General features: G+C 43.8%; 2 protein-coding genes across 2 annotated transcripts; one reads left to right on the top strand and one right to left on the bottom strand.

Annotated features, from left to right (window-relative positions):
- Positions 1-37,507: 37,507 nt before the first annotated feature.
- On the bottom strand, positions 37,508-39,566 carry LOC120042911 (EF-hand calcium-binding domain-containing protein 9-like). The gene is made up of 4 exons (XM_038987677.1): positions 39,431-39,566; positions 39,008-39,156; positions 37,826-38,002; positions 37,508-37,588 (listed from the first exon to the last, which is right to left on the bottom strand). The coding sequence occupies exons 1-4, from the start codon at positions 39,564-39,566 to the stop codon at positions 37,508-37,510; spliced, it is 543 nt and encodes a 180-aa protein (XP_038843605.1).
- A 3,194-nt stretch (positions 39,567-42,760) lies between these two features.
- On the top strand, positions 42,761-52,622 carry LOC120042910 (interleukin-12 subunit beta-like). Its single transcript, XM_038987676.1, has 7 exons — positions 42,761-42,782; positions 44,857-45,177; positions 45,289-45,391; positions 50,775-51,022; positions 51,610-51,779; positions 52,030-52,139; positions 52,556-52,622. Exons 1-7 carry the CDS (start codon positions 42,761-42,763, stop codon positions 52,620-52,622), a joined length of 1,041 nt encoding a protein of 346 aa, XP_038843604.1.
- Positions 52,623-72,089: the final 19,467 nt, after the last annotated feature.

The following is a 72,089-nucleotide window of genomic DNA, read 5'->3' as shown; positions in this document are numbered from 1 at the left end:
GAAGACTAAGTCTAGCTGGTTTAATGTCTCTTTCACTAACTCCCTCAATTAGAGTCTGCTCTGTGAATATAAACAAAGGAGGGTGCCGCCGGCAGACATGTTTGTTGTACCTGGATTAGTCAACCCACTGGGCACAGATGTCACTTCAACATGTAGTTTTGATTTACATTTGGTTGAGTTGGCAACCAACGTGAATTCAACAGAAAATCAACTAAAATATCACCATGTCATTGGCTTTAGGTTTTGACGAAATATTCCTTATGTTGATGACTTTTTGCAAATCCAATCAGTTTTCCACGTTGATTAAACTTCATCACATTGATTTTTGTTGTTGAAATGACGTGGAAGCAACATTGATTCAACCAGTTTTTGCCCAGTGGGAAGGGTCCATTAGGCCTGACTTTTGACCTTTTGTGCTGCTTCCTTCTACTTCCGAACTCTCACTGCCCTGGGAGAAACAATCAAACACACTGGCCCTCCCTTACCTTCCATGCCTTGTTAACAGTGTGTCCCATAAACATAAGGTCCCATAAGGCTCTGGTCAAAATGATTGCCATTACGGACGCACCCGGCCTTAATTAGGCGTGTCCCGAATGACTGATCGAAGGAGAAGCATTAGTTGGTGGTGGTCACAATCCAGGACGGTTTGGGAACAACTATTGCAGCCAGGTCACCCGTGATACAAGTCAGTATTCGACGTCCATCCATGTCTGAGGTTGTCGGGAGATTACGTGAAAACTGGCCTCTAAGGGCAACAGTGAGCGTTGTTACCTTCAAGTAGGTTTTGGTTTTGCTAGGGTGTTGTGGACAGGCATGGCAGATGGGCATGAGCATCTGCCTCTGATTTCCGGTGATAGAAAGTTGTTTTCGAGATTTTTACTTTAAGGCTATCCAAACCTTAATCCTTACCATAACCATTTGGAGTTAATGCCTAACCCTAAGATTTCAGAGTTAATGCCTGAACTTAACCTTAAACACTTCTAAATCTGACGTTAGCAACAACTTCGATATTTGACGTTTGAGAAACATGGATGAACGTCAAATTCTGACGTGAGACTGTGAGAGCTAGTTGAGTATTGACCAAACAGAGGGAAGAAACAAAGGGAGGAACAAAGGGAGGGAACAGAGGGACGAACAGAGGGGAAACAGAGAGGGAACAGAGGGAAGGAACAGAGAGAGGAAACAGAGAAGAAAGAGAGGGAGGAAACAGAGGGAGGGAACAGAGGGAAGGAACAGCGTGGGAAACAGAGGGGGGAACAGAGGGAAGGAACAGAGAGAGGAAACAGAGATGAAAGAGAGGGAAGAAACAGAGGGAGGGAACAGAGGGAAGGAACAGCGTGGGAAACAGAAGGGGGAACAGAGGAAGAAACAGAGGGGGGAACAGAGTTGGAAACAGAGTGGGAAACAGAGGGGAAACAGAGGGGGAACAGAGTGGGAAACAGAGGGGAAACAGAGGGGAAACAGAGTGGGAAACAGAGGGGAAACAGAGGGGGAACAGAGTGGGGAACAGAGTGGGAAACAGAGGGGGAACAGAGTGGGGAACAGAGTTGGAAACAGAGTGGGAAACAGAGTGGGGAACAGAGGAAGAAACAGAGGGGGGAACAGAGTTGGAAACAGAGTGGGAAACAGAGGGGAAACAGAGGGGGAAACAGAGGGGAAACAGAGGGGGAACAGAGTGGGGAACAGAGTTGGAAACAGAGTGGGAAACAGAGTGGGAAACAGAGTGGGAAACAGAGGGGGAACAGAGGGGAAACATAGGGGAACAGAGGGGAAACAGAGGGGGAACAGAGTGGGGAACAGAGTGGGAACAGAGTGGGAACAGAGTGGGAACAGAGGGGAAACAGAGGAGAAACAGAGGGGGAACAGAGTGGGAAACAGAGTGGGAAACAGAGGGGGAACAGAGTTGGAAACAGAGGGGAAACAAAGGGGGAACAGAGTTGGAAACAGAGGGGATACAGAGGAGAAACAGAGGGGGAACAGAGTGGGAAACAGAGGGGAAACAGAGGGGGAACAGAGTTGGAAACAGAGGGGAAACAGAGGGGAACAGAGGGGGAACCGAGTGGGAAACAGAGGGGAAACAGAGGGGGAACAGAGTGGGGAACAGAGTGGGAAACAGAGTGGGAAACAGAGTGGGAAACAGAGTGGGAAACAGAGTGGAAACAGAGGGGAAACAGAGAGGGGACAGAGTGGGAAACAGAGGGGGGAACAGAGTTGGAAACAGAGTGGGAAACTGAGGGAGGAAACAGAGGGGAAACAGAGTGGGAAACAGAGTGGGAAACAGAGGGGATGGCTCTCGACCTTCGCCTCTCCCGAGTCCGTACGGGAGTTTCAGCAATGGGAGAAGACTGTAACTACCATTTGGATATCACAAAATTATTTTAAAAATAATAACATTCATTCATGACAGGACAGGATGTACTAGACAACTCACAAAGAAGAGTACAACCAACATCCACCAGCCACTGTCTTCTAGTAGTTACAGCAGGATGCATGGGAGGCAGATCCTAGGATGCCTGTCCCCAGGTCAGAAAAGGTTCAGTCAAAAGCCCTACATCAGGGGTTAACTGTCCCTTATAAAGCTGCCCCTAATGGGGCCTGATGGGGCAGTAGATCACCTGGGGGGCATTAGAATGTCTGTCAGGGGGAGATGGTCTGACTGGGGCAGATTCAAGTTACACCAGGATGGAAGATGAAGATAATGGATCTACCTGTCCTCCTTCATGATCTATGATTCATGTTTTATGATTCATATTCATGATTCACATACTTTTCAGATTGTCAGGAGTGTGCTAACCTCCACCACAAACACACATATACATGTATTCGTGTAGACACACACACACACACACACACTTTTGATTAGAATTGATGTATCATACTTTAACCTTTACCGAACCTCAACCCCGGATCCGGGATCACCCCCCACCCCCCCCACACTGATTAGCATTGCTAGCATAGCGTCACAATTAAATAGTAGCATCTAAATATCATTAAATCACAAGTCCAAGACACCAAATGAAAGATACAGATCTTGTGAATAAAGCCACCATTTCAGATTTTTAAAATGTTTTACAGGGAAGACAAAATCTGTAAATCTATTAGCTAACCCCGTTAGCAAAAGACACCACTTTTCTAACTCCATCAGTTTCTTACTCCATCAGGTGCTATCACCAATTCGGCCAAATAAAGATATTGATAGCCACTAACCAAGAAAAAACCTCATCAGATGACAGTCTGATAACATATTTATTGTATAGGATAGGTTTTGTTAGAAAAATGTGCATATTTCAGGTAGAAATCATAGTTTACAATTGCACCCACCATCACAACTCGACTAGAATAAATACAGAGAGCAACGTGTATTACCTAATTACTAATCATAAAACATTTCTTAAAAATACACAGCTCACAGCAATGGAAAGACACAGATCTTGTGAATTCAGACAATATTTCAGATTTTCTAAGTGTTTTACAGGGAAAACACAATAAATCGTTATATTAGCATACCACATATGCAAACGTTACCCGAGCATTGATTCAAGCCAAAGAGAGCGATATCGTTATCATCTCCAAAATATATTAATTTTTTCACTAACCTTCTCAGAATTCTTCCGATGACACTCCTGTAACATCATATTCCAACATACATATAGAGTTTGTTCGAAAATGTGCATATTTAGCCACAAAAAAACGTGGTTATACAATGACAATACTAGCAAAACTAGCCTGAAAATGTCGGGCGCCATCTTTCACAGTGATCTTGTCTCATGGATAACTATTCATAAACTTGACTAAAAAAATATAAGTTGGACAGCTATCGAAAGACAAATTAGTTCTTAATGCAATCGCTGAATTACATTTCTAAAATTATCCTTACTGTGCAATACAGGGTTCGCCAAGCAAAGCTATACCAAACAAAATGGCGGAATATGCGTTTAACATTTTTCGACAGCACAACGATTTATCATCTTAAATATTTCTTACTATGAGGTGATCTTCCATCAGAATCTTGGGCAATGTATCCTTTCTTGGGTCTAATCTTCTTTTGGTCGAAAGATGTCCTCTTGTCCGTCGAAATGCCCACTAACGTTCGACCGGGACCCCGAAACGTGCCCGGCGCTTCAAAGTGCATCACATAGAAATGCCTCAAAATCGCACTAAACGGATATAAATTGCTATAAAACGGTTTAAATTAACTACCTTATGATGTTTTTAACACCTATAACGAGTAAAAACATGACCGGCGAAATATTACTGGCTAAACAACAGCTTGGAAAGAAGCAGGTCCGACGTCCATCGTGCGTCAGGCGCAGGGAGCAAAAGAACGGTACATCCGGTCTTTGGTGTTTTATACAGGCCCTGATTGCGCAATCGACTCCATTCAAATTGTCACCACTTACTGACATCTAGAGGAAGGCGTGGGCAGTGTTTGTATCCTCATAGGATTTACAGGGACTTTAAAACTGACCTGGGACCAGAGGCCAACATTTCTGAAATCTCACTCCCTATCAGGAAAAGTGCTGTAGAATGAGTTCTGTTCCACTCAGAGACATAATTCAAACGGCTATAGAAACTAGAGAGTGTTTTCTATCCAATAATAACAATAATATGCATATTGTACGAGCAAGAATTGAGTACTAGGCAGTTTAATCTGGAGAGCAAATTATGCTAATGCGAAACAGCACCCCCTATAGTGGCAAGAAGATACTTTAATAACTCTACCTTTGTGCACAGACTTCTCTCCATTTCATTTCAAGTTGTAAACTAATGACAAGGACCCCGCTAACAGCAGCTGTAAATGACTATGCTGCAAAACAAAGCTAGGCCTTCACGTGGTTCATACTCGTAGACTAAATTACCATTGAACAAGGAACAAGAAGTTGCCTCACGGGAATAACCTTATTAAATCTAGTATAACTAAATGTATTATTATATCTATTGATGTGAACTGTTCAGACTGTGGACTACAGTAGATACAGTAGTAATAGTTCCTCAGCGTGATTAGCTGTCCTCCATAGCAGGATGTTTATTTTCTTTCTCAGAGCCTTTGGGCAAAACTAATAATAAGAGAAGTGTGAATTGGGAGATTGAGTTTGTTTCAAAGAGGAAGGTTTCAAACAAATGTTCCACATGCATCAGAATGACGGATGTTGAATGAACTCCATCTCAGAGGTCAGTGATTGATTAGAATGACTGGTGTTAAATGAACTCCATCTCAGAGGTCAGTGATTGATTAGAATGACTAGAGTTGAATGAACTCCATCTCAGAGGTCAGTGATTGATTAGAATGACTAGAGTTGAATGAACTCCATCTCAGAGGTCAGTGATGATCAGAATGACGGATGTTGAATGAACTCCATCTCAGAGGTCAGTGATTGATCAGAATGACTGGTGTTAAATGAACTCCATCTCAGAGGTCAGTGATTGATCAGAATGACTGGTGTTGAATTAGCTCCATCTCAGACGTCAGTGATTGATCAGAATGACTGGTGTTAAATGAACTCCATCTCAGAGGTCAGTGATTGATCAGAATGACTGGTGTTGAATTAGCTCCATCTCAGAGGTCAGTGATTGATCAGAATGACTGGTGTTGAATTAGCTCCATCTCAGAGGTCAGTGATTGATCAGAATGACTGGTGTTAAATGAACTCCATCTCAGAGGTCAGTGATTGATTAGAATGACTGGTGTTAAATGAATTCCATCTCAGAGGTCAGTGATGGAGAGCAGAAGGGTGGTGATAATACATACTGGTCAGCCGTGCATCCTTCATTAAAACTAAACATCACTGCTTGGGAAATTAAATCTTTGTGTAGAAACCTTTTCTACATACAACTATTACATTTAAATGTACATTTTAGTCATTAAGCAGACTCTGTTATCCAGAATTAGAGATGTTGGTTATCTTCAGGTGTCACGATCGTCAAAGGGACTGAGAGAGGACCAAGGCGCAGCGCGTGGAAAGTACATCTTCTTTTTATTTTAAGAAGAAAAAATGAAACAAAACAACAAACAGACGACCGTGAAGCTATAAATCTAGAATGTGCTGACACAAACACTAAACCTAGACACAGACAATTCCCCACAAACAGCTAAAGCCTATGGTTGCCTTAAATATGGCTCCCAATCAGAGACAACAATAACCAGCTGTCTCTAATTGAGACCCAATTCAGGCAACCATAGACTTTCCTAGATACCTACACTCAACCGTAGACACAGCTAGACTTCTATACTAAACATAAACCCAACTACTCTAATAAACCCCCTAAACCTTACAACCACCCTAGACACTACAAAAAACACATACATTCCCCATGTCACACCCTGACCTAACTAAAATAATAAAGAAAACAAAGAATACTAAGGCCAGGGCGTGACATCAGGTAAGCAGACTCTGTTATCCAGAGTTAGAGATGTTGGTTATCTTCAGGTAAGCAGACTCTGTTATCCAGAGTTAGAGATGTTGGTTATCTTCAGGTAAGCAGACTCTGTTATCCAGAGTTAGAGGTGTTGGTTATCTTCAGGTAAGCAGACTCTGTTATCCAGAGTTAGAGATGTTGGTTATCTTCAGGTAAGCAGACTCTGTTATCCAGAGTTAGAGATGTTGGTTATCTTCAGGTAAGCAGACTCTGTTATCCAGAGTTAGAGATGTTGGTTATTTTCAGGTAAGCAGACTCCATGTATCCAGAGTTAGAGATGTTGGTTATCTTCAGGTAAGCAGACTCTGTTATCCAGAGTTAGAGATGTTGGTTATCTTCAGGTAAGCACAAATGCCTCAGGTGTGAGATGATTTCCACACAATCACAAGATGAAGATAAGGTGGAACTGGAAAATGGACAGGGATTTGTCTGCCCTAAATGCACCACCATCAAGCATCTTAGCAAGAGACCCTCCGGCTGTTAGCTCGGCTACGAGAAAATGATAACCTGCTTTCTAAGTACACGACCTTGCTGTAACCCAGGCAGACCCAATCTCAGTTTTAAATGCCTCCTATTGAAAAGCTGTCGATGAGTCGGGCGGCGTTGATCTGTCCCAATCCAACAGACAGATGTGAAGCTTTGAGACAGACCTACCAGCCCTGGGAGTCAGCACGGATCCTGGGTTTATACCACTGCGCGGCTGCACAGTGGCATCCCCCCCCCCCCCCTCACCACGGCCACTGCAGTTCAGCAGGTCGCTTCCCCATCGGATACCATCACGACCACCATCACTGTGGGAAGCTCAATGGTGAGACATTTTGTCATGCCTATGATCTGTGGATTGACCAAGGTCCACTGTCACCCAGGACCCTGTGTCCATGACATGAACTCCCTCCTACCCACGGTTCTGGCCAACTACTCTAATATTGACACCATTGTCACCTACATAGGTTTTAACGGCCTTAGTTTTAGGCAATCTGGGGAACTGAGGGAGGACTACATGTTTTAAACACCATCGCTAGCACAGGGAAGATAATACTTATCTCTGGCCCCCTCCTGTGCTACCGGAAGGGTTCGGAACGTCTCAGCAGACTCTTTGAGGATCCTGGGGGGTGCAGTGGTCTAAGACACTGCATCTCAGTGCAAGAGGCATCACTGCAGTCCCTGGTTCAAATCTCGGCTGCATGACATCCAGCTGTGAGTCCCATAGGGCGGTGCACAATTGGCACAGGTTTGGCCGGGGTAGGCTATCATTGAAAATAAGAATATGTTCTTAATTGACCTGCCTAGTTAAATAAAGATTAAATTAAATAAAAAAGTACCTGACCAAATTTTGATTTGCTGTGGGAGCAACCACAGGATTTACCCTAACCACAGAGATTCCATGACTATTTCCAGCAACATCTCAAACTGTTGAAGAGACTGACAGGGTCTGGTAGTGCTCCAGTCCCAGCAACATCAAACTGTTTTAGACTGACAGACAGGGTCTGGTAGTGCTCCAGTCCCAGCAACATCAAACTGTTTTAGACTGACAGACAGGGTCTGGTAGTGCTCCAGTCCCAGCAACATCAAACTGTTTTAGAGACTGACAGACAGGGTCTGGTAGTGCTCCAGTCCCAGCAACATCAAACTGTTTTAGAGACTGACAGACAGGGTCTGGTAGTGCTCCAGTCCCAGCAACATCAAACTGTTTTAGAGACTGACAGACAGGGTCTGGTAGTGCTCCAGTCCCAGCAACATCAAACTGTTTTAGAGACTAACGGACAGGGTCTGGTAGTGCTACAGTCCCAGCAACATCAAACTGTTTTAGAGACTAACGGACAGGGTCTGGCAGTGCTCCAGTTCTCCCTGTCAGAATAAGCAACAGAAGACTTGGAAACCATATAAACTCCTGTAGAAATGGTACTATTGTTGTTGTACGTAACCTAATTTACGTTCATTTACCTCCACCTTCTAGTGTGTTTATACAAAACCTTTCTCATGAATGACCTCATTACTGAGCGCAAAGTTAATTGCTTGCTTCTTACTGAAACATAGCTGTCATCAGACTCTAGTGCAACTCTTATTGAAGCCTACCGCCGAACTACAGCTTTTCATTCTCTATCAGAAAAGGGAAAAGGGGTGGGGGGAACTGTGTCTATTTTTACTAATGTTCTCAGCTGTAAGGACATTTTGTTTTGGTGACTTTGGGTCTTTTGAGCATCATGCTATACTGTTTAAATGTCAGCCACCAGTACTGGCTATAACCCTGTATAGGCTACCAAAGCACTGTGCCACTTTCTTTACTAATTGATTTGAACTATTGTCTATTGTCCTTGAGAACTATGATAAAATTATTGTGTTGGGCGAATTTCATATTCATGTTGACAAAGAGACTGACACCAAGGCCAGTGAATGTATTAATCTTTTGAGCTCCGTGGACTTAATCCAATATGTTACTGGTGTCATGACGTTGCCCTCTTTGGGTACAGCGAGCAACATCCCCCTCTCTTTGTCTCCTACACTCAGGCTGCTGCGACCTCAGGTCATAAATTCCTGGAGGAGATTATCTCCTCATAGCCACAGTATAGAGAGAGAGTGAGTTTTCATAGAGAGAACAACGGAATTTCTTCCACCTCACAGAACTTGAGGTCTGAACAACATTTATGTTCTGGAGAAGGAATACAAGATCGGTGAAGAATCCAGCTACGAACTGGTCTGTTTGGTACAATTTCGTGAAACTCATGAGAGACAATACGGCCACATTACCATAACGCTGTTTATACAATTGTCACTGACCTTAGATATCTGTTTTTCTATATATTTTGGTTAGGTCAGGGTGTGACTAGGGTGGGTAGGCTATTTTTTGTATGTCTAGGGGTTTTGTATGTCTAGGGGTTTTGTATGTCTAGGGGTTTTGTATGTCTATGTTGGCATTATTTGGTTCCCAATCAGAGACAGCTGTTTATCGTTGTCTCTGATTGGAGATCATATTTAGGTAGCCGTTTTCCTCGTTTGTGTTGTGGGATCTTGTCTACATTGAGTTGCCTGAGTGCACACCCGTAGCTTCACATTTCGTTTGGTTGTTTTGTTAGGTGAGTTTCAGTTGATTAAAATTATGTGGAACTCTACTCACGCTGCGCCTTGGTCTCCTCTTTACGAAGAGTGTGACAGAAGATCCCACCAAAAATGGACCAAGCAGTGTGTACAGGAGGAGTGGACTTGGGAGGAGATCCTGGAGGGAAAAGGACCCTGGATGCAGGCCGGGGAGTATCGCCGTCCTAAGGAGGAGATAGAGGCAGCGAAAGCGGAACGGCGACGATACGAAGAGATAGCTCAACGGAGCAAGCACGAGAGGCAACCCCAAGAAAAAAAAATGGGGGGGGCACATGGAGCAGTCGGCGGAGCCGAGGAGCGAACCAGAGCCAGTCAGGGAGTCGGATGAGGAGCTCGATGCAAGTTTCCGGAGAGAGGTGCTAGCATTGAGAGCGCTGCAGAGCGGGCGTGCTGAGGTGCGTGTCATCATCCCGGTGTCACCTGTACCGGTCCCACGCATCAGGTCTCCAGTGCACATTCATAGCCCAGTGCGTCCTGTGCTAGCTTCCCGCACTTGCCGGGCTGGAGTGAGCATCCAGTCAGGAAGGGTGGTGCCTCCTCCCCGCACACGCCCTGAGGTGCGTGTCATCAGCCCGGTGCCACCTGTACCGGTCCCACGCATCAGGTCTCCAGTGCGCCTCCACAGTTCAGTACGTCCTGTGCCTCCTCCCCGCACTCGCCCTGAGGTGCGTGTCATCAGCCCGGTGCCACCTGTACCGGTCCCACGCATCAGGTCTCCAGTGCGCATCCACAGTCCAGTGTGTCCTGTGCCTCTTCCCCGCACTCGCCCTGAGGTGCGTGTCATCAGCCCGGTGCCACCGGTACCGGTCCCACGCATCAGGCCTCTAGTGCGCCTCCACAGTCCAGAGCTTCCGGCGACAGTTCCCAGTCCAGAGCTTCCGGTGACAGTTCCCAGTCCAGAGCTTCCGGCGAGAGTTCCCAGTCCAGAGCTTCCGGCAACGTTTCACAGTCCGGAACCTCCAACGACGGGCCACGGTCCGGAACCTCCAACGACGGGCCACGGTCCGGAACCTCCAACGACGGTCTACGGTCCGGGAACCTCCTGAGACGGTCTACGGTCCGGAACCTCCTGAGACGGTCTACGGTCCGGAACATCCTGAGACGGTCTACTGTCCGGAACCTCCAACGACGGTCTACAGTCCGGAACCTCCTGAGACGGTCTACAGTCCGGAACATCCTGAGACGATCCACAGTCCGGCGCCTCCTGAGACGGTCCCCAGTCCGGAGCCTCCAGCGACGGTCCCCAGTCTGGAGCCTCCAGCGACGGTCCCCAGTCTGGAGCCTCCAGCGACGGTCCCCAGTTCGGAGTCTCCTGAGACGGTCCCCAGTCCGGAGCCTCCAGCGACAATCCACAGTCCGGAGCCTCCAGTGGTGGTTCCCAGTTCAGAGCCTCCGGCGATGATCCGCGGTCCGGTGCCTCCAGCGACGAAGCCTCCAGCGACGGTCGGCGGTCCAGAGCCTCCAGCGACGGTCGGTCCAGAGCGTCCAGCGACGATCGGCGGTCCAGAGCCTCCGGCGACTGTCGGCAGTCCAGAGCGTCCAGCGACGGTCGGCGGTCCAGATCCTCCAGCGACGGTCGGCGGTCCAGAGCCTTCAGCAGGGGTTCTCAGTCCAGAGCCTCCCGCGACGATCTACGGTCTGGTTCCTCCGGAGACAATCCACGGTCCGGAGCCTCCGGCGACGATCCACGGTCCGGAGCCTCTGGCGACGACCCACGGTCCGGAGCTTCCGGCTATGATCCACGGTCCGGGGCCTCCAGAGACGACCCACGGTCAGGAGCTTCCAGCGCTGCGTCCAGAACCGGAGCCGTCACCAAGGGTAGATGCCCACCCGGACCCTCCCCCATAGGTTCAGGTTTGCGGACAGGAGTCCGCACCTTTGGGGGGGGGGGGGGGGGGGACTGTCACGCCCTGACCTTAGATATCTGTTTTTCTATATATTTTGGTTAGGTCAGGGTGTGACTAGGGTGGGTAAGCTAGTTTTTGTATGTCTAGGGGTTTTGTATGTCTAGGGGTTTTGTATGTCTATGTTGGCCTGATATGGTTCCCAATCAGAGACAGCTGTTTATCGTTGTCTCAGATTGGGGATCATATTTAGGTAGCCATTTTCCTCGTTTGTATTGTGGGATCTTGTCTACATTGAGATGCCTGAGTGCACACCCGTAGCTTCACGTTTCGTTTGGTTGTTTTGTTAGGTGAGTTTCAGTTGATTAAAATTATGTGGAACTCTACTCACGCTGCGCCTTGGTCTTCTCTTTACGACGAGCGTGACAACAATAGCCTCAGATATGAGGCTTACATCTAATTGTTGTATAAGATGAATGAGTGAGGATGATACTGTTTGTGAAATTGTGTAATGTGATTTTGGACTGTTTAATAAGGGAAACTCCAATTCCCTTTGGAGTTTAACTAAATCAGAGGACCGCCCATGAGCACAGTTATGGTCGGGCGTCCTGGGACAGGCCCTTTTCTGCTCTTCCGAATAAAACCCCCACCCGGGTTTTCTATCACCAGACCAGCTTACCTCGATAACGAGAGTGCCAAGGTTTGAGAGGAGACTGAGCTTAACCTCTTGACGCTAGGGGTCAGATTTTTTATTTCTCAGGTCTAGATGGTAGAATATGCATATAATTTACAGATTAGGATAGAAAACACTCCAAAGTTTCCAAAACTGTCAAAATATTGTCTGTGAGTATAACAAAACTGATTCTACAGGCAAAAACCTGAGGAAATATAACCCGGAAGTGATTTTTTTAAATTTAAATCTGTGTTTCCTGGCCGGTCTTTCTTCCATTTAAAGGGGTATCAACCAGATTCCTTTTCCAATGGCTTCCTCAGGCTGTGACCAGGCTTTAGACATAGTTTCAGGCTTTTATTTTGAAAAATTAGTGAGATTTTTCGAAACTAGTCAGGTGTCCTCTGATTAGTTCCTGCGCGCGAGAGGGGTAGCTCTCCATTTTCTTTCGATCTTTTATTGAATAGGTTACGGTCCGGTTGAAATATTATCAATTATGTTTGTTAAAAACAACCTGAGGATTGATTATAAAAAACATTTCACATGTTTCTATGAACATTACGGATACATTTTGGAATTTTCGTCAAACGGAACGAGGCTGTAGTTTTCTGAACATAACGCGCAACCCAAATGGCGTTTTTTTGTTATAAAAGTAATATTTATCGAACAAAAATAACATTTGTTGTGTAACTGGGAGTCTCGTGAGTGCAAACATCCAAAGATTATCGAAGGTAAGCGATTAATTTTATTGCTTTTCTGACTTTCGTGACCAAGCTAACCAAGCTAATATAAGGCTAACTGTTCTAGCATTGATTGATACACTCACAAAAGCTTGGATTGCTTTCGCTGCAAAGCATATTTTCAAAATCTGACACGATAGGTGGATTAACAACAAGCTAAACTGTGTTTTGGTATATTTCACTTGTGATTGCATGATTATAAATATTTTTTGTAATATTTTTGAATCTGATACGTTTGGGAATTTTCTTCTGCCTTTCAGGACCGGAACGAGGCTGTAGTTTTCTGAACATAACGCGCAACCCAAATGGCGTTTTTTTGTTATAAAAGTAATATTTATCGAACAAAAAGAACATGTATTGTGTAACTGGGAGTCTCGTGAGTGCAAACATCCAAAGATTATCAAAGGTAAACGATTAATTTGATTGCTTTTCTGACTTTCGTGACCAAGCTAACCAAGCTAATATAAGGCTAACTGTTCTAGCATTGATTGATACACTCACAAAAGCTTGGATTGCTTTCGCTGTAAAGCATATTTTCAAAATCTGACACGATAGGTGGATTAACAACAAGCTAAACTGTGTTTTGGTATATTTCACTTGTGATTGCATGATTATAAATATTTTTAGTAATATTTTTGAATCTGATACATTTGGGAATTTTCTTCTGCCTTTCAGGACCGGAACGAGGCTGTAGTTTTCTGAACATAACGCGCAACCCAAATGGCGTTTTTTTGTTATAAAAGTAATATTTATCGAACAAAAAGAACATTTATTGTGTAACTGGGAGTCTCGTGAGTGCAAACATCCGAAGATTATCAAAGGTAAGCGATTCATTTTATTGCTTTTCTGACTTTCGTGACCATGCTAATTTGAGGCTAACTGTTCTAGCATTGATTGATACACTCACAAAAGCTTGGATTTCTTTCGCTGTAAAGCATATTTTCAAAATCTGACACGATAGGTGGATTAACAACAAGCTAAGCTGTGTTTTGGTATATTTCACTTGTGATTGCATGATTATAAATATTTTTATAAATATTTTGCACCCTGCAATTCAGCGGTTGTTTAGGAAAATGATCCCGCTAAAGGGATCCGTGGCGCAGAGAAGTTAAGGTTTGAGTAGATGGCTGAATCTTTTAACCATACCACGTGGTTAAACTCTTAGACTATCAATATCGACAGAATAAGAACAAGTCTTTGATATTAATTACTAGTCTGCAGCTAGGAATTCGGTATCATTGAACGCGAAGACCGACAACCGCTGAAACATCTATCTATAAACACATGAATGAATGTCACTCTGAACTATCCATTCTAACCACGACAGAGAGAGAGTGGACAGACTCTCCAACAGAAACACACTTTTCAACAGAGATCCCGACGACACACTGAGCGTAAATATATATATTGATTGCAATTATTCCCGAATGAGTGAGCGTTCATGTGCAAAGGATTAGCATTTCAATTGTTATAATTATCAACTTTGTAGTGTCTCATCTCAGTTGACCCCCACTTCCCTTTTTGTCCACCAAGCCGCGATAACGGTTTATCCCACTAGGGATACTCCGTTATCATTTCCTTGTAACTATCTACTGTTTGTTTATGCATTTCTGTGAATTACTTAGTTGGTAAATAAATTATTTAAGACAATTGATGTATGGATGACTCATAGTGAAGACTGGGTTCGTGCAGATAACCAACAATTTACGACGTTTGGAATGAGACTAACATGAGGTAAAGAATAATTCATTAATTCGAAGACTAAGTGATCAGATATTCAAATATCTGAAAGTTATATTAGGAAAATTATAACTTTATAATCTGAATATTTTCCTTGGTGCCCCGACTTCCTAGTTAATTACAGTTACATGATTAATCAGTTTAATCGCGTAATAATAATTACAGAGAGTTATTTGATGAATAAGTCTTCAGTATAATGATGCCAAAGACACGACACTGGGCTCACCCATAACCGTGGACATACTCTGGACCTGGTTATTACCAAGGGGCTTTCTATTGACATATCCTCTATTGCTTTATCTGATCACCAATGTGTATTTTCTACTACCTTGTTGCCCATAGCAAGGGGTGAACACATTATTAAGAAACACTATCTTACCTCTGAAGTTGCTACAGATTGTATTGAGTGTATGAACAATACTCCACCACCTATTCTGCCTTCCTCTTGTGATGATTTAGTGGATAACTTTAATAGCAAATTAAGGGCAACCATTGATGCCATACAGTAGCTCCAGTTAAATTGAAAAAGGCCACAACCAAACCGAGAGCCCCCTTGGATGAGTGAGGAAACTAATCAATTAAAGAGAAATTGCAGAAAGGCAGAGCGGAAATTGAGAAAGTCATAGTTGTAGGTCCATTATGATATTCTGAGAGAGCAGCTTGGCATATATAACAAGGCTATTAGAAATGCCAGACGGGCTCAATTTTCTAACTTTAATCAGAACTTTAATTTTCACTATTAATCAGAATAATTAGAGAGTACTGTTCTCAACCATTCATGGCCTGATTAATCATACCCCCGCAAACCTATGTGAACTTTCTTCCACATCTAAATGTGATGAGTTTGCGGCATATTTCTGAAATCAAATCAAATCAAGTTTAAATCAAGTTTATTTTATATAGCCCTTCGTACATCAGCTAATATCTCGAAGTGCTGTACAGAAACCCAGCCTAAAACCCCAAACAGCAAGCAATGCAGGTGTAGAAGCACGGTGGCTAGGAAAAACTCCCTAGAAAGGCCAAAACCTAGGAAGAAACCTAGAGAGGAACCAGGCTATGAGGGGTGGCCAGTCCTCTTCTGGCTGTGCCGGGTGGAGATTATAACAGAACATGTCCAAGATGTTCAAAATGTTCATAAATGACAAGCATGGTCAAATAATAATCAGGAATAAATGTCAGTTGGCTTTTCATAGCCGATCATTAAGAGTTGAGAACAGCAGGTCTGGGACAGGTAGGGGTTCCATAACCGCAGGCAGAACAGTTGAAACTGGAACAGCAGCAAGGCCAGGTGGACTGGGGACAGCAAGGAGTCATCATGCCCGGTAGTTCTGACGTATGGTCCTAGGGCTCAGGTCCTCCGAGAGAGAGAAAGAAAGAGAGAAGGAGAGAATTAGAGAGAGCCAAGATGTTCAAAATGTTCATAAATGACAAGCATGGTCAAATAATAATCAGGAATAAATGTCAGTTGGCTTTTCATAGCCGATCATTAAGAGTTGAAAACAGCAGGTCTAGGACAGGTAGGGGTTCCATAACCGCAGACAGAACAGTTGAAACTGGAACAGCAGCAAGGCCAGGTGGACTGAGGACAGCAAGGAGTCATCATGCCCGGTAGTCCTGACGTATGGTCCTAGGGCTCAGGTCCTCCGAGAGAGAGAAAGAAAGAGAGAAGGAGAGAATTAGAGAGAGCATACTTAAATTCACACAATACACTGGATAAGACAGGAGAAGTACTCCAGATATAACCAACTGACCCTAGCCCCCCGACACATAAACTACTGCAGCATAAATAATGGAGGCTGAGACAGGAGGGGTCAGGAGACACTGTGGCCCCATCCGATGATACCCCCGGACAGGGCCAAACAGGAAGGATATAACCCCACCCACTTTGCCAAAGCACAGCCCCCGCACCACTAGAGGGATATCTTCAACCACCAACTTACAATCCTGAGACAAGGCCGAGTATAGCCCACAAAGATCTCCACCACAGCACAAACCAAGGGGGGGCGCCAACCCAGACAGGAAGATCACGTCAGTAACTCAACCCACTCAAGTGACGCACCCCTCCTAGGGACGGCATGAAAGAGCACCAGTAAGCCAGTGACTCAGCCCCTGTAATAGGGTTAGAGGCAGAGAATCCCAGTGGAGAGAGGGGAACCGGCCAGGCAGAGACAGCAAGGGCAGTTCGTTGCTCCAGAGCCTTTCCGTTCACCTTCACACTCCTGGGCCAGACTACACTCAATCATATGACCTACTGAAGAGATAAGTCTTCAGTAAAGACTTAAAGGTTGAGACCGAGTCTGCGTCTCTCACATGGGTAGGCAGACCATTCCATAAAAATGGAGATCTATAGGAGAAAGCCCTGCCTCCAGCTGTTTGCTTAGAAATTCTAGGGACAATTAGGAGGCCTGCGTCTTGTGACCGTAGCGTACGTGTAGGTATGTACGGCAGGACCAACTCGGAAAGATAGGTAGGAGCAAGCCCATGTAACGCTTTATAGGTTTACAGTAAAACCTTGAAATCAGCCCTTGCCTTAACAGGAAGCCAGTGTAGGGAAGCTAGCACTGGAGTAATATGATCAAATTTCCTGGTTCTAGTCAGGATTCTAGCAGCCGTATTTAGCACTAACTGAAGTTTATTTAGTGCTTTATCCGGGTAGCCGGAAAGTAGAGCATTGCAGTAGTCTAACCTAGAAGTAACAAATGCATGGATACATTTTTCTGCATCATTTTTGGACAGAAAATTTCAGATTTTTGCAATGTTACGTAGATGGAAAAAAGCTGTCCTTGAAACAGTCTTGATATGTTCGTCAAAAGAGAGATCAGGGTCAAGAGTAACGCCGAGGTCCTTCACAGTTTTATTTGAGACGACTTTACAACCATCAAGATTAATTGTCAGATTTAACAGAAGATCTCTTTGTTTCTTGGGACCTAGAACAAGCATCTCTGTTTTGTCCGAGTTTAAAAGTAGAAAGTTTTCAGCCATCCACTTCCTTATGTCTGAAACACAGGCTTCTAGCGAGGGCAATTTTGGGGCTTCACCATGTTTCATTGAAATGTACAGCTGTGTGTCATCCGCATAGCAGTGAAAGTTAACATTATGTTTTCGAATAACATCCCCAAGAGGTAAAATATATAGTGAAAACAATAGTAGTCCTAAAACGGAACCTTGAGGAACACCGAAATGTACAGTTGATTTGTCAGAGGACAAACCATTCACAGAGACAAACTGATATCTTTCCGACAGATAAGATCTAAACCAGGCCAGAACTTGTCCGTGTAGACCAATTTGGGTTTCCAGTCTCTCCAAAAGATAATAATAAGATAGCCAACATTAGACTGGGTATCAGTCAAGCAAGACCTGATGACAATTTTGATGGTATGTTCCCTAGGCTACCACGCAAAGGCACTATGAATATATTTTCCCTGGAAACAGACATGCTCAAGAAAAGAATATCCCAACTTAACCTGTTTGGCGTGCAAGCCCGACGTCGGTACACTTATGACAACAGCCAGCTCAAAGTGCAGGGCGCGAAATTCAAAATATATTTTTTTTAAATATTTAACTTTCACACATTAACAAGTCCAAGACACCAGATGAAAGGTACACATCTTGTGAATCAAGCCAACATGTCCGATTTTTAAAATGTTTTACAGGGACGACACAATATGTAAATCTATTAGCTAACCACGTTAGCAAAAGACACCATTTTTCATTACTCCACCAGTTATTTACTCCATCAGTAGCTATCACAAATTCGACCAAATAAAGATATAAATAGCCACTAACCAAGAAACAAATTCATCAGATGACAGTCTGATAACATATTTATTGTATAGCATATGTTTTGTTAGAAAAATGTGTATATTTCAGGTATAAATCATAGTTTACATTGCAGCTACAGTCAGAAATTGCACCGAAAACTAAATACTCATCATAAAACATTTCAGAAAAATACATAGTGTACAGCAATTGAAAGACAGGCATCTTGTGATTCCAGACAATATTTCCGATTTATCAAGTGTTTTACAGCGAAAACAAAATGTAGCGTTATATTAGCTTAGCACAATAGCCAGAAACACTTGGGCGCCGGCGACTACGGCAGATATATGAAATAACATCATAAAATGGGTCTTACTTTTGCTGATCTTTCATCAGAATGTTGGACAAGGTGTCCTTTGTCCAGAACAGTCGTTGTTTGGATTCAGAACGGACACTTTCCCTCTTCATTTAGCAAGCGCGCTAGCCGGGTGCCACGACACTCTCCATGTCAACAAACGGAAGAGAACGGAACACAGCAAAACTCCCGAAAAAATTTCAATAATCTGATGAAACCATATTGAAAAAACATACTTTACGATGATATGGTGACATGTATCAAATAAAATCAAAGCCGGAGATTGTAGTCGCCTATAACGGAAGCTAAACAAAAGGCAATCACACTGTCCAGCTCGCGCTATTCAGAGTACCGAAAATGGTGGACAGGAGATTCCAAGATGATGTGTTCCAACTCAGATCGAGATAATCACCTCATTTCTTCTCTCACAGCCTCTTGACAACCAGAGGAAGGTGTATGACGTGTATGTATACTAATAGGTCTTGTGCCCATGTATAGGCATGAAGAAGAACAGAGCATCGATTTCAGACGTTCCACTTCCTGGTCAGGAAAAGTGCTGCAGAATGAGTTCTGTTTCACTCAGAGAAATAATTCAAACGGTTTTAGAAACTAGAGAGTGTTTTCTATCCAATAGTAATAATAATATGCATATTGTACGAGCAAGAATTGAGTACGAGGCCGTTTGAAATGGGCACGATTTAACTGGCTACTCAATACTGCCCCTTGCAGCCATAAGAAGTTAAGCCTTTTACCTGCCTTCTCGATCCTATCCCCACCACTTTCTTCAAAACAGTTTTTATTTGCATATCTGAAAAAGTGTAAGCTATTGTTAATCACTTTCCCCATTGCATTAAAAACTGCTAATGTCACGTTCGTTTAGAGATGGATTGGACCAAGGTGCAGCGTGGTAGGCGTACATTTTACTTTTATTAAAATGACACCGAAAAAACAACAAAATACAAAAACGAACGTAAAGCTACATGCAGTGCAGAAAGAAACAACACACAAACAAGATCCCGTTTCCACACACTAAAGGTGGAAAAAAGGCTGCCTAAGTATGATCCCCAATCAGAGACAACGATAGACAGCTGCCTCTGATTGGGAACCATACCCGGCCAACAAAGAAATAGAAAAACTAGAATGCCCACCCAAATCACACCCCAACCTAACCAAATAGAGAAATAATAACTCTCTAAGGTCAGGGCGTGACAGCTAATGTGAAACCCCTTTTTTATTTTTATTTTTTTACCTTTATTTAACTAGGCAAGTCAGTTAAGAACAACAAAAATAACTTTTATTTTTCTGAAGAAAAGTCATTTAGATTATTCAGCTCTTAAAATTATCATCCAATCTCCAACCTTCCATTCTTAAGCAAAATTCTGGAGAAATTGATTTTCAAACAGCTAAACTGGTTTTCATGCCCACCGGAGCACAGAGACAGCCTAAATTAAAGTGGTAAATTATCTTAGAGCCAACACAGATGCCAAACAGCTCTATGTCTTTGTACACTGTGTTTGTGCGTGTGTGTGTGCGTGTGTGTGTGTGCGTGCATGCGTGTGTCTGTGCACGTGTTATCTGTATATGTGTGGGAGAGAATACGAATGGAAACATGTGGAAAGTTCCATCTATCCTGGGGTTATAGGGGTGTTATAGGGAAAGAGGATACCTAGTCAGTTGCACAACTGAATGCATTCAACCGAAATGTGTATTTCGCATTTTACCCAACCGCTCTGAATCAGAGAGGTGGGGGGCTGCCTTAATCTACGTCCACGGCTCCCAGAGAGCAGTTGTTGTGGGGATCAACTGCCTTCTTAATAAATCTTCTTCCGGATCGGTGTCCCTTCCACGGGACGGTTGAGCTAACGATTAGCATCAGGTTGTAACTAACAAGAAAATTTCCCAGGACATAGACATATCTGATATTGGCAGAAAGCTTAAATTCTTGTTAATCTAACTGCACTGTCCAATTTACAGTAGCTATTACAGAGAGTGCACAATTTTGAACATAAAAAGTTATTTTAATAAACAAATTAGGCACATTTGGGCAGTCCTGATACGAAATTTTTAACAGAAATGCAATGGTTCATTGGATCAGTCGAAAGCTTTGCACATACACTGCTGCCATCCAGTGGCCAAAATCTAAATTGCACCTGGGCTGGAATAATACATTATGGCCTTTCTCTTGCATTTCAAAGATGATGGTACAAAAAAATACAAAAGAATGGTTGGTTTTTTCTTTGTATTATCTTTTACCAGATCTATTGTGTTTTATTCTACTACATTCCTTTAACATTTCCATAAACCTCAAAGTGTTTCCTTTCAAATGGTACCAGGAATATGCATATCCTTTCTTCAGGGCCTACGCTACAGGCAGTTAGATTTGGGTATGTCATTTTAGGGCTAATCCTTAAGTGCAGAACAGCAGATTTTGGAATGGTCCATCTCTCTCAGGGATTTTGGGGTGCTATTGGTCATTTAGAAAATACAAATGAGAATAACATGTGGAATGGTCCATCTCTCCCAGGGTTATAGGGGTGTTATTGGTCATATAGAGAATACAAATGGTTATAACATGTGGAATGGTCCATCTCTTCCAGGGCCATAGGGGAGTTATTGGTTATAAAAATCAGTATTCCCAAGACATGTGCCATTTAAAATGGAGACCACAGATGTTGTTGACTTGGAGAACTTTCACACTAATCTCCAGTCGACATTAATGCCTGATTTACAAAAAAGTATAAAAAGTTGAGGAGTTACAGACAGGTTTCTCAAGCCTCTGGGGATTTGCCTGATGTATTGCCAGACAGATTATATGAAAGTAGAGAAATTGTCTTCTTTAGTAGAGAAATTGTCTACGGTATAGACTGGGATAGTATTTCTATAAACTAGGGCACCAGGGAGGATTTCACTGTAACAACTTGTTACAGCTGTTGATAAGTCATTGCTAATAATCTGCCAATGTTTTTAATGTCATTACATGAAGATATAAGGGGGATCATAGCTATATTCAATACAATTCACAAGTTTTAACCCTTTATCATAGTTGGGTCTTGACAGATTGGTCAAAAATCATGTGACATAAAACATACATTTTCTGTCGTTATAGTTGTCGTTACATCATATATTAGGTATTAATAACTTAAATTAGACATTTCATTTCTGTACAGCACTTTGAGATATCAGCTGATGTAAGAAGGGCTTTATAAATACATTTGAATTGAATTGAATTTGACATTGAACTTGACCCAGTAAAAAGCCTGGTTAACGTGATTCTTCATAATATTTGAATTGAATTTGACATTGAACTTGACCCAGTAAAAAGCCTGGTTAACGTGATTCTTCATAAGATTTGAATTGAATTTGACATTGAACTTGACCCAGTAAAAAGCCTGGTTAACGTGATTCTTCATAATATTTGAATTGAATTTGACATTGAACTTGACCCAGTAAAAAGCCTGGTTAACGTGATTCTTCATAAGATTTGTTGGATGCGCATTTGGTGTCCAGCTGATAAGTTACGCAGTGATATTTTCAGACATCATCATCTGATCCAGGAAGGAATTTCCTGAATAACAGTCGAGGGACAGCTATTGTGAAAGAACATGCAATGCAACAACAGCCCAAGTGCTGGAAAAAAAGTGTTGATGAGAAAATGTCCAGAATATTTTGGTGTCTCGTTGATTCCGCTGGCGCAGACAGTTGTGCCAGGATCCACACTGGATCTAATATCCCAGCAGCCACGTGTTTGTTTCCCGCCGCTTCATTTGAAGCCTGTTGCACTACTCGGTTGTGGTAAAACCACGTTATTATGGGATGACAACATCTAATGCTGGCTTCAACTTGGCTTTCCATACAAATCCTTCCATTAAAAAAGGAACCTGGTTTTTGGTCACTTTCTCATTATAAAAACAGCGATGCTGAGATTCAAATGGTGAGATCAATGCTACCACTTTTCATGGTTTAATTATGTGTGTCACGCCCTGACCTTAGAGAGACGTTTTATTTCTCTATTTGGTTAGGTCAGGGTGTGATGTGGGGTGGGCATTCTATGTTTTCTATTTCTTTGTTTTTGTCCGGGTATGGTTCCCAATCAGAGGCAGCTGTCTATCGTTGTCTCTGATTGGGAATCATACTTAGGCAGCCTTTTTCCCTCCTAATGTTGTGGTTAATTATTCATTTTTTCGTGTGTGTTTGTGTGCGCCACAGTGGCGTCACGTTTGTTTCTGTTTACCTGTTCTTTTTGTGAAGGTTTCACTACGATTAAAAGAGATGTGTAATTACATGCACGCTGCGCCTTGGCTCATCTATCACAGGGACTTTGAAGATAGTGATCGTGACATTGTGCCTGCGTCAGCTACATAGGCTACAGAAACATCCCCATGCATGCACCCAATCTCTTAAGTCAGGCAATATCCACATTATTCTCACATATTTTAGAATGTAGTAGGCTGGGTTTCTGTACAGCACTTTGAGATATCAGCTGACGTAAATACATTTGATTTGATTAATAATAATTTGAAAATCAATGCATTGGCAAGGCATAAAAAAACGCAATATTCATTCATCTTTCATGACACTTTTTGCATGCCTTTTTGGGGGTCTAGGCCCTAAACAATTATGTACATTACACAATTGTATAACATTGAGGACCTTGACAATTACAATGAAGTGCTTGAAAAATTTCCTGAAAGTCCTTGAATTTGACTTGCCAATGTCTGCATGACATCTGCTTAAAATATATATAGTCCTATGTTGATGTATAGGCGGAGTTATGGGTCAATGTCCATAATCACTTTTATGTGGAGCTGCATGAAAATCATTTTTATTTAACTTTCAAACCATTTAAAATGTTTACCCCATGTCACGTATTGGCCCCATTATGTACAGAGCGGGAGATTAGTTGACAGTCCAGAGGTTGGTTTAGACACACATACACAAACACACACAAACACTGAGAGTGGAGGGAGAGACTCGATGGTTTTGGAATCCTCTACTGTCCACACATCAATCAACACGTCTGATTGGGTCGACTCAAACCACCTAATATGTGGGCTAGATGATGTGTGTGTGTACATGTGTATGAGAGAGAGAGCAGCGGCGAGAGAGAGTAACTGTATGTGCCAGGTACAAAAGGTGAGGCTGTCCCCAGGTAGGGATAAAATGACTCCTGAATCACCCCTGAGAGAGGATGTGTAGTGTCATCTTAACCCCAGAGGGAGTTTGGTTGCAGAGTGATTAGAATTTACAGTGAAATTCCTGCTTAGAATTTACAGTGACCTTGCCTGTTTAGAATTTACAGTGACCTTGCCTGTTTAGAATTTACAGTGACCTTGCCTGTTTAGAATTCACAGTGACCTTGCCTGTTTAGAATTTACAGTGACCTTGCCTGTTTAGAATTTACAGTGACCTTGCCTGTTTAGAATTTACAGTGACCTTGCCTGTTTAGAATTTACAGTGACATTGCCTGTTTAGAATTCACAGTGACATTGTCTGTTTAGAATTCACAGGTTTGTCTTGGTTAAATTCCCAATCTGGCCCTCATACCATCACGGTCACCTAATCATCCCCCTCATCTCCCCTGTAACTATTCCCCAGGTCGTTGCTGTAAATGAGAAGGTGTTCTCAGTCAACTTACCTGGTAAAATAAGGGTTAAATAAAATAAATACTATAAAAAGGGGAGAAGATGTCTGTTGTGAAGACAGAGAGGCAGGGAGGGTGATTCATAAAACACACACCCACACACACACACAGCTGTGCAGACCCCATGAAACACTCTGACAGAGCATGTGTGTTTAACAGCACTTTGTTCACTGGCCAGTTCCTTGTCGTCTCTACAGCCACAGACCGGTTGGACACGCTAGCTGTGTGTATGTTTGTAATGGGATACCCTTTTTACTCCTCCGTCTACACTAACTTAGGAAGAATGGTATGTACCTTAACTCCCGTGTTCAAATCCAACCGTTCTCCTGTGGAAATGCACCATATACTGTATAGATGTAAAATACTGGACATCTGTACAGGTGTGAAATGGCTAGCTAGTTAGCGGGGTGCGCGCTAATAGCGTTTCAATCGGTGACATCACTCGCTCTGGGACCTTGAAGTAGTTGTTTCCCTTGCTCTGCAAGGCCCGCTGCTTTTGTGGAGTGATGGGTAACGATGCTTCGTGGGAGGCAGTTGTCGATGTGTGCAGAGGGTCCCTGGTTCGAGCTCAGGTAGGGGCGAGGAGAGGGACGGAAGCAAAACTGTTACACAGACACTTTTCGTCCATGCGCTCACACGGACCAGAGGAAGCAGAATGCGTCATACACAACTGGAGGTACCACAGCATGAGACGCATACATTAATGCCTATTAATGCCATATACTGACAGAGGATGGAGCTTAGGAATTGAACTGAGTCAGAAATGGTACACTATATAGGGCTCTGGTCAAAAGTCATGCACTATATAGGGAATAGGGTGCTATTTTGGATGCAGCCTGAGTCTTCAGTATAGATAAAACCTTGACTGCTATTTAAGTATTTGACACAATGGCCGGTCTGGGGAAGAGACGCAGAGGAGAGCACAGAGTTTTAATGAGGAGAGAGTTTTAATTGGAAGCAGGGGATGATTAGGTGGCCAAGGTGATTACCTCTCTCTCTCTCTCTCTCTCTCTCTCTCTCTCTCTCTCTCTCTCTCTCTCTCTCTCTCTCTCTCTCCCCCCCCCCTCTCTCTCTATCTATCTCTCTCTCTCTCCCCCCTCTCTCTCTCTCTCTCTCTGTCTCGCTCTTTCGCTCTCTCTCTCTCTCTCTCCCCCCCCCCCTCTCTCTCTCTCTCAAGGCTGCTGTGATGTGATTGTTTAGTCAGAAAGGATTTATAATAATTTTTCCGATGCCAGCTGAATATACAATAGAGCCAATCAATGTCAGACTCACTGCCTGGCACACCTGAACGCACACCTGAATGCTTCCAATCAATCCCTCACGTCACAACCATCATTATCTTTCACGCGTCTATTAAGTAAATCTGTTCGTTTTGTTGAAGCATTATCATCTGTGCCAAAAATCACAAACCTTTGTGTGTGCTTTGTGGCAAATTCGTAGCATATTATTTAAATCAAGTTTGTTAGAGATGAACAAAAACCTAAAGATACTGTGGCTCTGCAGGACTGGTCAAATCTGTTGCACTATGTTTGGAATAGGGTGCCATTTGTGATGAAACCAGTCTAAACACTGTGTATAAGTTTCCCGTACAGGTAAGTTAACTTTCTGGTGCTGGGTGTTTCTGTCTGTGAGGATGTGATATAATGGTACGTCCTCCTCTCCAGCAGGCTACCCATTAGCTCCTCTGTAGAGGCACGATAAACAATGTGACACTAGCCTCTGTCACCCTGTAGAGGGACGATAAACAATGTGATATCAGGGGACGTTGGCGTAGCTAATGACTCTACCTGTCAATCACAACAGGACAAAACTCCAGGATTCTGGAACTTAGTGAACTTAGAGAAACTCTGAGATGCTCCACAAACTTTCTCACTCCTCTGTTGGCTTGAAAGTCAAACAAAATGTCAACTCTGGCTGAAAATCATAGTCCAGACTCCATGATGTAGCTGGTCTATTTGATAATTATTTGTTTTGATTTTTCAAGCGCTTTGAGATTCTTCCTGTAAAGAAAAGCCCTATGGAAGTAGAATAAATTATTATTACTATTATTGTAGATGTCATATCCATCATCATTTACCCTGCCTGACCCTTCAGAATAGAGTTTATTATCAATGTCTCACTCCAATGGCGATGTGCCCTACATGCATCCTCTATACACGCACTATGACCTTCTGGTGTCATTTCAGCATCCAATCACACTTGTCATCTAAATGATAAGAAGACAGGGTTGAATGAATAGAGATGGGATGAAAATGGAGAGACAGTGGGTCACAGTAACACACACACACACACACACACACACACACACACACACACACACACACACGCGCACACACCCATACACAATCACACACACACACACACACCCATACACACACACACACAGAAGAAGAAATCAATCGGGAGAGTGATGAAATATAATGCACGTACAAACACTCACTAAAGCTGTAATGATCTTCTCCAGTACATAGCGTGATTTAGGGCCTTGGACATACACTGTGGCACACTCTTGACAGCGTAGATGAATAGAGGCACGGCTTCCATTTTGAAAAAAGCCTCTCTGAGGTAATCAGGCAGGTGAAGGCATGTGTAACATACACTTTGGGAATGGAACGCCTTCTTAAGAGACTTCATATGACTCAACCTTTCTTCATAGAAAGGAGGTTTGAACTTATCACACTATATTCCATATGGCACTCTATTCCCTTTAGAGTGCACTACTTTTGACCAGGGTCCATTATCGTGCACTACTTTTGACCAGGGCCCATTAGCGTGCACTACTTTTGACCAGTGCCCGTTATCGTGCACTACTGTTGACCAGGGCCCGTTATCATACATTACTTTTGACCAGGGCCCATTATCGTGCACTACCTTTGTGGGTGAGTCTGGGACTCACCCACAAACAGGACCAAGCCTGACCTGCTGAGGAGTGACGGACTCCATCCTAGCTGGAGGGGTGCTCTCATCTTATCTACCAACATAGACAGGGCTCTAACTCCTCTAGCTCCACAATGAAATAGGGTGCAGGCCAGGCAGCAGGCTGTTAGCCAACCTGCCAGCTTAGTGGAGTCTGCCAATAGCACAGTCAGTGTAGTCAGCTCAGCCATCCCCATTGAGACTGTGTCTGTGCCTCGACCTAGGTTGGGCAAAACTAAACATGGCGGTGTTCGCCTTAGCAATCTCATTAGGATAAAGACCTCCTCCATTCCTGCCATTATTGAAAGAGATCGTGATACCTCACATCTCAAAATAGGGTTACTTAATGTTAGATCCCTCACTTCAAAGGCAGTCATAGTCAATGAACTAATCACTGATCATAATCTTGATGTGATTGGCCTGACTGAAACATGGCTTAAGCCTGATGAATTTACTGTGTTAAATGAGGCCTCACCTCCTGGTTACACTAGTGACCATATCCCCCGTGCATCCCGCAAAGGCGGAGGTGTTGCTAACATTTACGATAGCAAATTTCAATTTACAAAAAAAAAAATGACGTTTTCGTCTTTTGAGCTTCTAGTCATGAAATCTATGCAGCCTACTCAATCACTTTTTATAGCTACTGTTTACAGGCCTCCTGGGCCATATACAGCGTTCCTCTCTGAGTTCCCTGAATTCCTATCAGACCTTGTAGTCATAGCAGATCATATTCTAATTTTTGGTGATTTTAATATTCATATGGAGAAGTCCACAGACCCACTCCAAAAGTCTTTCGGAGCCATTATCGACTCAGTGGGTTTTGTCCAACATGTCTCTGGACCTACTCACTGCCACAGTCATACTCTGGACCTAGTTTTGTCCCATGGAATAAATGTTGTAGATCTTAATGTTTTTCCACATAATCCTGGACTATCGGACCACCATTTTATTACGTTTGCAATCGCAACAAATAATCTGCTCAGACCCCAACCAAGGAGCATCAAAAGTCGTGCTATAAATTCTCAGACAACACAAAAATTCCTTGATGCCCTTCCAGACTCCTTCTGCCTACCCAAGGACGTCAGAGGACAAAAATCAGTTAACCACCTAACTGAGGAACTCAATTTAACCTTGCGCAATACCCTAGATGCAGTTGCACCCCTAAAAACGAAAAACATTTGTCATAAGAAACTAGCTCCCTGGTATACAGAAAATACCCGAGCTTTGAAGCAAGCTTCCAGAAAATTGGAACGGAAATGGCGCCACACCAAACTGGAAGTCTTCCGACTAGCTTGGAAATACAGTACCGTGCAGTACCGAAGAGCCCTCACTGCTGCTCGATCATCCTACTTTTCCAACTTAATCGAGGAAAATAAGAACAATCCAAAATTTCTTTTTGATACTGTTGCAAAGCTAACTAAAAAGCAGCATTCCCCAAGAGAGGATGGCTTTCACTTCAGCAGTAATAAATTCATGAACTTCTTTGAGGAAAAGATCATGACCATTAGAAAGCAAATTACGGACTCCTCTTTGAATCTGCGTATTCCTCCAGGGCTTAGCTGTCCTGGATCTGCACAGCTCTGCCAGGGCCTGGGATCGGGAGAGACACTTAAGTGTTTTAGTACTATATCTCTTGACACAATGATGAAAATAATCATGGCCTCTAAACCTTCAAGCTGCATACTGGATCCTATTCCTACTAAACTACTGAAAGAGCTGCTTCCTGTGCTTGGCCCTCCTATGCTGAACATAATAAACAGCTCTCTATCCACCGGATGTGTACCAAACTCACTAAAAGTGGCAGTAATAAAGCCTCTCTTGAAAAAGCCAAACCTTGACCCGGAAAATATTAAAAACTATCGGCCTATATCGAATCTTCCATTCCTCTCAAAAATTTTAGAAAAAGCTGTTGCGCAGCAACTCACTGCCTTCCTGAAGACAAACAATGTATACGAAATGCTTCAGTCTCGTTTTAGACCCCATCATAGCACTGAGACTGCACTTGTGAAGGTGGTAAATGACCTTTTAATGGCGTCAGACCGAGGCTCTGCATCTGTCCTCGTGCTACTAGACCTTAGTGCTGCCTTTGACACCATCGATCACCACATTCTTTTGGAGAGACTGGAAACCCAAATTGGTCTACACGGACAAGTTCTGGCCTGGTTTAGATCTTACCTGTCGGAAAGATATCAGTTTGTCTCTGTGAATGGTTTGTCCTCTGACAAATCAACTGTACATTTTGGTGTTCCTCAAGGTTCCGTTTTAGGACCACTATTGTTTTCACTATATATTTTACCTCTTGGGGATGTTATTCGAAAACATAATGTTAACTTTCACTGCTATGCGGATGACACACAGCTGTACATTTCAATGAAACATGGTGAAGCCCCAAAATTGCCCTCGCTAGAAGCCTGTGTTTCAGACATAAGGAAGTGGATGGCTGAAAACTTTCTACTTTTAAACTCGGACAAAACAGAGATGCTTGTTCTAGGTCCCAAGAAACAAAGAGATCTTCTGTTAAATCTGACAATTAATCTTGATGGTTGTAAAGTCGTCTCAAATAAAACTGTGAAGGACCTCGGCGTTACTCTTGACCCTGATCTCTCTTTTGACGAACATATCAAGACCATCTACGTAACATTGCAAAAATCCGAAATTTTCTGTCCAAAAATGATGCAGAAAAATTAATCCATGCATTTGTTACTTCTAGGTTAGACTACTGCAATGCTCTACTTTTCGGCTACCCGGATAAAGCACTAAATAAACTTCAGTTAGTGCTAAATACGGCTGCTAGAATCCTGACTAGAACCAAGAAATTTGATCATATTACTACAGTGCTAGCTTCCCTACACTGACTTCCTGTTAATGCAAGGGCTGATTTCAAGGTTTTACTGTTAACCTATAAAGCGTTACATGGGCTTGCTCCTACCTATCTTTCCGAGTTGGTCCTGCCGTACATACCTATACGTACGCTACGGTCACAAGACGCAGGCCTCCTAATTGTCCCTAGAATTTCTAAGCAAACAGCGGGAGGCAGGGCTTTCTCCTATAGATCTCCATTTTTATGGAACGGTCTGCCTACCCATGTGAGAGACGCAGACTCGGTCTCAACCTTTAAGTCTTTACTGAAGACTTATCTCTTCAGTAGGTCATATGATTGAGTGTAGTCTGGCCCAGGAGTGTGAAGGTGAACGGAAAGGCTCTGGAGCAACGAACCGCCCTTGCTGTCTCTGCCTGGCCGGTTCCCCTCTCTCCACTGGGATTCTCTGCCTCTAACCCTATTACAGGGGCTGAGTCACTGGCTTACTGGTGCTCTTTCATGCCGTCCCTAGGAGGGGTGCGTCACTTGAGTGGGTTGAGTTACTGACGTGATCTTCCTGTCTGGGTTGGCGCCCCCCCTTGGTTTGTGCTGTGGTGGAGATCTTTGTGGGCTATACTCGGCCTTGTCTCAGGATTGTAAGTTGGTGGTTGAAGATATCCCTCTAGTGGTGCGGGGGCTGTGCTTTGGCAAAGTGGGTGGGGTTATATCCTTCCTGTTTGGCCCTGTCCGGGGGTATCTTCGGATGGGGCCACAGTGTCTCCTGACCGCTCCTGTCTCAGCCTCCAGTATTTATGCTGCAGTAGTTTATGTGTCGGGGGGCTAGGGTCAGTTGGTTATACCTGGAGTACTTCTCCTGTCTTATCCAGTGTCCTGTGTGAATTTCAGTATGCTCTCTCTAATTCTCTCGTTCTCTCTTTCTTTCTCTCTCTCTGAGAACCTGAGCCCTAGGACCATACGTCACGGCAAACCGGGCATGATGACTCCTTGCTGTCCCCAGTCCGCCTGGCCTTGCTGCTATTCCAGTTTCAACTGTTCTGCCTGCGGTTACGGAACCCCTACCTGTCCCAGACCTGCTGTTTTCAACTCTTAATGATCGGCTATGAAAAGCCAACTGACATTTATTCCTGATTATTATTTGACCATGCTTGTCATTCATGAACATTTTGAAAATCTTGTCTCTCTCTAATTTTCTCCTTCTCTCTTTCTTTCTCTCTCTCGGAGGACCTGAGCCCTAGGACCATACGTCAGGACTACCGGGCATGATGACTCCTTGCTGTCCCCAGTCCACCTGGCCTTGCTGCTATTCCAGTTTCAACTGTTCTGCCTGCGGTTATGGAACCGCCACCTGTCCCAGACCTGCTGTTTTCAACTCTTAATGATCGGCTATGAAAAGCCAACTGAAAATTATTCATGATTATTATTTGACCATGCTTGTCACTTATGAACATTTTGAACATCTTGGCATAGTTCTGTTATAATCTCCACCCGGCACAGCCAGAAGAGGACTGGCCACCCCTCATAGCCTGGTTCCTCTCTAGGTTTCTTCCTAGGTTTTGGCCTTTCTAGGGAGTTTTTCCTAGCCACCGTGCTTCTACACCTGCATTGCTTGCTGTTTGGGGTTTTAGGCTGGGTTTCTGTACAGCACTTCGAGATATTAGCTGATGTACGAAGGGCTATATAAAATAAACTTGATTGATTGATTGATAGGGTATATAATGCACTACTTTTGACTATGGTATATAGTGTATTGCTTTTGACCAGAGCCTAATGTGTCATAGTCGAAAGTAATGCACGATAATGGGGACTAAGGAGATGATTGTGGACTACAGGAAAAAGAGGACCGAGCACGCCCCTATTCTCATCGACGGGGCTGTAGTGGAGCAGGTTGAGAGCTTCAAGTTCCTTGGTGTCCACATCAACAACAAACTAGAATGGTCTAAACACACCAAGACAGTTGTGAAGAGGGCAAGACAAAGCCTATTCTCCCTCAGGAAACTAAAAAGATTTGGCATGGGTCCTGAGATCCTCAAAAGGTTCTACAGCTGCAACATCGAGAGCATCCTGACTGGTTGCATCACTGCCTGGTACGGCAACTGCTCGGCCTCTGACCGCAAGGCACTACAGAGGGTAGCGCGTACGGCCCAGTACATCACTGGGGCTTAGCTGCCTGCCATCCAGGACCTCTACACCAGGCGGTGTCAGAGGAAGGCTCTAAAAATTGTCAAAGACCCCATCCACCCCAGTCATAGACTGTTCTCTCTACTACCGCATGGCAAGCAGTACCGGAGTGCCAAGTGTAGGACAAAAATGCTTCTCAACAGTTTTTACCCCCAAGCCATAAGACTCCTGAACAGGTTTTCAAATGGCTACCCGGACTATTTGCATTGTGTGCCGCCCCCCAACCCCTCTTTTACGCTGATGCTACTCTCAGTTTATCATATATGTATAGTCACTTTAACTATACATTCATGTACATACTACCCCAATTGGGCAGACCAATCAGTGCTCCCGCACATTGGCTAACCGGGCTATCTTCATAGTGTAGTGCTATATAAGGAATAGGGTGCCATTTGGGACACAGACTTTGTGTTACATCTTTGTGTTATTTTGTTTCATTTTTATTTTACCTTTATTTAACTAGGTAAGTCAGTTAAGAACAAATTCTTATTAAATTCTTATAAAATTATTATCAGTTAAAAACAAATTCAACCCCCCTCCAGGTCTCTGATCACTACTCTGTTTCCTTTCTGTCTCCCTCTCCTCCAACCCTAGCCACTCAGCCCCTACCCAGACGGTCATCACAATCTTTGCTCTTTCGCTCCCACTACTCTCTCCTCTTCTTTCCTATCTCCTGTCTTCTAACTCTCCTCCCTTTCCTATGACTTGCCCTGTCCCCTTACCTCCCGCCCGGCTCGGTCCTCCTCCTCTCCAAAATAGAGGAAAACTAAACTTCTGGAGGACCTATCATCCTTTCATCCCCTTCTCTCTAAATTATCTTCCTCTGTACCTGCTGCTAAAGCCACTTTCTATCCCTCTAAATGTCATGTTTCTGCCTCTAACCCTATGAAACTCTTTTCCACCTTCTCCTCCCTACTTAATCCTCTACCCTCTCCTCTCCCCTCCCCTCCTCCCCCTTCCTCTTCGCTCTCTGCGGGGTACTTTGTCAACCACTTTGAAAAGAAGGTTGATGACATCCACTCCTAATTCACTCAGCCTAATGAGTCCACTGGTCTCACTCACACAGAACTACCCTACACCTTGACCTCTTTTTGAAAATCCTGCTACTAGTGAGGTCCGGCCGCCCAAAAACCTGTTCGCTTGACCCCATCCCCTCCTCCAGCTGTGGAGAACTTCTCCCATTCCTCACTTCCCTCATCAAATCATCCCTGACCACTGGCTGTGTCCCTTCTGACATTAAAATGGCTAGAGTCACTACACTTCTCAAAAAAACAAAACATCGGCCACTCTGACATCAAAAACTACAGACCAATGCCCCTTCCTTCTTTTATTTTGTGCTGTCTCTGACCAACTCTCTCTCTATCTCTCTTAGAATGATCTTCTTGATCCTAACCATTCAGTCTTCAAGACGGGTCACTCAACCGAGACTGCTTTTCTCTGTGTCACGGAGGCTCTCCACACTGCCAAAGCCAACTCTCTCTCCTCTGTTCTCATCCTCAAAGATCTGTCCGCTGCTTTTGAATCCATTAACCATGACACCCTCCTCTCCACCCTCTCAGGGCTGGGTGTTTCAGGCTCTGCACACTCTTGGATTGCATCCTACCTGGCAGGCCACTCCTACCAGGTGACTTGGATAGGATATGTGTCTGCACCACGTACTCACACTACTGGTGTCCCCCAAGGCTCTGTTCAAGGCCCTCTCCTCTTCTCTCTATACACCAAGTCACTCGGCCCATTATCTTCTCACATGGTCTCCCCTATCATTGCTATGCGGATGACACTCAACTACTTTTCTCCTTCACCCCCTTCTGACACCCAGGTGGCGACATGCATCTTTGAGTGCCTGGCAGATATCTCAGCTTGGTTGTCAGCCCACCACTTTAAGCTCAACAAGACAGAGCTGCTCTTCCTCCTGGGGAAGGCCTACCCACTACAAGACCTATCCGTCACAGTTGACAACTCCATGGTGTCCCCCTCCCAGAGTGCAAAGAACCTTGGCGTGACCCTGGACAACACCCTGTTCTCTGCAAACATTAGAGCAGTGACTCGCTCCTACAGGTTCATGCTCTACAACATACAACATCCGTAGAGTATGACCCTGTCCTAATCCAGGCACTTGTCATCTCCTGTCTGGACTACCACAACTCTCTGTTGGCTGGGCTCCCCGATTGTGCCATGAAACCACTGCAACTTATCCAGAATCCAGAATTCTCCCATGTCACCCAGTTCCTCCGCACACTCCACTGGCTTCCAGTTGAAGCTCACATCCACTACAAGACCATGTTACTTGCCTACGGAACAGCAAGAGGAACTGCCCCTCCCTACCTCCAGGCTATGCTCAAACCCTACACCCCAACCAGAGCACTCCACTCTGCCAACTCTGGAATCTTGGCCCTCCCACCCCTACGGGAGAGCAGCTCCCGCTCAGCCCAGTCCAAGCTCTTCTCTGTCCTTCCTCCCCAATGGTGGAACCAGCTTCCCCCTGAAGCTGGAACAGCAGAGTCCCTGCACATCTTCTGAAAACATCTGAAACCGTACCTTTTCAAAGGGTATCTTAAATAATCCCCCAGCACCCCCACCCCTCACACCCCCTCCTCACGCACGCCACCCCTTCTCACGCCCGTTGTCCCACCTAGCTATCTTAAGATGAATGCACTAACTAACTGTAAGTCTCTCTGGATAAGAGCGTCTAGTAAATTACTCAAGTGTAAAATGTAAATGTACCCAACCACTTCTGGAATACAGAACCCTGCTTCACAATATGGCCACTGAAGTATAGAACTAATTTAATGACCATGAGCTTCAACCTCTCAGAAGGACCACATGACCACACACAAAAACTGCTTTTCAACTCCACATAACTTCATGTCCATACCTCACAAGACAAAGGAACAACACAAACCTTATTTGAACATGCTTACTAAGAAGCATACATCAAGCCAGGTCTAAATAAGGACACTGAAATGTCTCATACCCGAATAAAGTTTGATACCATCACATACTCAGAGACTGTAAAGTTGAAAGAAGCAAGATATTTACTCAAACGTCCCTAAGCTACTGCCACCATCTAGTGGTAAAATGTAAACATTGCAGGTGCTCCATCTCCTGTCTTCTGTTAGAAATGGAAGAAAAAGCGAGACATTTCATTGGTTCCTTTTATCTGGAACATATATAGTCAACGAACTAAGTAGACCAAACCCAGCTGCTAACGCATTGGTGCCCGATGGGAGAACCACCCCTTAAGTGGACAGGAACTGTGACAGTTTTCTTCAGTGGTAAACAGCCTTTATGGGATATCTTAATTTATCCACCATCTTTGGATTGTATGACAGCACCTTTCTATCGTAAGATCTGGAGCCACGTTCACATAAAATACACACACACACACGAACACAAACACACACGCACCAACACACACGCACCAACACACACACAAACACACACACACACACAAACACACACACACGCACCAACACACACACACACACACACACACACAAACACACATACGAACGCACACACACACACACACACACAGACACACACGAACACACGTGTGTAGTTGAATTAGCCCATAAGGGGAAGTAGGAATAGTGGAAGTTGTTTGGGTCTCTTCTGCTTTTTAACAGTTACTTCCTGACCACAGGAGCCTGCTGAAGGCAGAGTAGGTCATAATAATCCAGCTGGCCCTGAACTGTGTGTCACAGCTGTGCAGGTGGTCAAACCTGAAACACCTGACTACAGAGAGGAAGGAGCACCAGCTTAGACCTCCCAACACTGCCGCACGCAAAGACACAGAGAGAGGACAGACAGACACACACACACACACACACACACACACACACACACACACACACACACACACACACACACACACACACACACACACACACACACACACACACACACACACACACACAGGTATGCCTATGACACAGTGACAAAGCCGTGGGTCTCATTTGTCCTCCCTGTGCCTCAAGAACCAGAAACAATTACTAAAATCAGATAATGAGCCAGTGTTCCTCTGTAATGAGCTTGTTAAGTGAAGGAGGCTTTGTTGGCTCAGAGGTACAGTTCACACAGTTGGTAGGGAGGTCAATGGGATGAACTGTGGCTGAACCATAGGGGGCAAGGGTCATGAACGGGCCATTGCATTTAAACTGAGTATGGATGGAGGGAGGTGTGAAAGACTGAGAAAACCCTTGAAACTGGGATTCTGCGTGACATTATACTGATGGTGGTTATGGTGCATTGTGGTGCTAGAGCAACTGGTGATTCTCCAATAGGCAACGATAGATATCTGCATGACATCATCGTTGTTGCCGATTTCTCTGTCTGATGGAAGTGTGGAGGATGTCATGGACATCTGTGTCATGCAGTACACTTCCCTCTGAATAAGTGGGTGGGTATGAGTGGTCAGAGAGTCTGCACATGAACAAGAGTGGTATCGGAGTGAAAGGTTAGTGAGACTGGGGTTTCTGAGAAGTGAGGGTGTTTCTGTCTGCTCGGAGTCAACCAGAAACATCAGGACTTCCCTCAGGTCACACAGAGTCGGAGGTACAGAGAAACACGAGGACTTCCCTCAGGCCACTCAGAGTCAGAGGTACAGAGGAGTTATAGGAGCCCTGGAAGAGACTTGTGGTAGCAATAAACCTCAGAGGATCACTCAACAAGAGTCCTAGAGTCTAAAGGGAAATGTTTCGAGGTATAGGAGTAGATTCAGTATAGTACTGTAACCTGGTAGTTCCTTTGGCAGAGGTGGATAACCAGTTTCGATGGCTCATGTTGCTATAGCTGTTGCGTTTCGTCAGACACACACACATATTCACACACTTACCTGCATGAACTCTGACACACACGCACTCTACAAACACCTCTGCCAGGTATAGACAAGAAACACTTCCGAAACAAACAGCTTTATTTTTTCTCAGCCTTGTAAACAACTTCACTCCTCCTCTATTCTCCTCTTTCTCCCTCTCTCCCTCTCTCCCTCTTTCCCTCTCTCCCTCTCTCCCTCTCTCCCTCTCTTCCTCTCTCCATATCTCTCAGTCTGTGTGGCTGCTGCATCCACTTTGTGAGTCGGGAGGTGTGTGTGTTACCCCTGCATTGGTCGCACCTCTCTCCTGTCTGGGGGTGTTGGTTCTCCTCACCTGTAACCTGGGATCAAAACACATCCAACTTTATTTAAAACATATTAATACATTCTTCAAAAAAAGTATTAAATCCAATCAGTGAAAGTAAATTAATTACGAATTAAGAAAAGTAAAAATGCTTAGAAATATGTTACAAGCAATAATGATAAAATAATAAAAACTTATCAGACTAAATCCTTACTTGCGCATCTTCTTGGTGTCCTCCTGCATGTCGATACAGGCCATAGTGAACATCTTAAACTCCTTGTAGTTCAGGTGCTGAGGGAGACACAGAGGTGTATAGTATGCTTTGTAGATAAACACATAGAGGGCAACCTAAAGCTGGGTAGTGGAGACATCGCTGTCTCTGGACAGCTCAGGACGTGTCACGGCTTAGAGTAGCACGTCTCTAACTAGAGACATCCAACTAGAAGATCTTACCCTTGTCAAAGGTAGTGCACTATACAGTATAGTGAATAGGCTGCCATTTCAAACCCAGAGAGAGAGTCAGTGTACCTCGTCTCCGGAGACGTCGAACTCGTAGAAAATCTTATCGAGGGCGTGTCCCTTGAGGTTGAACAGGAAGCCAGAGGCCTGGAACTCGGCGGGGCTGATGGTGCGACCTCCGTCCATGTCCAGCAACTCAAACACCGGCCTGGAGTGACGGAAGATAAAGTTCTTCTCCACGTGGTACTGGAAGAGGTCACACACACACACACACACACACACACACACACACACACACACACACACACACACACACACACACACACACACACACACACACACACACACACACACACACACACACACACACACACACACACACACACACACACACACACACATATTCAAGCCAGCAGCACACCACTATGCATCCCACTGCTGGCTGGCCTGTGAAGCTAAGCAGGGTTGGTCCTGGTTTGTCCCGTGATGGGAGACCAGATGCTGCTGGAAGTGGTATAGGATGTACTCTTTCTTCTGGTCATTTTTTTTTTATCCCAATGCCCCAGGGCAGTGATTGGGGACATTGGTCTTTCTTTTGTAAGGTATTTCGGATGGTACGTTAAACGGGTGTCCTGACTCTCTGTGGTCACTAAAGATCCCATGGTACTTATTGTAAGAGTAGGGGTGTTAACCCTGGTGTCCTGGTTAAATTCCCAATCTGGCCCTCATACCATCATGGTCACCTAATCATCCCCAGCTTACAATTGGCTCATTCATCCCCCCTCCCCTCCCCTTTAACTATTTCCCAGGTTGTTGCTGTAAATGAGAACGTGTTCTCAGTCAACTGACCTGATTAAATAAGGGTTTAATATAAAACATTTAATAATAAAACATTTCTATGAATCCTCTGTTTTCTGGTCAACATTGAATCATGGCCGTAAAAAGCCTTTTGTTTTATCTGTAAACGTGACTGTAATTGTTTAATGAGATGTGAAAGGGGAATTGGGAAGCAGGTTGTGATAAAGGGATTTTCATCTCCTTGCCAGATATGAGAAGTTGTTTCCCCATGATTAACAAGATCAACAGACAATGGACTTTAATGACCTTCAGTTGGAGAGCACGGTTCTGACACACACGCTCTATTCTCCTGACCACATGGTTCTGTAGTAACCGTTATGACATAATATAGTTCAATGCTGGAAGACAAGACAAATATACACACAGAGAGGGAGAGAGAGAGAGGAATACTACCTCGCAGCAGAGCAGGATGCAGACCAGCATGTAGAACTGTTCGAAGCCGATCTCTCCGCTGGCGTTCCAGTCTAGCATGTCAAAGGTCATCATGATCTCCTTCTTCTTCAGGTCAGTCACATGGTGCATGAAGTGATAGAACTGGATGTCTGCAAGAAGAAGAGAAATGGCCACTTAGTCTACTGTTTGCTGCTTTAATAAAGTTTGTGGGGAAAAAATGTAATAACCAACATGATTTTTTTTGTCAGGTTACACCCATACACATTATGAGGACACAAATTACCTGGATGTCTATGAATACATAGACACACATTTTAATGTTTTACCAATGTTTTTCTGTCATGTTACTCTTGCCACATTACCCACACAAATCTAAGAACATGAATGAACTCAGGAATACTTAGACATAAATCCACAATCTACCATTCAGAGTGTTCCTGTTGTGGACATCCAGTAGTTTGAAGTAATCAGACAGTATTTTGGCGTTGCGCAGGGAGAGAAGACAGTAGACACTGTCAAAGTCCAGATAATTTAAAAGAGCTCCTTTCTTTAGCTTCATCTTGGCTCACTGACTGACCACTACAGAAGTGCTGTCCCTCTCAGCTGTACCTGACACTGACTGACCACTGCAGAAGTGCTGTCCCTCTCAGCTCTACCTGACACTGACTGACCACTGCAGAAGTGCTGTCCTTCTCAGCTCTACCTGACACTGACTGACCACTGCAGAAGTGCTGTCCCTCTCAGCTGTACCTGACACTGACTGACCACTGCAGAAGTGCTGTCCCTCTCAGCTCTACCTGACACTGACTGACCACTGCAGAAATGCTGTCCCTCTCAGCTGTACCTGACACTGACTGACCACTGCAGAAGTGCTGTCCCTCTCAGCTCTACCTGACACTGACTGACCACTACAGAAGTGCTGTCCCTCTCAGCTCTACCTGACACTGACTGACCACTGCAGAAGTGCTGTCCCTCTCAGCTGTACCTGACACTGACTGACCACTGCAGAAGTGCTGTCCCTCTCAGCTCTACCTGACACTGACTGACCACTGCAGAAGTGCTGTCCTTCTCAGCTCTACCTGACACTGACTGACCACTGCAGAAGTGCTGTCCCTCTCAGCTGTACCTGACACTGACTGACCACTGCAGAAGTGCTGTCCCTCTCAGCTGTACCTGACACTGACTGACCACTGCAGAAGTGCTGTCCCTCTCAGCTCTACCTGACACTGACTGACCACTACAGAAGTGCTGTCCTTCTCAGCTCTACCTGACACTGACTGACCACTACAGAAGTGCTGTCCCTCTCAGCTCTACCTGACACTGACTGACCACTACAGAAGTGCTGTCCCTCTCAGCTCTACCTGACACTGACTGACCACTACAGAAGTGCTGTCCCTCTCAGCTGTACCTGACACTGACTGACCACTGCAGAAGTGCTGTCCCTCTCAGCTCTACCTGACACTGACATCACAATGGTTCACCATGGAATTTGGTGTTCTATTACAGATTCTACATTCTATTGATAGAATTCTGACATGAATGATAAACTCATTTAGTATCGTTTTAATTGAATGATCATTACATACTATTTTGACAGTATATGACAACTTTCCAGTCTTTGCCATAATATCTTTGCCATTTATGTCACTACACTGAAAAGACAGTGATTCACTTGACTAATTCATAGGTCTGAAACTGTACTGCACACTGTCAGGGAATTCCAATATTAGCTACACTACCTCATGTGTGAGGAGGAAAGTAGACAACAACCTCTTAGTTGTATTGTTGTTCTACCTTTCACATAACTGCAAAGGTGCATCATCACAGTGTGACGACCCTCCCACTCTGTTTGCCAAATTCTTTCTCTTTGCTCTTACTTTTTGCTCTTATTCCGTTATCTCCACGTTGTTTCCCTCTTTGTAACGGGCTACGAGCCGGTTTGTGACAACAGACAAACAAGTCAAAAAGAAAATGAACCTTCGTTACATAATTTCATTCTCTCAGTCCTTTCAGGGTCACATCAACTCAATTATTACATTCTCTGAGTATTCCTAAATAATAACATTAAAAAAGCAATAGGCTTATATGAAACCATTTTGGTATGACTGGTGTTTACTGCACAATTACATACCATGTTTAAATTTATAAAGTTATGGATAAGAAGGATAATAATTGTAATCAAAGTGAAGAGATTGATTTTGAGAGGGGATGGTTGAGGCTACAAGGTAGCCAGCAACCTTACTACCATATTGTCTGAGGTAAAATACATTAAAAAGATAACATAACTTAATTGCAGTTGTAAAATGTTTAAACAAGTGGCTGATAGCTTTACAGTTAAAGTTACTTTATAGCCTTTAAGCTATTTGACACAGCTTTTTATGTCATATTGCTGGATAACTAGCTACGTTTTTAAGAGCTTTTCAATTGGCATCTCTCCCTGTTTTCAGTCACAGGGGGGAACTGGATTAGGTGTGAGCAGTGCAGGAGGTGGGCTCATGAGTTGAGCTCCAATTTGACTAGGTGTAGCTTTAGCAGAGCATAAGAGTTGCCACGTCAATGTTACAGTGAATTAGTTAAGTTGTTATGAAATGTTATATTCCAATGTTATTAGTTGTATTCCAATACTATATTCCAATGAAAATAAAATGAATTAAAAACTATTGAAAACATTTTGCTCCTGAATGTCATTTTAAAGACTGCTGGGAATTCAAATCTTGCATTCAAATAATATTTAGTGAAATTGTACATAATGGATTGTATGGAAAAGGCAGAACAAAGAAAATTAATGTGCAGGTAAAAAGAGGGACTTCACATCAAATCTCCTCATAGTGGGCCAGTTACCCCGGTACTTTCAAAAAATGCCCATTTTCTAAAAACATTTCATGAAATAGCAAAAGAAGTGTAAAATTGTAGCCATTTATATCCCTTTATACTTTGTTTGCCGAAGCATGACATACAATCCACATAAATGTTTCTTCTCCAAATGTTGCTTTTTTGTCAGCAATTAGATATTGTTCTTAGGAGAGCTAGTTACCCCTAGTGCCCTACAGATATGAAGCAATTATGTAGGCAACTAATTAAACCTTTGAAAGAATGCAAGGCAAAAAGTTTAGGGATATGTATGCAGAGAGAAAGAACATGCCTGAACAGTCTTCTATTATCATGACTTGTTTACGAAGGTTAGAAAGTGATTGAGTTCCTCGTTCTGCCCTTCTGTACTTTTCTCAACGGGGGAATTCTATTGGATGTTAAATGTCATTGGATTTGACACATTTAAAAGCCACTGTTTGGACTTCTGTGTTATTCAGAGGACAAGCAGTGGTCAGAAGATGTTTGATTGTTGTCTAAAGGTATGAACAATTTACTTTTAAATTAACTAGTTGGTCTATAAATGTATTATGCAGATCAATTATTAATTTTGTACATCCAATTTTATATTTGTTATGAACACTTTAATTAAGTAATGAACATGGATAGAAACCTACATTTTATATTTGACATTTATTTGACTAAACAATATTATCTCTCTCTCTTCCCTGGCTCTCTCTCTTTCCTCCCTCGTAGATGAGGTTTACTTTACTCGGCATCCTGCCTACTTTACTAGGCATTTTAATACTACACCAGGCCAACAGCCAAAGACCCAAGTTCACTCAGAGCAGCTGGAATCTTCTACCCAACGGTAGGAAATCATCATCTCTTATCAGAACACGTACATTACTGTCATCTGTTAGATCGGTACAGTTTGTAACAGTAATGGCAGCCTGTACACTTGTCGGTATGTTGTCAGTTAATTATTAAGACTTTTATGTGTTTCCAGTCTGGCATAGTACAGTGCCTTCAGAAAGTATTCATACCCCTTGACTTATTCCACATTTTCTTGTGTTACAGCCTGAATTCAAAATGTATAAAATATATGTTTTTCTCTCACTCATCTACACCCCATAATGACGAAGTGATAACATGTTTGGAGAAATGTTGGTACATTTATTGCAAATGAAGTACAGAAATATATAATTTGCATAAGTATTCATATCCCTGAGTCAATACATGTTAGAGTCATCTTTGGCAGCGATTACAGCTGTGAGTCTTTCTGGGTAAGTCTCTAAGAGCTGTGAGTCTTTCTGGGTAAGTCTCTAAGAGCTGTGAGTCTTTCTGGGTAAGTCTCTAAGAGCTTTATACACCTGGATTGTACAATATTTGTACATCTTTCTTAAAACAGTTCTTCAAGCTCTGTCAAGTTGGTTGTTGGTCATTTTTAAGTCTCGCTATAGATTTTCAAGACGATTCAAGTCAAAACTGTATGTCATCTTGGGAAGCAAATCCAGTGTATTTTGGCCTTGTGTTCTAGGTATTGTCCTGCTGAAAGGTGAATTTGTCTCCCAGCGTCTGTTGGAAAGCAGAATAAACCAGGTTTTGTTCTATACCTGTTATTTTTACTCCTGAACGTAGTTAGGCGTGCCATAACAAAGGGGTTGAAAACGTATTGACTCAAGACATTTCAGCTTTTCAATTTGAATGAATTTGTAAAATGTGATCGAAAACAAAATTGCACTTTGACATTATGGGGTATTGTGTGTGTAGGCTAGTGACACAATATATCAGTTTAATCCATTTTAAATTCAGGTTGTAACACAACAAAATGTGGGAAAAGTTCAGGAGTGTGAATACTTTCTGAAGGCCCTGTATAAAGATGAGTTAGTTATATGTTACTTTCTGAAGGCCCTGTATAAAGATGAGTTAGTTATATGTTACTTTCTGAAGGCCCTGTATAAAGATGAGTTAGTTATATGTTACTTTCTGAAGGCCCTGTATAAAGATGAGTTAGTTATATGTTACTTTCTGAAGGCCCTGTATAAAGATGAGTTAGTTATATGTTACTTTCTGAAGGCCCTGTATAAAGATGAGTTAGTTATATGTTACTTTCTGAAGGCCCTGTATAAAGATGAGTTAGTTATATGTTACTTTCTGAAGGCCCTGTATAAAGATGAGTTAGTTATATGTTACTTTCTGAAGGCCCTGTATAAAGATGAGTTAGTTATATGTTGGTTTTGCCAGTCCGGTGTATAGATGGTATAAAGTTGAGGGTATGTTTATGTCAGTATCATAAGGTTATATAATGTTTAGGATATGTTTATGTCAGTATCATAATGTTATATAATAATGAGGATATGTTTATGTCAGTATCATAAGGCTATATAATAATGAGGATATGTTTATGTCAGTATCATAAGGTTATATAATAATGAGGATATGTTTATGTCAGTATCATAAGGCTATATAATGTTTAGGATATGTTTATGTCAGTATCATAAGGCTATATAATGTTGAGGGTATGTTTCTGTTGATGAGCTACAGTCGGAGCCCAAATTATTGGCACCCTTGAAAAAGTTGAGAAATTAATGTTTAAAATAAATAATAGAAATAATGATATTGTATATCGTATGCTCAACAAATGGAAAACGTATAATATTTTGTACCAATTAAATAAGTCAGAGAAAGATATTTTGTTTAACAAGTAATATTTTTATCTCTAAAAGATAGGGCTTAGAATTATTGGCATCCCTGTGCCGTTATCCTCGCATGTGATATATTGAAAAGTATTGAAAACAAGGTTGCCAATCATTTGGACCAATCTTTTTGAGAAAGAAAAGCATAGTTGTTAAACAAAATATTGTATTATTGTATTGGTATAAAATAATATAATTTTCTAAAGAATTTGAGCATATAATATAGCTGCGTTTTTTAATAATTTATATTATAGTATTTTTTGATAATCTTTATCAAGGGTGGCAATAATGTTGGACCTGACTGTAGATGTTGTTGTTGATTAAAGTGTGTGTTGTCACCAGTTGTTGTGGTGAACGTAGACGGTTCGCTGGTTCAGCATCCTCTAACCTGCCTGGGTTCCTTCAACCGAGAGGAGGAGGGTTGGAGGAGAGACAATGACTGGGTGTGGCGGAGAGATGGAGAGGAGGATGAGGAGATCATATGGATGATGGGTGAAGAGGAGAAGAAGAAGGGGAATAGCTTCCTTGTCAACCTGGAAGAGAGAACTGGAGGGGGGATCTTTACATGTCACAGCCTGGATAGAACCCTCCTGAAGAAAACGACGGTGCTGGTCAAACACCTGGATGAACAGAAACGCATTCTAGAAGGATCCACCAGAGCAGGTATACAGGATGTCTGTCATCCGAAATCAAGTCAAATATTAGTTTTCATTGATTATCCAATTGTAACATCTTCTGTATATCTATTGTTCATTTGTTTGTTTCTATTCTAAGGCTATATGAAATGTTCTACACGGAACTACCAAGGAGAATTCCACTGCTCCTGGAAATTTACCACTGAACGTGTTGGGACCATTATGTCTGTCAGAGTGGCACGGTACTATCACCACCAACCTTTTCAATGTATTCCTACTACACTCTTAGAACAAAAAGGTGCTAAGTAGGACCATACAGGGTTCTTCGGTTTGTCCCCCCTTGTGGAACCTTTTTGGTACTGGGTAGAACCCTTTGCATTGGGTTCTACCTAAAACCCTATATGTAGGGTTCCTCAAATAATCCCCTGTATATGGTTCTACCTAGATCCCTCTATGAAGGGTTCTGCCTAGAACCGTCTATCACGGGTTCTATCGAGAACCCTTTTATCTTTGGAGGTTTTTTCCTAGAACCCTCTATGAATGGTTCCACCAGCCTTATTAGCCTTTAAAATTGTATTACTACATTACATATATCATAAGATCTTTCTTTGACGACCTAGTTATAGCCTAACACAGTGGTGTTAGGAATCTCCTGGTTTACAGGCCACATCAGGTCTGCAAGTCAGATTATGCTGGCTTGCAAAGTGATGTGTAATTCTTATTGGAATCCAAAAAGAGTTAGGATATCCAACAAGTGGAATTGTTAATCACCTGCGACCTGCATTCAGAATGACTGCTAGGGTAGGGAAGATTGAATACTGAGATTACCTCAATCTTCTAAACTGGAACAACCATCTCAGTAACAGGTGCCATAAATCCAATTACAAACAGATTGGATTAGTTTAGAAAACTGTATGTTATTTATCTTTGTGTAGCATGAAATTAATCAACCAATCAATGTACATGTAGGGGGTGTACTGGCAGCAGAGAAGTCAGGCGCAGGAGAGCAAAAACGGATTTACAACGGTGCAGTTAAATAAACAAAACTACCGTAAACAGAACAAATAAATCAATGGGTAAACAAAACTGGTTACACACCAGCATAACGTGCACAAGCACTACAATAAACAATTCCAGACAAGGACATGGGGGGGGAACAGAGGGTTAAATACACAACATGTAATGATGGAATTGAAACCAGGTGTGTGGGAAGACAAAACAAATGGAAAATGAAAGGTGGATCGACGATGGCTAGAAGACCGGTGACGTCGACCGCCGAACGCCGCCCAAAGAAGGAGAGGGACCGACTTCGGTGGAAGTCGTGACAGTACCCCCTCCTTGACGCGCGGCTCCAGCAGTGCGCCGACACCGGCCTCGGGGACGACCCAGAGGGTGAGGAGCAGGGCGATCCGGACGAAGACGGTGGAACTCCTGCAGCATTGAAGGGTCCAACACGTCCTCGACCGGAACCCAGGACCTCTCCTCCGGACCGTACCCCTCCCACTCTACGAGATACTGAAGGCCCCTCGCCGGACGCCTCGAATCCAGTATGGAGCGAACGGAGTACGCCGGGGCCCCTTCGATGTCCAGAGGGGGCAGAGGAACCTCCCGCACCTCAGACTCCTGAAGCGGACCAGCCACCACCGGCCTGAGGAGAGACACATGGAACGAGGGGTCTGACTCTGATGCCAAGGCGCCAGAACCGGCTGGTACCCCAGTACGCACTGGAAGGGAGAGAGGTTAGTGGAGGAGTGGCGAAGCGAGTTCTGTGCCATCTCGGCTCAGGGCACGAACTCCGCCCACTCCCCCGGCCGGTCCTGGCAATAGAACCGCAGAAACCTGCCCACATCCTGGTTTACTCTCTCCACCTGCCCATTACTCTCGGGGCGAAACCACGAAGTAAGGCTGATCGAGATCCCCAGACGTTCCATGAACGCCTTCCAGACCCTAGACGTGAACTGGGGACCTCGATCAGACACTATATCATCAGGCACCCCATAGTGCCGGAAGACGTGCGTAAACAAGGCCTCCGCAGTCTGTAGGGCCGTAGGGAGACCGGGCAGAGGGAGGAGAAGACAGGACTTAGAGAACCGATCCATAACGACCAGGATCGCGGTGTTACCCTGTGAGGGGGGAAGATCGGTAAGAAAATCCACCGACAGGTGCGACCAAGGCCGTTGTGGAACGGGTAAGGGGTGTAGCTTCCCTCTGGGCAGGTGCCTAGGAGCCTTACACTGGGAGCACACCGAGCAGGAGGAAACATAAACCCTCACGTCCTTAGCCAAGGTAGGCCACCAGTACCTCCCGCTCAAACAGCGCACTGTCCGACCGATCCCAGGATGACCAGAGGAGGGTGACGTGTGGGCCCAATAGATCAACTGGTCACGAACAGCAGATGGGACGTACAGACGCCCAGCGGGACACTGGATGGGAGCGGGCTCTGCACGTAACGCCTGCTCAATGTCCGCATCCAGCTCCCACACTACCGGCGCCACCAGGCAGGAGGCAGGGAGTATGGGAGTGGGATCCATGGGCCGCTCCTCTGTGTCATACAGCCAGGACAATGCGTCTGCCTTCACGTTCTAGGAGCCTGGTCTGTAGGAAAGGGTGAATACAAAACGGGTGAAAAACATGACCCACCTTGCCTGGCGAGGGTTAAGTATCCTCGCCGCCCGGATGTACTCCAGATTGCGGTGGTCAGTTCAGATTAGAAAGGGGTGTTTAGCCCCCTCAAGCCAATGTCTCCACGCCTTCAAGGCCTTTACGACAGCCAACAGCTGCCGGTCCCCCACGTCAAAGTTTCGCTCCTCCGGGCTGAGCTTCTTCAAGAAGAAGGCACAAGGGCGGAGCTTCGGTGGCGTACCCAAGCGCTGAGAGAGCACGGCTCCTATCCCAGCCTCGGACGCGTCCACCTCCACTATGAACGCCAATGAGGGATCCGGATGGGCCAGCACGGGAGCCGAGGTAAACAAAGCCCTCAGGTGACTAAAAGCCCTGTCCGCCTCAGCTGACTACTGCAAACGTACCGGGCTCCCCTTCAACAGTGAGGTAATGGGAGCCGATACCTGACCAAAACCCCGGATAAACCTCCGGTAGTAGTTGGCAAACCCTAAGAACCGCTGCACCTCCTTTACCGTGGTGGGAGTCGGCCAATTATGCACGGCTGAAATGTGGTCACTCTCCATCTCCACCCTTGAGGTGGAAATGCGAAACCCTAGGAAAGAGACGGACTGCTGGAAGAACAGGCATTTCTCAGCCTTGACATATAGGTCATGCTCCAACAGGCGACCAAGCACCCTGCGCACCAGGGACACATGCTCGGCGCGTGTAGCGGAGTATATCAGAATGTCACCAATATACACCACTACACCCTGCCCGTGCAGTTCCTTGACAATCTCATCTACAAAGGCTTGGAAGACTGATGGTGCATTCATCAACCCGTACGGCATGACGTGGTACTCATAGTGCCCTGAGGTGGTACTGAAAGCCGTTTTCCCCTCGTCTCCCTCCCGGATACGCACCAGGTTGTAAGCGCTCCTGAGATCTAGTTTGGTGAAGAAGCGCGCCCCGTGCATTGACTCTATCGCTGTGGCGATGAGCGGTAGCAGGTAACTATACTTCACCGTGATCTGGTTTAGACCCCGATAGCCAATACACGGGCGCAGACCTCCCTCCTTCTTCACATAAAGAAACTCGAGGAGGCGGGTGAAGTGGAGAACCGAATGTACCCCTGACGCAGGGATTTGGAGACATATGTTTCCATAGCCTCCGTGTCCGCCTGTGAGAGGGGATACACGTGACTCCTGGGAAGTGCAGCGTCTACCAGGAGATTTATCGCACAATCGCCCCGTTGATGGGGTGGTAATTGAGTCGCCGTCTTTTTGGAGAAGGCGTGAGCCAAATAGGCATATTCAGGGGGAATGAGCACAGTGGAGACCTGGTCTGGACTTTCCACCGTAGTAGCACCAACGGAAACCCCTAAACACCTCCCCGAGCACTCCTGCGACCAACCCGTGAGAGCCCTCTGTGGCCAAGAAACAGTGGGTCATGACACGCTAACCAGGGTAGGCCTTGCACTACGGGAAACGCAGGAGAGTCAATAAGGAAGAGACTAATTCTCTCCTTGTGACCCCCCTGCGTCACCATGCCCAGAGGAGCGGTGGCCTCCCTGATCAACCCTGACCCTTTATTCAGTCTCATCTGAAAGATGTAAATTCTTGGTTATCTTCACGAACCCTGGCTAACAAGTTGAATCAGCAATACAAAATTTGGTTTAGTTATTTATTTACTAAATACCTAAATAATCACACAGAATTACATCTACACAGAATGGATCATACATTGATTACAAATTATGTCTTAAAGGAAAACGTCCCTAGCGGACGGAACAGATATGACGGCTGGTTACACAAAGAAAGGGGGTTGGGTTTTGAATGAAAGAGCGGGAAGACTGAGCAACAAAAAGATTTAGTGTCTCTATCGGGCCGTAGGCAGCTATGCTATTGTAAATACAGTATCTTATGCATTCTAAATAACCGCCCATTTGAAAAGGAAAATGCAATAAATATTTACTCTGAGCTGCGCTTCGGTAGATTGGTCGTAGATAGACGGCCGGGTTGTCCAGCATGGATCTCTTGTCCTCTGAAGAATGTCTAGTGGTGAACTGGAGCGTGGTAGAATGGATACTCTGTCCGTCCTTTCCTAGCCCACATTTACAGCTGCGGTGGCTAACGCAACGGCTAGGAGGTATCAATTCTTTAGTGAATAAGAGTTCAAAGTTCATACCATGTTGCCATACTTTAAGCTCATGCTATATTCTGGCTGGTATAGTCGAAATTCATCCTTTCGGCATGTTGATCATCATCTTCACGTTGAAATTCTATGCTAATTTCGTTAGGTTCTTGTCGTTCAACCAGAGCTCACGCTGAGGTTGGCTTAGTTCTGTTGGTGATCTTGTCCTTTTAACGTGGGGACCGCCGTCCTCTCGTCCTTGGAACAGAAAGTTGTATTTTCGTCAACGGTTTATATATTGGTGAAAGAAGGGCGTGTTTCATAGTTTACAATGTCTGTTCACTTGGGCGGGGCTTCTGAGTGAGCAGAGTTTCTCTATGACAAACCGTTCTCTCATTTTAAGAAGCTAAAATTACATTTAATCTTTTCAAAAATAGCTTCATATTTAAACATTTAAATTGCACAACAATTACATTTGAATCTGATAACTAGAATGTGTCGACTTTCCAAGATACAGTTTATGTCATTCTGTCATTAGTAGTAATGTCTCAGACATCAACTGATCTGAGATCATATTCATTAAGTACCAACGCATATTTTCAAATGGTTGGATAACCGAAATATGGTTCTGTTTCCCACCTTTTGATGTTACCAGACTCTCTATGTTACAAAGGCTTTACAAGAGTCAACTCTAAAAAGTAGAGAGAGAGAAAAGGGGAAAGGTATTTACGGGGGTCATAAACCTCCTCCAACAAGCCAACGTCATGAAGGTTGTATAGGCTATAACATTTGCATAATATCTTGACTTGACTTCAAGTTAAATGTTAGTGAATGGACTACAGCAGTGGCCTGTGTTAGTCTAATTTAGTCATCCATTTCTTGGCTATTCTATAGTGGCCTGTCTGATGCGGAGAACATCAGCTGTTCTGTGGACGTCAGTGGACAGCAGTGGACATGTTCCTCTTCGTCTGGCCAGAGTGACATCATGTGCTCTGTGAACAGTAGCGGACTGGGGGTGTCCTGTGTGGACAGACAGTATTGTCCCTATGCTGAGGAGACTGACCGGATCACCCTGACCATCTACATGAGGACTAACTACCTGCTGGAGGAATACTCCCAACGCTTCTACTTATCAGAAATTGGTGAGGACACACAACACTTGTACTTATCAGACATAGGTGAGCGTTAGAGAGGGTCCTTGTTGCAGTCATAAGGGCAGACATGTTGCAAGAGGCTGGCAGGATCAGTTGCACAAGTTGTGATTTTAGGCTACTTAAAGTTGATGATAATGGTCCAGATGTGCACTTCGTTATATTTACAAACTAATACAAAACATTATATTTACAAACTTCACAATGTAACTGGTCTCTGAAAAAAAATGCCTTGGAGAGCTGGCAAAGCTGTCTATCCCACAACAAACAATTAGAATGCAGAAACAAAGTGGTCTGAAATTGAAGGAGTTTGTAGCGCAGTAGTGCAGAGACACACTAATAATGGCGTCGTTGTCACCACAGATAGGAATCCTACCTCTATATACAAATATCTGGCGCATATATGTAGGCCTATCAAAAGATCATATGCTGAGATATTGTTGGTTTAAGTGCTTCTGAAATGTAGTTTTATAGTGCAGAGTGCTGGTAGAAGTTATGGTAATTCTCCCTCTCCCTCTCCCTCTCCCTCTCCCTCTCCCTCTCCCTCTCCCTCTCCCTCTCCCTCTCCCTCCCTCCAGTGAAGCCAGACAAGGTATCCATTAAGAAGGTGAACAGCAGTACTATAGAGTGGAGGTATCCTGTCTCCTGGAACAGCCCCATCTCCTACTTCCCCCTTTCCTTCCAGGTCAAAGAGATCAAAGGCAGAGAGCGCAAGAACGGGTGCACGTTTGATTCGCCCGTCACAAAGGTTAGGACATACTGTACATCCTACTAGGCCTTGTCTCTAAAGCTTGATGAGAGCCATTACACCAAGAGATCCAGACCGTGTACTAACAGTCGCATACTGAACTGATAGACGTGGTCCCTCTGGTCCCTGGTTATATTCATTAGGGCACACTGTAGCAAAACGTTTTGCAACGAAAAGTGAAAAGGAGTGTTTCTTATTATTATTTTCTTCCATTTGGTGCTTAATGATTTTAACCACTGTGTTCCCTCAGGTCCACACCACAAAGAGCAGCCAGTGGTCAGTAAAGGCCAAGGTGATGGTGTGCGTCAGGGCCCAGGATGCACTATGTGACTCCCCCTGGAGTGACTGGACAGAGTACAGGTCAGTACCACATTCTCTAGTCTACTGTATTCAGCAGAACCTCTCCTCGAGGACCCCCAGTCGTTCCATGTAGTTGAACTATTGAGAGCTAACACACCTGATTCAATCTGTCAACTAACTATCAAGTCCTTGACTACTACTGAATCAGGTGAGCTAGTTCAGTCCTAGAAATAAATTGTGAAACGGCTGGGGGTCCCAAAAGAGAGGGTTTAAAACCCCTGCTCCAGTCTACTGTTTTATCATGCTACATCTACCAGGGTCAGGCTCAATTGGGTTTTTCATTCAGTAGTTTCAGGAAGTGGATCAAAATTCCATTTGAAGAATTGAAAATATGCAATTGTTTATCAGTTCATGACTTTAATTTCTGAGAAGACATTGCAGAACAACACGTTTTTCAATACGATGTGTTCTTTCAGACACAACAAGGTGGGAAACAAGAGGGGGAGGCAGGAGAAGAAGAAGAAGAAGTTTGTGTCTCAATAGTAGATCTTTACCCGACTGATGGCCATCAAATATTATCCTATTTGTTCACTCTGTAGAGTTTGTCGGCATTCATTCTCTAAAACATCAACTATGATAAAGGTGACTTCATTCACACTCTAAAACATGAACTATGACAACGGTGACTTCATTCACTCTCTAAAACATGAACTATGACAAAGGTGACTTCATTCACACTCTAAAACATGAACTATGACAAAGGTGACTTCATTCACACTCTAAAACATGAACTATGACAAAGGTGACTTCATTCATTCTCTAAAACATGAACTATGACAAAGGTGACTTCATTCATTCTCTAAAACATGAACTATGACAAAGGTGACTTCATTCACACTCTAAAACATCAACTATGACAAAGGTGACTTCATTCACACTCTAAAACATGAACTATGACAAAGGTGACTTCATTCATTCTCTAAAACATGAACTATGACAAAGGTGACTTCATTCACACTCTAAAACATGAACTATGACAAAGGTGACTTCATTCACACTCTAAAACATCAACTATGACAAAGGTGACTTCATTCACACTCTAAAACATGAACTATGACAAAGGTGACTTCATTCACACTCTAAAACATGAACTATGACAAAGGTGACTTCATTCACACTCTAAAACATGAACTATGACAAAGATGACTTCATTCACACTCTAAAACATGAACTATGACAAAGGTGACTTCATTCATTCTCTAAAACATGAACTATGACAAAGGTGACTTCATTCACACTCTAAAACATGAACTATGACAAAGACAACTTCATTCACACTCTAAAACATCAACTATGACAAAGGTGACTTCATTCACTCTCTAAAACATGAACTATGACAAAGACGACTTCATTCACACTCTAAAACATGAACTATGACAAAGGTGACTTCATTCACACTCTAAAACATGAACTATGACAAAGATGACTTCATTCACACTCTAAAACATGAACTATGACAAAGGTGACTTCATTCACACTCTAAAACATCAACTATGACAAAGGTGACTTTGTTGCCAAGACCAGAGATTGTATTTCTGAACTCATTAACTCACACAATCTTTACTTTTACATTATTTAACACGTTATGACATTTATTTATTGATATTTATGTTATCATTATTATTAATTTATTGTTGTTGCTTTTTATCTGAACGAGTGTGACATGACATGCACTAACATAAATTGAACTGATGTGTTTGTGACTTTAATACTCTGAATCTAAATAAACGTACCAAGCTGGTCTTACAGGAAGTCTGTGTGAGTTCTTTCCACTACTCTGTGCTCACAGTCATTCATGAAGTTCAGGATGTGAAAAAATAACAACATGAAATCAAGCATAGTTAGAAAGGAAGTAATCTATGACTGATCTCATTGTTAAATACAACATAAATACCTACGTTAATACACTTCCTTTGACTCTGACAAACTACAACAGGCTGTCCTGGAAACGGGTGGGATGACTTAGACCAATGGTGTGACAGCTGAGAGTTCTAGAACGCAGTGACTGTTGCTTTTCACTCGATTTATCCAACATGAGGTTTTGGGGTTGCTGGGTGGGATGGGAGTTACTTTGCAACACTGTGCATGAGGTGCTCTGACTCCCACACAACTAGAAAGCAGTTTGGAATTGGTATGGTTTTGAGTTCTTTTTGTTTCCATAGATGTACTAGTTGAGTATGTATTGAATGCACAGTTGCAAATGTCATTCTTACATAGTGCCTAGAGAGTTGTGTATCCTGTCCTGTGTGATATACAAGCATTGTGCCATTTGTAAAGACTGTTGTTAATAGTGGAAACACCTAGCTGTACAACAAATAACAGAACATCAATTTTTTTTTGTATACATTTATTTAAATTTGCATTAGGCCGCTTCTGGGGGAATTCTGGTAAGATGCAGCAAAGTCGGCTGAATTCCGGTAGACGGAAATGGCCAGATGTACTTTGGCCAATTCTGGGAGTCATTCATTTTTATTAGGCCAAATCCGACACCAGATTCATTCATTTAGTTCCGGGCCCCCCGGAAGAGGACTGCTTCTGGGCCGATTCTTCATTGCTAGCTGGGTGATGACGGCAGCAGGGTAGCCTAGTGGTTAGAGCGTAGGGCTATCCCTGAATCCCTGAGCAGAAAAGGTACAAATCTGTCGTTCTGCCCCTGAACAAGGCACTGTTCCTAGGCCGTCATTGAAAATAAGAATTTGTTCTTAACTGACTTGCCTAGTTAAATAAAGGTAAAATAAAAAATAAAAATAAAATGACCTGTTGGTCCTCTCCCTGCCTCAACATGGGTGGTGCTCTCTCTCACACTCTCTCAATTGACCAAATAGCTTTATCATATAACAAAAATGGCTGGCCTTAACAATGATGGGATAAGCTTATTAAAATTAATTTGATTCTGCTTTTGTTAGCTAATTATTTATTTACTGTCTGGAAATAGGTATAGCTAGCTAGTTGAGTACATAGGGCAGGAGGTAGCCTAGTGGTTAGAGCGTTGGGCCAGTAACTGAAAGGTTGCTGGACCAAATCCCTGAGCTGACAAGGTAGAAATCCCCTGAAAAAGGCAGTTAACCCACTGTTCCCTGGTAGGCTGTCATTGTAAAATAAGAATTTGTTCTTAACTGACTATCCTAGTTATAAAAATTGTACAGTGTAGCTAGTTACCTTTGTAGCCATTCATTCCTTTACTTACAGTCTTCTGCACTGCCCCCCAAAAAATGATGTGCTGCACTTTTCTCCTCTTTGGGCACTAGCCATTAAGGGCACTAGCTACGTTTTTACTAGCGTGAACTAGCTGCTTATCTGAAATTGCAATTGAAAAGGGGAAGATCAAGACACTGCGCTAGCATTGGTGCTAACTTAGCTAGCTAATATCAGCCTGGCTAAAATAGCTTTGTCGCTAACTTAGCTACCTAGCATCAGCCTGGATGAAATAGCTTTGGTGCTAACTTAGCAAGCTAACATCAGCCTGGCTAAAATAGCTTTGGTGCTAACTTAGCTACCTAGCATCAGCCTGGATGAAATAGCTTTGGTGCTAACTTAGCAAGCTAACATCAGCCTGGCTAAAATAGCTTTGGTGCTAACTTAGCTAGCTAGCTAACATCAGCCTGACTAAAATTGCTTTGGTGCTAACCTAGCTAGCTAACATCAGCCTGGCTAAAATAGCTTTGGTGCTAACTTAGCTAGCTAACATCAGCCTGGCTAAAATAGTGTAACGACCCGGTATTGTGTTCTGTGTTTGTGGGTGTGTTATGGTTCTCATGGCTACTAGCAGGGGTTAAATATGTCAGGACAGATGGAAAGGTTGGGGGGGTATGATGGGTAATCCCGCGGGATTTGGAAATGCATAAATAGGGATTACTGTATCATCTTTCTTTCTTTTCTGTTCGGGGCCTTGATCTGTTCATATGAGAGTGACCCTTAACTCGACAGGGTAACATTGTGTATGTTCGGCATTTAACGGCGTGGGCTGTGGCCGGAACAATAGCCCAGTTTAGGAATAAACCTGTGTTCTGACCTGCACACCTAGAGTCCGTCTCTTTTCCCTTTATGACCCAGCCGGGTCATTACATTGGTGTCAGAAGTGCTTTCGAACTACGGGATAGAGACTAGGCGAGTTAGCTGTTCAGTATAGGCCGGGTTGGCTTTAGCGTGACTCGCATCTACGGTCATGATGCTTGGGGCGAGGCGGAAAATTAAGGAAGAGTCGGACAAAGTGTCCGTTGTGGGCTCGGGGGTACCCGGTCGGGAGGGTCAGGCGGCGACTGCCGTAGGAAAGCTGGAGAGCCACCTGGCGGGAGTTAAATTGTCAGTCAGCAAGATGGCAGAACTGGCGGGTTTTCCTTCACACCGCTCGAGAGCAGACGTCACGGCGACGGGGATATCGACGTCACCGGGTGCGGAAATGGCTGGGCCTGCTTATGTAAACAGAGATGGCAGCGACCTATTGCCATTAGCCACGGTAGCGGCTAAACTACCAAAGTTCAATGGACAAGGTAAATGGGAAGTTTTTTTCACTCAATTCGAGTTGTTGGCTAGAGCCGGGAGGTGGTCTGACGAGACGAAAGCGTTACAGCTTGCCCTGAGCCTGGCAGAGGAGGCGTCGGAATGCCTGCTAACGCTAGCCCCGGACGAGAGGGGCGACTACGGTGCGCTAGTGGAGGCATTGGGGGGCCGTTTCGGCAGCGACGCGCAGCCCAACATGCTGCGGATTGAACTGTGTAACAAAAAGAGACTTCAGGGGGAATCATTAAAGGCGTTGGCAAGTGGTATTCTGAGCCTGACCAGGCGGGCTTATGCAACTATGCCGATTGGGGTGCAAGACGAGCTGGCACGGGACAGTTTTATTAGAGCGCTCTCTTCCACCGAACTGGGTAAGCATGTTCAGATGGCGGACCCACCATCTCTGCGGGCTGCAGTGGAGATAGCCAGGAAGAGGGAGCTGATCTGGGGTGAGGGAGTGAGAGTGGAAGTCGCCAGTCAACCAGAGGTGAGAGCAGCGGTGGCTGGGGTGCCAGGGGTCACAAAACCAGAGTGGGTTGACGAGTTGGGCGGGCTAGTCAAGACTGCTTCGCTTGGCATGGAGAGGGGCTCCAGGCAACGTCGCAGTGTCAGCTCAACTCCTATTGTCTGCTGGGGTTGTGGCCAACCTGGCCACATTCAGCGGGAGTGTGGCAGATTCCCCCGTCACCAGGGAAACGACAACGGGTTCTCGCGCAGGGGGCAGCGCGGGCCCACCCCCCCGCCCCCGAACCCACTGTAAGCAAAGGAGGTACCCAGCAGCGCAGACAAGAGGGTGGGGACCTGCTCCCCCAGGGTGTAGCTGCCGCCGTGTTTCCTAGTCCGGTAGTTGTGGTGGGACGTACCACCGTTGGGGACTTCTGCAATGTCATCGTCAAGGTAGAGGGGGTGGAATGTTTGGCCCTGGTCGACACGGGCTCTACAGTAACCCTGGTGAGACCAGACATACTACCTGTTGGGGTGCGGGTGGAGCCGACCCTTGTCCAGCTACGGACTGTCACGGGGGGGCTAGCCCCCATGTTAGGGAAGTGTCAGCTATCTGTGACTGTGGGGGGGAGAACTATGGGGTGTCCGGTGTGGGTAGCAGCGGTGCAGGACCCCTGTATACTGGGAATGGACTTTTTGAAAAACTGTGGGGCTCAGTTGGACTTAGCGTCGGGCACTTTGAGGCTGTCGGGGGGGCCCACAGTGGGAATGTCGCCTTCGGGAGGGCCAGCAGGGGGCAGGGCTGTCCCTCCGTCTTCCTCCAAGCTTGCAGAAACTCCACCGGTCATCCCGGCTGCTCCCTTGGTCGTTGTGCCATCCCAGCAGCTGTCTCCGGCGGCGACGGCCTTCACTCCCCATCATGGTGCAAGCACAGGCAGCCCAGTAGCCCAAAACACACTGGCTCCTTCACCCCATCAGCCCGACGGGGGGAAGGAGGAAGCTATCGACGCCGTCGAGGCTGTGTGGCTGAAGAACTGTCAGGGTCTGGATGAGGGACAACAGAGACAGTTAAAGCAGCTGCTGTTGGACTTTAAAGATAGCTTCGCTTGGGGGGAAGATGAGGTAGGACAAACGCACCTAGTTCAGCACGAAATAGACACTGGGGACGCCCGACCCATTAAAATTCGGCCCCGTCGTATTCCCCTTGCCAGGAGGGAAGCAGCAGACACAGCTATTGTTGACATGTTGCGGGCTGATTTCATTGAGCCATCAGATAGCCCATGGTCCGCGCCGGTCGTCATGGTGCCTAAGAAAGGGGGTAAACTTAGGTTTTGTGTTGACTACAGGGGCCTAAATTCTGTCACCACTAAAGACTCTTATCCCCTACCGAGGATTGATGAGTCGCTAGACCACGTGAGAGGGTCCTCGTGGTTCTCCTCCCTTGATCTGCGCAGTGGCTACTGGCAGGTGCCCCTCTCGCCAGGGGCACGTGAAAAAACGGCCTTCTCCACAGATAGGGGCCATTGGCAGTTCAAGGTGCTGTGCTTCGGGCTCTGTAATGCTCCTGCCACCTTTGAGAGGCTCATGGACAGAGTGCTGGCGGGGGTTCCGAGAGACGAGTGTGTTGTGTACCTAGACGACATATTGGTGCACGGCACATCGTTTGAGGGGGCACTGGGGGCAATTAGGCGAGTGTTGGAGAGGATCTCGGCTAAAATTACTAAAATTACAATAGCTTTGGTGCTAACTTAGCTAGATAGCTAACGTCAGCCTGACTAAAATAGCTTTGGTGCTAACTTAGCTAGCTAACATCAGCCTGACTAAAATAGCTTTGGTGTTAACTTAGCCAGCTAACATCAGCCTGGCTAAAATAGCTTTGGTGCTAACTTAGCTAGCTAGTGTAACAGTTGTTAAACTACTGTGTAAATTTCACCAGGTTCATATATTAATATGTCATGTTGATTTGTTATTATGCATGCCTGCATCCTGGGAGTAGGGGTATGTACTTACGTTTTGCCCTGCGTGCTCGTGCTCAAATCATTTTGATGCACTATGAGAGGTAGTTTGATTCTTTCAAGCACAAAGTCATACACACAGTGTTTTGTTCATGAATAATGTTGTATATTTAGAGGTTACTCATAAGTGGATGGTATTGTTAAGATGCACTTGTAACTGTACTTTTTAGGATGATATCAACATCCTGAATTCAACATGTGGTTAATAGCTAGCTAAGGTATTAGCAGACTATTGTATGTGCGAACGATGGCTAGCTCCTCGAATGATCCCAATCCCTTGTATTGTGCATCTGTTGTAGAAAGAGGCGACGATTCGCAGAACATATGTGCTCTACAAATGTTTTATTTTCTTTTGGATGCAGATGCAGGATGCAGAGAGTGAATTCTGCTTAATTAAAACTACCTGATCTCCAAAGTCCACGTCTATAGTCTCAATCAACCACACACAACGCAGAGTTACAGCGGTGCAGTACAGCACCGGTTACACTAGCTAACGTCAGCCTGACTGAAATAGCTTTGGTGCTAACTTATCTAGCTAACATCAGCCTGACTAAAATAGCTTTGGTGCTAACTTATCTAGCTAACATCAGCCTGACTAAAATAGCTTTGGTGCTAACTTATCTAGCTAACATCAGCCTGACTAAAATAGCTTTGGTGCTAACTTATCTAGCTAACATCAGCCTGACTAAAATAGCTTTGGTGCTAACTTAGCTTTTTTTTTCTTCTTTTTTTTTTTTTTACAAAATATGAAATGCTGAAAAAAATACATTGTTATGGCAAGCCTAAATAACTTCAGGAGTAGAAATGTGCTTAATTAACAAGTCATATAATACGTTACATGGACTCACTCTATGTGAAATAATAGGGTTTAACATGGTTGTTACTTGTCCCGTGACACTTATGGGGGGTTGTACAGCGAAACGGAGAACACCATCGTGTTCCTCTTTCCATAGAGTGGTCATAACCATTCGGACGCTACAGATGTTTTCGTAAGAAGACCTATTTTCAGGATGTCTCATGGTCTGACAAACACTGCTGTAGCTCGGCCACCTTCCGCCACAGATGCGGAAGGGCGACATCGGCGAATGCTGTGGATTGAGACACAACATATTATCAATGCACAGTGTGGAAGGTCACACTACTATTTTGTCATTTGAATTTAATTTAGCTGATTGTCTTTGCATATCCAACAGGACATGTGTTGCAGACAGGTTTATCTTATCAGCATTAGAGACAGGGACTATAGAAAGTACAGTACTAATGCAGCAACAAGCCCTTGCCGTGCCTGATGGTCCTTGGCAACTATTTCAGCCCCCCTCCCCAAGACAGGCCCATGGTCTTCAATCCTTTGTCTGGTTTAGGCCAGGTTACTGTAAAAGCTCTTTGTAACAACTGCTGCCATAAAAAAAGACCAAATACAAATGTGATTGACTGTAGATTGATTGATTGTAGAAGTGATGTCCTCTTACCCGTCAGGTAGAAAGTAGCAGTGATGTCCTCTTACCCGTCAGGTAGAAAGTAGCAGTGATGTCCTCTTACCCGTCAGGTAGAAAGTAGCAGTGATGTCCTCTTACCCGTCAGGTAGAAAGTAGCAGTGATGTCCTCTTACCCGTCAGGTAGAAAGTAGCAGTGATGTCCTCTTACCCGTCAGGTAGAAAGTAGCAGTGATATCCTCTTACCCGTCAGGTAGAAAGTAGCAGTGATGTCCTCTTACCCGTCAGGTAGAAAGTAGCAGTGATGTCCTCTTACCCGTCAGGTAGAAAGTAGCAGTGATGTCCTCTTACCCATCAGGTAGAAAGTAGCAGTGATGTCCTCTTACCCGTCAGGTAGAAAGTAGCAGTGATATCCTCTTACCCGTCAGGTAGAAAGTAGCAGTGATATCCTCTTACCCGTCAGGTAGAAAGTAGCAGTGATGTCCTCTTACCCGTCAGGTAGAAAGTAGCAGTGATGTCCTCTTACCCGTCAGGTAGAAAGTAGCAGTGATGTCCTCTTACCCGTCAGGTAGAAAGTAGCAGTGCCAACACTGCCAAGTGGCTGGGATGTCCTCCACTGAGTCCACCATCCTCTCCACCCCAAACACCTCCACTCCCACCGTCTGCACCCCAGCTCCCTCTGACCACAGATAGACCACACAACATGGTCAATACACGGTCAAATCAAACATAACCTCTTCCCCAGGCTATTGCGCACAGCACATATAAGCCTTGGAAATCAACCACTCAAAATTGACCATAGTGGGAGTGAACATAGAATTCTATGGGACCTACTGAGCAAAGGTGTGGCTCTGTGCTTGTCGTATGCTAGCGTACGGGGAGGTTTAGGGTGAAGGTGTTGTGGGAGATGATTGGTTGATAAATTATAGCCGATTAAGAATACATATGCTCTGTGGAATTCTCCCGGTCTTTCTGTATTGGCTAACAAAGGCCTAGTTTGACTCGTTTGCCCACCAGACTCTTCACGCATTTGGGCGGAAGTGTCTGGGAACGAGATTAAATCAAACACAACTGAGAACACATCTCTCACAAAACACACACACTTTTATGAGTATTATGAGTAGGGCAGACTAAAACAACTGACACACACACACACACACCAGGGTTAGGTCAATTCCATTTGAATTCCAGTCAATTCAGAAAGTAAACTAAATTCCAACTCCAAATCCAAATTTTCCTCATTGAAAAGCATTGAAGAGAAACATTTTACTTGAACCCTAAATGGTTCTCAAGTAGATTACTAGGAAAAGCTCATACATTGTTTAAAAATTGCCTTTTTTCCTTTGTGGAGATTGCTATGTCTCATTTTCGATTAAATGAAAATTATTCTTTTTTCAAAGTATCTCTCTTTTTCAAACAAGCATTGCAAAGCTGGCTACAATTTCAATTTCATCCCCCTGAAAAGATAGAACAAATATTACAACAAATATTATGCCTGAACTCAAATGTGCTGGTTGATAAAATCCCTGTATTTATGGGAAAGATGTTTGAAAAGGGTATTTTGTTCCTAAATGATATTGTAAATTGGAATGGTAGAGTTATGTCTCTCATGGAGTTATCAGAATTGTACGGGAAGGTCTGCTCAATCCAAGAGATTTTTGATGTACCGATTCCATGGTACAGGGTGTATGAGTTGATATATAAAACGACGCAAGATTCAAGACTTCGTGCTTTTCAGCTAAAATTATTGTAGAGAATTCTTGCCACCAACAAAATGTTGAATATTTGGGGCATAAAATCATCGAAGCTCTGCAGATTTGTTGTGAGGATACAGAATCAGTAGACCATTTATTTTGGTATTGCCCTCAGGTAGCCTGTTTCTGGTCTCAGGTTCAGGAATGGCTGAAAATGCATAAAAATTATATAAAATTTACCCTAGAAATAGAACTCCTAATAGTAGGAGATCTGGAGAGACCGGGTCATTCAATTACTAATATACTAATACTCTTATTAAAAGTATTTATCTTCAATTCGCAATCTGTGGATTCTATTCGATTAGATAGATTGAAATTGTACGTTAAACATCACAGCACAGTTGAATGATATATGTTGCGTAGGAATTCGAAAGAGGGTGGCCAGCAGAGAGAGGTGGGATGGGCTGAGGGAAGCTGAGTGTTGGGATGTGGAATTGTAGACAAGTGGGAATGGAGTTTCTGGGCGGGAGATAGAATGATGGTCAAAGATAAAGTATTAAACATATATATATTATATATATTTGGCCTGGAGAAGCGGTTTTATGACTGGATGGAAGCTGAAAATTATGAGTTTTTTTTACTCTGCTGGTCTCAGGAAGAAATTACCAGTCCTCACTATCCGAGACAGAGTCAAGACCGAGAACAAATGTATCGCTCTCGAGTTAGTTTTGTACTACAACACTGAAATAAGAATCCCATATGTTTAGTGTAGACAGAGGATAGAGAGATGCATGGTGTCTTTCTCTCTCTCTCTCTCTCTCTCTCTCTCTCTATCTATCATACACACATACACATACACACATTAACACACATGCATTGGAAACCCCATCATTTTCTATATTACTATTTTCAAACATGTGATCGTCTGACATAAATTGGTAGAATTGACTTGGGAATCTATATTGTGAATTTCAGCCTGGAGTTCCATGTCACATGAATGGAAACCCCAGCCAGCCAGGCCCATAGACAAGGTGTGCATCCCAAAGTAGCATGCTGTCCAACTTTGCTACTGTATGTACAGTTTGTAAATGTACATCCTAAATGGCACCCTATTCCCTATATAGTGCACTACTTTTAATCAAAGCCATATGGGTCCTGGTCAAAAGTAGTGTACTCTAAAGGGAATATGATGCCATTAGGGATGCACACTAAGGCAGCAGTGTGTGGTTAACCTGGATTGTATCGTTGGTTCAGCTCCTTCAGATGAAAGCAGAAGAGGCCACAGTGATGTAAGCTCTTTCTGGCAGACTCACTATACAACTACTAATAGGCTCAAAACAAACAAGAAACATTTTCTGGAATGACAATATGAACGAAACCATGTACCTACCTGGGACTGATGGAAATTCCGAGAGTCAGATGGTCCACACACACACACACACACACACACACACACACACACACACACACACACACACACACACACACACACACACACACACACACACACACACACACACACACACACACACACACACAAGCTGTGTTTTTTAGTGTACAATTTTTTCACCATAAAAAAATCTTATTTTCCCAAACCCCTAATCCTAACACTAAACCTAATCCTAAACCTAAACCTTAAGATTAAAATACACTATATATACAGCAGTATGTGGACACCTCTTCAAATTAGTGTATTTGGCTATTTCAGCCATACCTATTGCTGACAGGTATACAATATTGAGCACAAAGCCATACAATCCAAGGTTTTTCTACATTGTAGAATAATAGTGAAGACATCAAAACTATGAAATAACACATATGGATTCATGTAGTAAACAAAAAAGTGTTAAACAAATGAAAATATATTTGAGATTTGAGATTCTTCAAAGTAGCCACCCTTTGCCTTGATGACAGCTTTGCACACTCTTGGCATTCTCTCAACCAGCTTCATGAGGTAGTTACCTGGAATGCTTTTCCAACAGTCTTGAAGTAGTTCCCATATATCCTGATCTATAATACACATATATATATACATATATATATATATATATATATATATATATATATATATATATATATATATATATATATATATATATATATATATATATATACTGTATATATACACATCTTTAAAAAAAATATTTCCCTTTATTAATTTCCATTTCCACAAACCTCCCCCAATTGAAGTAAACTAATGAACAACAACACTTAGGCTTCTACTTCCAGCTTATACATACTAAATACATTTTACAGACACAGTATATTTTACAATACAGTAGTTATATTTTGTTTGTTTTTAGTCCTGGCCTTCCTCTACTCTGAACCTCTCTCATCCATTTCTGATGTCCATCCAGTTTGATTTCTATTTGGCATGTATTTTTAATTGTGCTGTTTCACAAAAGTTCTGAACCTATATACATTTTACGGAAACAGTATATTTTACATGAGTTATCTTGTTATTATTAGTCCCACCCCTAGACCATGCAGGTTAGTACTCAGCGTGTGCTGTGCTGTGGTCCATGTCCCCACCTAGCGATTAAATACAGGAGGGAAATCAGTTAACAGCAATTGGAAAACTGGACAAGCTTTTTTCAACTACAGTAGGTGTAATTGTTATACAACCACTACTATATAATACATGCTGAATATATTGTGTATTGAGAAATAAACATGGCTAAATAAAACTAGGGATAACAACTATAAACATCTAAAGCTAAGGCAAAGAGGTCTAACAACTTGTTTGGACAACAGTTAGTGAGCTAGTAAGCTCCCTCCATGTGTAAACAAATAAGGGGTGCATACTAATCAAATCAAATCAAAAATATATATAAAGCCCTTCTTACATCAGCTGATATCTCAAAGTGCTGTACAGAAACCCAGCCTAAAACCCCAAACAGCAAGCAATGCAGGTGTAGAAGCACGGTTGCTAGGAAGAAACCTAGAGAGGAACCAGGCTATGAGGGGTGGCCAGTCCTCTTCTGGCTGTGCCGGATGATGATTATAACAGAACATGGCCAAGATGTTCAAATGTTCATAGATGACCAGCAGGGTCAAATAATAATAATCACAGTGGTTGTTGAGGGTGCAGCAAGTCAGCACCTCAGGAGTAAATGTCAGTTGGCTTTTCATAGCCGATCATTCAGAGTATCTCTACCATAGTCCTTCTCTATATTAAACACCTCTGGGGACTAAAGTATCTAAGGAATAGATCCAAAACGTCTCTCTGGACCTTCAGTGTTTGTCAACATTTTTACCGACTTGTCCAAAATTAAACAACTCACAAAGCGAGTGTCCTCTCACTTTGAAATGGGGGGCCACTGGGCTGTTGGGGTCAGCATATAGAACTTCACATTCTAGTACGTAACTCCCTTGAAGTTTTCAAATATGCCGCACAGGCAGCGAATCACATAGATCACATTGCGATTTTTATGTCTCAACCCGAACTGGGGTGCGAGAAAATGTTCAAACGTTTGGTTTACTGGCAGTGGCGTAGCTTCAGCCGGTGCAGCTGTACATGGGCCCGGTGGTGCAGCTGTACATGGGCCCGGTGGTGCAGCTGTACATGGGCCCGGTGGTGCAGCTGTACATGGGCCCGGCGGTGCAGCTGTACATGGGCCCAGTGATCTGCGGAGCCGCGGGCCCCCTATGTAATTTGAATACTGCCCCACCATGCCCAAGTATTAATTGTTGACGCGGGTACATCACATCTACGATTTGACGAGAAGATCTTTCTTTAACGTAGGCTATATGATAAATGATCCCACTTGTAACGAGTACGCTGAGAGTCAGGAAGCAAGTACAGGGAGCGAGTGTTCTAATAAATAAACAAAACGATAAACACAAACAACGCACCGACATGAAACAGAGTCAATAACACCTGAGGAAAGAACCAGGGGGAGTGACAGATATAGGGGAGATAATCAGGAAGGTGATGGAGTCCAGGTGAGTGTCATGAGGTGCTGATGAAGGCGCTTGGCGATGGTGACAGGTGTGCGGGATAATGAGCAGCCTGATGACCTAGAGGCCAGAGAGGGAGTACATGTGACAGCACTGATGGTTTCACCAACAAAATGTTTTTTTTGCCCCTATATAAGTCAGCATGATATTTTAATGTATTGATGACAAAAAAATCCAATTAATTTGTAAATCATAAATAAATCATATTATTCAATAGTTTCAGTACCATGATAAGATAACAAAATGCATTCTGGGATTCATTGTGCAAATACTCTCCAAAGCATTGTTTTATCTGTCATCATTTTAAGCAACAGTTGAGCTAGTTATCAAGAAACAACAGCCGAAAAAAAAATTAAGAGAGAAAGTCGAGAATAGAAAATTACAGATTTAAAAATCAGCAATGTATCAACACAAAAGTATAGCCCAAAAGAGGAAGGCCAAATATGAGAAAGCAAAGGAGGTATCAAAATTAGTTAAATTAGATTCCTTTTTCAAATGCAGTTCAAGTCCAGCCTTGCTAGCAGAAGCAATGTAGCGGGACCAGAAGAGGATGTAGGTTTATCATCGCCAGCAGCAGCTTTTAGCGTGTCAAGTGAGCCATGGCCAAGCTGTTCCATCGTGCCAGAAGAAGCAACTTTGACAGGAGGATACAGGTTGCCAGGTATCGGTGGATACGACCCTGAGCACAAGCCAGGCCGGACAAGCTATCCCCGGGCAGGGCGGGGAGGAAGAGGAGCAGGGCGAGGCTAGAATCGTGGCTGCTGAGGAAACAGGTGGAAGTGGGACAGACGGCCTTTTTACCTCTCCAACAGTCAGGGGGCATTATGCAAAAAATGTGGATGCAAAAGTTAAACGGCACATTATTGCATTAGTGTCTTGTAAGCCTACTGGCCCATTCCCAAGAGAGGACAAAAGGCGGTGTTTTTCCGAGTCGTATTACACCACTACAACCAAGGCTGGAATCAAATGACAACGTACATGGCTATGTTATTCGGCCAAGCTAGATTGCGCGTATTGTGAGCCTTGCTTGCTGTTCGGAGATCGGAGTGCCCTTTTCTTCTCTGATGCATGGGTGAATGGGGTGAGAGATTGGCGCCATCTAACATCCAAAATAGCATGTCATGAGACATCCCAGATTCACATGGGTGCCTGTTTGGTATATGAGCAATGGAAGCTCAATGACACTATTGACGCAGAAATGGAGAGAGGCGTGTGTAATGCAGCAGATTTCTGGCGACAGCTGTTGGAGCGCATAGTTAATGTAACTCTCACACTTGCATCATGTAATTTGGCGTTCAGAGGGCACCGTGAAAAGCTGTGGCAGGCCAACAGTGGGAATTTTCTCAGTATAATTGAAGTGCTGTCATTTTACGACCCAGTTCTGAAATAACTTTTAGAACCTCCCGCAGGATCCGTTAACTATCTCAGTCCTCAAATCCAAAATGAGCTGATTTATATCTTAGCCGAGTGAGTGAAGTGTGACATTCAGGAAGAGATGCAGGAAGCCTTGTTATTTTATACTATTATGGACACCACACCGGATGTATCCAAAGTAGACTAGTTAAGCCAAGTTTATCGCTATGTGAGAATGATGAGGGATGCAAATAATGTCGCCACAGATCTGTCCATCACAGAGTCGTTTTGGGGATTTCTGGAGACTGCTGACACATCAGCAGCTGAGCTTCAACATAAAATCCTGGGCAGCATAGAGGATAATGGGCTGGATATTTCAAAATGTCATGGGCAGGGGTATGATGGAGCTGCTAACATGAGCGGGGTCTATTCGGGTGTGCAGGCCAGAATATCCTAAAAAGAGCCACTTACTGTTTATGTGCATTGCGCAGCGCACAATCTTAACCTGGCTCTCAACGACTCTGTCAAAAATGTGCCAGAGATTAAACAGTTTTATGATACTGTTGAACTGCTATACACCTTATTTGGGCATAGCATAAAGAGATGGTCAATGGTGGGTGGTATATTTGATTTTTCATCAGAAAAAGAAAATGTAACTCTAAAATGACTGTGTCCCACCCGCTGGTCATCTAGATATGAGTCCCTTTCCGCCCTGAGATACAGATATGTGGACATAATGAAGGCACTCACCCAGATTGTGCTTTTAAGTGGTAAGAAGGACGAGAGGGGTGATGCAGCAGCACAGAAAAATAAAATGGTTTTACAAAATGCGAACGTCGTCTCCAAAATGATACAGGCCAAAGACGCAGACCTGCACAGGGCAGTTAGCCTACTCAAGGACATGATAGAGGTCCTGTCCAGAATCCAACAGGATTTTGAGAAGGCCAAAGTCACTGCAAAGACCCATGCTGACAAATGGGTAGCTCAGAACGCATTTAAAGACACTCGGAGAAGGGAGGCGAGGCGTCATTTTGATTAGCTATGTGAGGACGAGCGGCTGTCTGATGGGGAGAGTAGTTTAATAGTCAACGTCTTTAATGCAAACCTTGACATCGTTATCCACCAGCTGTCAAACAGATTTAAAAGTTTGTGGGCAACATTGTGTTTGTTTGACTCCATCCATCCCACTACCCTGGCCAACGCAGATGATGATGCGTTCTACAAGACCGTCGACCGGCTGGCTGAACATTACAGCAACGATATATCAGCAAGCTTCCCTGGTCAATTACTCTCTTCCAGGGCCTGTTTTAGAAGGAAATAGCAAAGTGCACTACAGTGAGAGACCTGGAAGATAATTTGGCCAAAGAAAATTAAAATGGCTCAACCGAATGAAGAAAACAAACACTTGCGAACTGATTTAAACCTTCACAAAAGTTTTGAACAGGCTATATTGGAAGGTGAACCTTTGCCCCAGTCTGAGGTCCTGAGAGCAGGTTTATGCTGCCATGTTTGAATGCTCTGCTTGATTGATTTGCTGGTGTTTTTGATATAGGCCTCTGTGGGAGGCAGATCATTTGAAATACCGGTATGTCAGTTTTGCCACCATGCATAACTTCAGCGAACATGGACTGGGTCATTAGCTGTGTTTCTGTGTTTCTGTCAAGAGATTGATCTATATGTTTGTTTTATAATATAGGCTATTGCCTATTATTTGCAGATAAAATAGGGTGTTTCTTGATCGCTTTGTGCTTCCGTGGCGCTGATAGACTTATACGGGTTAATTTCTGACCGCCGTCATTGGTGTTCAATGTATTAGCTATATTGCGGCTTCTCTGGCAACAGCTTCAAATGTGCCCTTAGATTAGGTTCTGCTCTGCTGTTACAGTGTTTAGTAATATTAACACACAGCCTTACTGTCACGCCCTGGCCTTAGTATTCTTTGTTTTCTTTATGTTTTTTAGTTAGGTCAGGGTGTGACATGGGGAATGTATGTGTTTTTGTAGTGTCTAGTGTAGTTGTCTAGTTATGTCTATGGCTGCCTAGATTGGTTCTCAATTGGAGGCAGCTGTGGTTCATTGTCTCTGATTGAGAGCCATATTTAAGGCAGTCATAGGCATTGGGGTTTTGTGGGTAATTGTCTGTGTCTATGTTCTATGTTGCATGTTGCATGTGTGCACTTAGTTCATTTATATAGCTTCACGTTCGTCTATTTGTTGTTTTGTTTTGTTTTTCTTCTTAATAATAAAGAGAAGATGTATTTTTCACACGCTGCGCCTTGGTCCACTCTCTCACCCTTAGACAGCCGTGACACTTACCAACAATATTATTTACATTTTAAGGGAAATATGGGTGGTGATAGGGGCCCATCATTTTTTTGGGCACCTGGGCCCGTCATGATTAAGCTACGCTACTGTGTACTGGCATTGAGTACAATTTCCACACTTGTAGTTGACTGTGGGAATATGCAGGAGCATGGTCTTGTTTAGCGCCTTGGCTGTTGTCGGATTGGACGACACTGTCTTTAATGTTGTTAACTCTATTGTAGGCAGCAGGCAGCAGGCAGCAGGCTGAAGGTTATTCCCTTGAGTCTAAGCGTAGAATATGCCAATGTCTTTTAATGATGCCAAATAGTTCTGAACTTTGTGGGGTGTAGGTAGTGATGAGTTGGATAGGTCTTGCTCTCTAGGGCTTGTGGGCTTGCTCAGCAGTTGTGCTCTAGGAACATCCATGAGTTTCCTTTCAGCCATGTCTGACTGTATCCCTTTACATGCTTGCAAAAAAACAGAAAATAACTTATTTACATAAGTATTCAGACCCTTTGCTATGAGACTCGAAATTGAGCTCAGGTGCACCCTGTTTCCATTGATCATCCTTGAGATGTTTCTACAACTTGATTGGAGTCCACCTGTGGTAAATTCAATTGATGAGACATGAGTTGGAAAGGCACACACCTGTCTATATAAGGTCCCACAGTTGACAATGCACGTCAGAGCAAAAACCAAACCATGAGGTCAAAGGAAATGTCCATAGAGCTCCAAGACAGGATTGTGTCGAGGCACAGATCTGAGGAAGGGTAGCAAAAACTGTCTGCAGCATTGAAGATCCCCAAGAACACAGTGGCCTCCATCATTCTTAAATGGAAGAAGTTTGGAACGACCAAGACTCTTCCTAGAGCTGGCCGCCCGGCCAAGCTGAGCAATCAGGGGATTTGTCAGGGAGGTGGTCAAGAACCCGGTGGTCACTCTGACAGAGCTCCAGAGTTCCTCTGTGGAAATGGGAGAACCTTCCAGAAGGACAACCATCTCTGCAGCACTCCACTAATCAGGCCTTTATGGTAGAGCGGCCAGATGGAAGCCATTCCTCAGTAAAAGGCAGATGACAGCCCGCTTGGAGTTTGCCAAACGAGAGAGAAACAAGATTCTCTGGTCTAAGGAAATCAAGATTGAACTCTTTGGCCTGAATACCAAGTGTAACATCTGGAGGAATCCTGCCACCATCCCTACGGTAAAGCATGGTGGTGGCAGCATCATGCTGTGGGGATGTTTTTCAGCGGCAGGGACTGGAAAACTAGTCAGGATGTGAAGGTTTGGTGCGGTGTGGCTATTAGCCTTTTATACTGCAGTCCTATGATATGAAGGCAGTGCACTCCAATGCTCAACTGTCTCTGAAGAATGTTTCAGGCCTACCAGTGTTACTCCTATAATCCAAAAATATAACACTTATCTTTATAAAAAATATTCGGAATAAAAAATGACAAATGACCTCCTGTACGCCCATCTGTATAAGAAACACAGTAGCCTGTCTGACAGGTATACATGATACATGCTGGTGTTGTAGCATGTCCTCTGCATATCTCCATATTTCTCTCACTCTAAACTTAGCTTCCTTTATGCAGGAAGTTTAGTATGAATATTATACAGTGGACCCCTAAGCCTACATGCCCTGATGCATTTAGTGCTCAAATCTCTGACAGCTGAACCATGTTTGAGTAAAGTAAAATCAAATTAAACAATAGGCTACACAGTTTTGCATATGTTACACATCAAAACACATCAAAACACATGCAATGTGTCTCATTTGGCCAATATGCCTCATTTATTGACGTCTCTGTGTGGGTAGACACCCTAATGACCCACAATGCATATGGATTAATGGTACATTTCTCAAAATGTCAGCTGAATTCAAATCTTCCCAGTCACTTGTCCAGCTCCAAGGTTTCCGAACATAAACCCTGATGAGTTTGATCTGTCTTTTTAATTGTGTGCTCCATATTCAGTTTGAGGTTTTACAGTGCATTTGGAAAGTATTCAGACCCCTTGACTTTTTCTAAAATAGATTTTTTTAAATGTCCCTCATCAATCTACACACAATACCCCCCAAGAGTGTGCAAAGCTGTCATCAAGGCAAAGGGTGGCTACGTTGAAGAATCTCAAATATAACATATATTTAGATTTTGTTAACACTTTTTTGGTTACTATATGATTCCATATGTGTTATTTCATAGTTTTGATGTCTTCACTATTATTCTACAACGTAGAAAATATTACAAATAAA

This window comes from Salvelinus namaycush, unplaced genomic scaffold (genome assembly GCF_016432855.1).
Source record: "Salvelinus namaycush isolate Seneca unplaced genomic scaffold, SaNama_1.0 Scaffold80, whole genome shotgun sequence".
NCBI lineage: Eukaryota > Metazoa > Chordata > Actinopteri > Salmoniformes > Salmonidae > Salvelinus > Salvelinus namaycush.
The sequence above is the reverse complement of the archived record's forward strand: the minus strand, read 5'-3'. Positions and strand labels throughout refer to the sequence as shown.

What these genes read in the sequence shown, in the direction of transcription:
- LOC120042911 (XM_038987677.1), bottom strand. Translation starts at nt 39,566, where the DNA reads ATGAAGCTAAAGAAAGGAGCTCTTTTAAATTATCTGGACTTTGACAGT. An exon ending in CAACAGGAACACTCTGAATG is followed by an intron (nt 39,157 to 39,430) that starts GTAGATTGTGGA and finishes TTCTTCTTGCAG; the next exon opens with ACATCCAGTTCTATCACTTC. An exon ending in TCGACGTCTCCGGAGACGAG is followed by an intron (nt 37,589 to 37,825) that starts GTACACTGACTC and finishes TGTCTCCCTCAG; the next exon opens with CACCTGAACTACAAGGAGTT.
- LOC120042910 (XM_038987676.1), top strand. Translation starts at nt 42,761, where the DNA reads ATGGCAGCCTGTACACTTGTCG. An exon ending in AGAAGGATCCACCAGAGCAG is followed by an intron (nt 45,178 to 45,288) that starts GTATACAGGATG and finishes TTCTATTCTAAG; the next exon opens with GCTATATGAAATGTTCTACA. An exon ending in TTGATTCGCCCGTCACAAAG is followed by an intron (nt 51,780 to 52,029) that starts GTTAGGACATAC and finishes GTGTTCCCTCAG; the next exon opens with GTCCACACCACAAAGAGCAG.